Source organism: Quercus suber, unplaced genomic scaffold (assembly GCF_002906115.3).
Source record: "Quercus suber isolate HL8 unplaced genomic scaffold, Cork oak 2.0 scaffold_419, whole genome shotgun sequence".
Classification (NCBI taxonomy): domain Eukaryota; kingdom Viridiplantae; phylum Streptophyta; class Magnoliopsida; order Fagales; family Fagaceae; genus Quercus; species Quercus suber.
The window spans coordinates 22,204-94,292 of NW_027069870.1; the positions used below are offsets into that span (position 1 = coordinate 22,204).

The 72,089-nt window shown below is 33.4% G+C and overlaps 5 protein-coding genes across 5 annotated transcripts in view; 4 read left to right on the forward strand and 1 right to left on the reverse strand.

Moving 5' to 3' along the window:
* LOC112003790 (B3 domain-containing protein REM16) overlaps nucleotides 1–325 on the forward strand; it is a 1,715-nt gene extending 1,390 nt beyond the window's left edge. Inside the window, exon 4 of the mRNA XM_065761563.1 lies at nucleotides 1–325. This exon is cut by the window's left edge and continues 39 nt beyond it. Coding sequence (XP_065617635.1) covers nucleotides 1–234 — 234 coding nt within the window. The 3' untranslated portion in view covers nucleotides 235–325.
* A 15,254-nt stretch (nucleotides 326–15,579) lies between these two features.
* LOC136061195 (polygalacturonase At1g48100) lies at nucleotides 15,580–19,437 on the reverse strand. The gene is made up of 6 exons (XM_065761560.1): nucleotides 19,183–19,437; nucleotides 18,885–19,016; nucleotides 17,615–17,761; nucleotides 17,468–17,494; nucleotides 17,167–17,374; nucleotides 15,580–15,776 (listed from the first exon to the last, which is right to left on the reverse strand). The coding sequence occupies exons 1-6, from the start codon at nucleotides 19,435–19,437 to the stop codon at nucleotides 15,580–15,582; spliced, it is 966 nt and encodes a 321-aa protein (XP_065617632.1).
* Nucleotides 19,438–32,638: 13,201 nt separating this feature from the next.
* Nucleotides 32,639–40,662, forward strand: LOC111996562 (shaggy-related protein kinase epsilon). The gene is made up of 13 exons (XM_024028544.2): nucleotides 32,639–32,941; nucleotides 35,402–35,529; nucleotides 35,650–35,742; nucleotides 36,392–36,451; nucleotides 36,562–36,834; nucleotides 37,803–37,877; nucleotides 37,953–38,009; nucleotides 38,598–38,738; nucleotides 38,886–38,936; nucleotides 39,031–39,126; nucleotides 39,225–39,308; nucleotides 39,958–40,060; nucleotides 40,165–40,662. The coding sequence occupies exons 2-13, from the start codon at nucleotides 35,407–35,409 to the stop codon at nucleotides 40,245–40,247; spliced, it is 1,239 nt and encodes a 412-aa protein (XP_023884312.1). The 5' UTR covers nucleotides 32,639–32,941; nucleotides 35,402–35,406; the 3' UTR covers nucleotides 40,248–40,662.
* A 5,485-nt stretch (nucleotides 40,663–46,147) lies between these two features.
* Nucleotides 46,148–57,014, forward strand: LOC111996565 (DNA (cytosine-5)-methyltransferase DRM2). Its single transcript, XM_024028551.2, has 10 exons — nucleotides 46,148–46,570; nucleotides 49,052–49,097; nucleotides 49,331–49,468; nucleotides 50,699–50,798; nucleotides 50,882–50,928; nucleotides 52,900–53,016; nucleotides 53,347–53,446; nucleotides 55,176–55,267; nucleotides 55,474–56,202; nucleotides 56,449–57,014. Exons 2-10 carry the CDS (start codon nucleotides 49,095–49,097, stop codon nucleotides 56,878–56,880), a joined length of 1,758 nt encoding a protein of 585 aa, XP_023884319.2. The 5' UTR covers nucleotides 46,148–46,570; nucleotides 49,052–49,094; the 3' UTR covers nucleotides 56,881–57,014.
* Nucleotides 57,015–64,650: 7,636 nt separating this feature from the next.
* On the forward strand, nucleotides 64,651–69,740 carry LOC111996561 (DEAD-box ATP-dependent RNA helicase 46). Its single transcript, XM_065761558.1, has 7 exons — nucleotides 64,651–64,800; nucleotides 65,463–65,814; nucleotides 66,904–67,059; nucleotides 67,744–67,812; nucleotides 68,373–68,642; nucleotides 68,832–69,182; nucleotides 69,345–69,740. Exons 2-7 carry the CDS (start codon nucleotides 65,497–65,499, stop codon nucleotides 69,723–69,725), a joined length of 1,545 nt encoding a protein of 514 aa, XP_065617630.1. The 5' UTR covers nucleotides 64,651–64,800; nucleotides 65,463–65,496; the 3' UTR covers nucleotides 69,726–69,740.
* Nucleotides 69,741–72,089: the final 2,349 nt, after the last annotated feature.

Consider the following 72,089-nt stretch of genomic DNA (forward strand, 5'->3'; position numbering starts at 1 on the left):
TTTATCACCAAAGGAGGTGTACTCAGTGTGAAGCTCCAGGTTGTGGACCGATTATGGCCTGTGAAGTTATACGCTTATGAAGGAATGTACCAAAGTATATCGTGTAAGTTATCTGCTGGTTGGTCTGCATTTGCAACAGAAAATACTTTGCGAGTAGGAGATGTTTGCGTATTTGAGTTGATTATGAAGTACGATGTTGTGTTAAAAGTCCACATTTTCAGATGTCTCGATTAAGTGGTTACTAACGTTGCATTGTAAATAATGCATTATGTATCATCTTGGGAGCTTATTATCTTGCTACTACTTTGTTCAAGACCTTTTTATCCCTTTTTTGTTTTTGGATTGGTTAGAATCAAGGTTGATGTTTTGTTATATCTACAACCCTGGCCTTTCAAGGACTTCTATCATTAGGGTTTGTATATTTTGTCCAACAATCTTGACCCTTATTGAAGGCACACCAGAAAAAAGGGGGAGGAAAGATTAAAGGCACAATTTTCACTAGCTATTGTTAGAATTTTGGTCAGGTTGTTATGGTTTGGCTAACTAGTTGCCTGCAAAATGAGCTGTTGCCACTTGATTTCAAACGTTGCAAAGAGTGAATGGTTCACATTTCTTTAACAAAGTCCATGAAATTACTACTAGTTGATGAATGCTTCAAATCAATGTTCAAGCAGCATGAGGCACAAAATATGTTTCGTAAACTTTATTTTTATAAAGTTTGCCTATTTTTCAATTTGGTCTATAAAATTTCAAAAATAACAATTAAATCAATCAATATATATATATATATATATGATTTCCTTCTACGTAGTACCTTACGTAGAAGGAAATCGCAATATATTGCAACACCATTGTGAACAATAGAATGATCACTTCATTGACATTTATATAATTGTCCTACATGGATGATGCTGGTCCGATTAAAGAATGCTCTAAACTTAATAAATGCTCAATTTATGAGTTGTAATGCACATTTAAAAAAAATATATATACATATTAATGATTTATTGGTTTATATGCATAAATTTATTGTAATATTCTGTATTTTTTTAAAGAAAAAGTTTAGGTATAAAATTGGTTGTAGCCTAAAATTACTTTCTTACTCAATCTCTTTTTATTAGAGGTGAATTTTGACAAATCCACAATTAGATTATATTTTCTTCTTATTTTTATCATCAATAAATTATTTAAATTGTAAGTTTTTGTAGTTTAAAATTATGTATAAAGTATAAATTTATAGATCATATAGAAAACAGTATCTGATTGACATAAAATTTGACATGTGTATTAAGAGCGTAAAGAACTTGTAATTCAACGTTTAGATTTTCAAAATATGTAGTAATATTTATTTTATTATGTAAGGCTACAACCATAGCTAAATTATTTATTTTTTAAATATATTTCTACATTTTGATTTTAGTTATTAAAAAATGTATACAAATATTATTTAATTGCATTTTAAACACAGCTTGGAGCATTTATTAACAAAATCCAAAAAATAATATTATTGTTACGACCCATTAGGTTCAACTTTTCATCTTAAAAGAGAAGGCACACTTTTTTGAAGCATCGTCCTTTTCAAGGTACTACAATATTTTTAGTTTTTTACACTTGTGAACAAAATAAACAAAATAAGCTGATGAACATCCGAAGGCACCCCAAAAAAAAAAAATGCATTTCATAGGAATGGGTTCTACACTCACTAATAAACTATTTTTAAAATATCTTCTGTTCCCTTTGGTGCAGGATGTACTGTGGCTTTATCAACCACTTTACCAATTACCAAAAAAAGGCTTTATCAAGGAATATGCCAAAGGAAGTGCACGCACTGTACATGATGCTCCAAGTTGTGGACCGATTATGGAAACTATTTGACCTTTTACCCTTAATTTTTTTTTTTTATTTAACAATTTGTCCCTGTTTGCAAACTATATAGGAATATGTCCTTGTTTCAATACTCGATTATCTTAAAATCGAGTTTCTACGAAATACTCGATCAATAGAAAATCGAGTTATGCTCGATTAAACTCAAAAAAAAAAAAAAAAAAAAAAAAAAAAAAAAAAAGAGCATGGAACTCGATTTTACAGAAATCGAGTTCAAAAACGCACTTCACTATAGGCTTTAAAATGTCACTATACGGGCTTAAAAACGCCACTATAAGGACTCACTGAATGGGTAATCACACCATAAAAAATTTTTGCATGAAAACGCCGCTATAGAGCTTTAAAACGTCACCATAGGGCTTAAAAACGCCACTAAGGTCCTGAACCTGTATCGGCGTGAATGAATTTATAAAAATTTTGCAGGAAAACGCCGCTATAGGATTTAAAACGATCACTATAAGGGCATAAAAACCCCACTATAGGGCTCCCAATTATAATTTTTTTTTTTCATGAACTCGATTTTCTGATATTCGAGTTCCAGCATTTTTTTTTTTTTTTTAAGTTTGATCGAGCATAACTCATTTTCTACAAATCGAGTATTTCATTGAAACTCGATTTTAAGATTATCGAATATGAAAGGGGCACGCCCCTATATAGTTTGCAAACAGAGGCAAATTGCTAAAAAAAAAAAATTAAGGGCAAAAGCCCAGATAGTCCCCGATTATGGACTGTGAAGTTACACAATTATTATGCTCATGTTCATCATATGACTTCTCTCTTGGTTGGTCTGCACTCTGCATTTGTGAGAGAAAATGCTTTGCAAGTAGGAGATGTTTGCGAACGTGTTTGAGCTGATAATGAGAAACGATGTTTTGTTCAAACTCCACATTTTCAGATGCCTCAGTTAAGACTTAAGTAGTTGCTAACATTGCATTTGTAATATGTATCATTTATTATCTTGGGAGCTAATTATTTGCTACCACTCTGTTCAGACTTTTTTTTATTCTTTTTTGTTTTTGGATAAGATTGAATCAAGGTTTATGTTTTGTTATATCCACCGACTGGGCTTTTTTTTTTTTTTTTTTTTTTTTAATACCGGACAAAACATTACAAAATTTGGAGTCTGTCTTGCTATCAAATTAGCAAGTTTCCTGCTTTCAGCTAATACCGAGTCTGAAGTTCTCAAAAAAACAACTAGCATAGAGTATTGCTTAATAGTATTTTCAGGGGCGGAGCCACATAGTAGCTGGGGGGCCCGGCCCCTGCAAAAAAAAAAAAAAAATTTCATTAGAGTAGATAGAAAAAAAAAAATTGGGCCCCCAATATTGTACAGTCAACTCCTTCATGCCCAATTCTCAACTATTCTCCCAAGCCTAGCTCAAATATTCCCAAACTCAGCTTTAGTTTTAGGCCTTATCACCTTATGTACTCCAAATAAAACAAGCTGCCCACTCAAATCCAAACACTAAAAACAAAACTTCATTTTCTCTTCATCTCAAAAAATCCACCCACTAACCCATGGAATCCCTTTCTTTACTTCTTATTCTTTTGTTTTGTCTTCTTTGATACACTTTCATTTGCACTGGTACCGTTGCCTACCTACCAACCCCCAAAACTTCAATCCTCTATACTCACAGTTCGGAAAAAAAAAAATCCTGACCAATTTTTTCTTTCTTCATCAGTTTTAGTTTTGAAACTTGGTGACTACCTGGTGACTGTTGAGTTTTCTTCTCTTTCTTAAGCATTAGACATTCATCTCTTTTTAGTGTCTTTTTTTTCTCTCAACTATCTACACCTAAATATTCACATGTTCTTTATATTTTCATAGATTTTTAGAGAAATACATGATTGAAAGCATGGGGAGATTGTTTGTGACGAGTCTTGAAGGAAAGATATAAAGTTGAAGGCAGTCAGACAGAGGCAGTAGGCATTGCCACACGGGTGACCCATCTTTGCAATTTGTGAAGACAAAATTTTTAAGGTAAAATTGTTTTGATTTATTACCTATTGTTGATTAATTAGATATCATGTGGCTGTGGGTGTTATTAAATTGCTTGATTTATGTTGTGTACCAATACTTGTGTGTTTGATTTTTGTTTTCATTTGAGGGGTTATTATTAATTAAAGTCGTATTAAAAATGGGTTGTATGTCTAAATTATAGTGGAAATTTTGCTTTTTCTTGAGTATGAACAACATCCATATAACTAAGTAAAAATTTCTAATTAAAATTTTATTTTTTAAACTTCTTTTTAGGTTAATTTTTGAGTCATATTCTTAAAGATTAAAAAATTATGAGCAAACGAAAAACAATTGATGCATTTTTTAAGAAAAAAAAATGTTAGCAATTCAGAAATTAGGACACCTGTGGCTATAGAAACAAATGTTGATACTTCAATGCCTGATGAACACCCTGACCCCTCCAAATGTTCAAGAATTCAATCTGAAGAGATAGATCGTGATCTAGGATCACGTAAACAAATATGTGAATTCTCTATCAACAAACAAGATGAAATCCGATGAGCTTATCTTAAAAAAGATCCATATCAACCTAAAAATATAGACCATCCATACAATGATGATACTCATCATCGTCGATTTCAACCTTCATGGTTCGAATCGGCCCCCCCATGTAAAAATTCCTGGCTACGCCCCTTAGTACTTTATATATATATATATATATATATATATATCTATGTTCTAATAAGGTTTCAATCCACCAAGGCCAGTGAGTCTTAGAACTCCAAAAGAGTTGGATTTCCTTGCTATTAGTTAGGATCACCACTCTTTGAAGACCCAAATGAGCTGTGTAGAGAACCGTCTCACGGATTGCAACAAACTTTTATTTTTTCTTAAGATCTTGGAATGTTGTGAGAAAGGCTTTTCTGACAAGCTGGTTTCCTTCCTTTGATTTACCTAAAAAAGGCAGCACCTCTTCTTCCTCTAATAAACTTTCTAGAAATTTCAACTTGAAACAACAATTGCCAATCTTCTTAATTAGCAAGGCCGGACAGGAGTAAGATGTTGGATGTCTCCCTTTGTTGTTTGTTCTTGACCTGTAAGATTTTCAATAAAAGCAGCAGTGTACCTGAATGGAAGAAGGCTTTTAGGTTCTGATGGGAAATAGGAGTAAGATGTTGGATGTCTCCCTTTGTTGTTTGTTCTTGACCTGTAAGATTTTCAATAAAAGCAGCAGTGTACCTGAATGGAAGAAGGCTTTTAGGTTCTGATGGGAAATCTTGGCTTTTTAAGTACATTTCTAGGCAGTATTACTAATTGACGAATGTTTCAACTCAATGTTCAGGCAGCACGAGGCAGGCACGACATATATTTGGCAAACTGAATTTTTATTCTTTAAGGTTGTTGAGGTCGTTTTTGTGCGTGTCGTGCTTTGATACATTGGCAATTAGATTCAAGGTTGTTTGAGAAGTCAAGACCGGAAGTATGCCAACGGGTCACCCTTTGGCACGCTGCAGCTGCACTTTCCCTTAAGTAATAAAAATTATAAAATAGCACTGTAAGTGTTTTTTTTTTATCCTACATTCAGTGCATATTTAGTAACTGTTTTTCTCTTTATTTTTTGTTTTTAAAAATAATTTTCTATTTTTGAAACTAAAAAACTTGTTTGGCAATTCAAAATATACGGAAAACAAAAACTGTTCATAAAACTCAATCGGTGAAAGAAACTAAAAACATGCAAAATGCTGTTTTCAGTTTCTAGTTTTTAAAAATCAAAGAAAAAGATACATTTGATTTAATGAATCTCTTATTTAATGAATTAGCATTAGGGTTTCAATCCTAATAAGTACTTGTAGAGTATGGGAGGCAAGGACTAGGATTCAAGTCTTTAGAATGGAGCTTCACACACATATATACTTAGATTATGTTAGAGTAGAAATTATATCTTGTATAAAAAAATAAATAATAACATATTTTTTTATTTTTTTTATTTTTTTTTCAAATTTCTTTTTTAAAATTTCAACTAACTAAACATGTTTATGATTTTAAAAATACAAGAAAATTGTTTTTTCTTTATATTCCCAAAAACAAGTTTTCAAAAATAGAAAACAAAAACTGTTACCAAACATAACCTAAGTGTTTGAGGGTGTGTTTGGATACCGCTTATTTGCTAAAAATTGAAAACTTCTTGCTGAAAACACTGTAGCAAAATAATTTTTAAAGATGTAAATAGTGCCGTGGGACCCAAATTTACCTAGAAATCTGTGTTTTGCTGACTTTTGCAGGTTTGTGAACAATACCCATGGGACACACTAAAAAAATGTAGACGCACGGATTAGGCAAAATGCCCAATCCAAACACATGCTGAATGTTATAAAATGACTTTTTTTTCCTTAGAAATTGAATAAAACAATGATTTATAATATTCAAAATAAAAAATGGATTAAAAATAGAATATTTAAGGCTTATATTTTGTTGTGGACTTCTTTTTGTGACAGAGTTCGTCCACTCGGTTCCTCGAGAAAGATGATAAGTAGTTCCTCAGGAGCGATGTCGCTACTCCCCAGGAGTGATGTTACAATTTCTCCACTTGATTTCTTTGTGGAACTCTGATATGGTTAGGGATGGCAATTTTTGCCCGACCCGCAGGTACCTGGCCCGGCCCGACCTTAATAGGCCGGGTTTTACCCGGTCCGATTAGGAATAGGGTCAGGTATGGGTTTAAAAAAAAAACGAAGCGGGTCCGGGTCGGGTCTGGGTTTTATAAAAAAAAAAAAAAAACCTGAGACCCGGCCCGTTTAAAAACCTAGTTCCCTAAATTACAAAAATACCCTCTCTCTATATATATAAACCTATCTAACCCTAATCCATAATCCCTCATTTCATTTTCTTCAGCCTCCCTCCCTCATCATTTCAACCTCCCTCCCTCGCCTCCCTCCCTTATTTCAGCCTCAGTCCGACACTAAAACTCATTTCTCTCTCAACTCTCAACTCAGCCGCCTCTCTCAAGTCTCACCTCACCCTCACTGACTCTCACTTTCACCCTCACATCTCATTCGCCCCTCACCACCTCATTGACTCTCACTCACATCTCATTCACCCCTCACCGCCTCACCCTCACCCTCGTGGAGGAGCACGGATCTCGTGGTGGTCGTCGTTTGTTATGGAGGTGCATGGATCTCGTGGTGGTCGCCGTTTGTCACAGAGGAGCACGGATCTTGTGAGGTTAGGCGAAGATTGCTGAAACCACCGCTGATGAAGCTACTGTCTGAGTTCTTCATTTTTTTATGGGTTCATTTCCTCTTAATAGTTTTTGTTTTTGGGTATTTGATGTTTGAGGATTCATGTAAGAATCGGTCCATAAATGGAGTTTTGTTTCCTCTGTTTTTTATGTTTATTTATTATTTATTGTCTAAAAATCTCATTTTAGTAAGACTGATGCTTCAATGTTGATTGATTTGTATTTGTGTTGCTGTTATTGTTGTTGTATTTGTGTTGCCGTGTATTTGTGTTTGTGCTTGTATTTTTTTTTTTAATTTAAATTAATAAGATTAGTCAGATTGGGCCACGGATTAGGCGGTGCAGGCTTAACGTAGACAAAAATAAATTTAGCCTTAATTTTTTTTTTTTTGGGCCACAAATTGGGCCCAATCCCTAAACGGGGCCCGCGGGGCCCGTTGAGCCCGGCTAGGGCAGGTCCGGCCCCAGAAAAAAACCCGGTATCCTAAACAGGCCGGGTCCGGGCCACGGATCTTGCCCCGCAGCTCGGGTTCGGATATGGAAAAACCCGGCCCGAACCCGACTCGTTGCCATTCCTAGATATGGTACTATCTGACATTCTTTAGCGTTCTTTAGCGATTCCTCGTGAATGATGTCGTGGTATAGAACCATTGTGATATTCTGCAATTGAACTCCTATAGTAAAACATTTAAGTTAGCTAGCTCACAAACTTGGTTCATGAAAACTTCTATTGAAGCACCAAGAAACGTAAAATATAACAATATGCTAGCAAGATGAAAGGTTTATTTAGATGGGAGAGAATGAGATTTAATGTATGCATGCTTTTGTTGAAGGTTTTTTAGAGGCTAGGTGATATTTTAGAAGATCTAGGAGGTAGGATAGAGTCATCTTTGTTGGGTTATAAAATGACCCCAGTTAATTAATTCAATTATATTAATTAATTATTTAGATCTTATGCAAATATTGTGAAGGCACCAACAAATCACAATTTTATTCTAGAGTACAACAGAAATTAATTTGACATAGTAATTTGTTGGCTAATGAGAAAAACATTCACAAAGCAAAAATTTCACCGGGTGAATTTCAAGTCACCACTTTCAAGAATATGTTTTTTACATTTTGGCCCCAAAAAAAAAATATTTTAGCCACAACTAAATATTGGTCAAAGATTGTTAAACTGCTGATTTATATCAAATATCAGGATGATTGATATTTGATACTAAATATTGTCTGATATTAATCGGTAGCATGCTATGATGCGCATCATCCCATGAGTCAAAGTCATACTCATAGGAATACATGAATTCCTTTGGAAAGAACTCAAGACAAGTTTTTTTTTTTTTTTTTTTAATGAACTTTTCTAAAATTGTTGTAAGGCTTCCTTAGAGGAAATACAATTACATATGTTGATTAGGCAGGCAATTGAGGTAATTAAATTGCAAGAGCTGTACCAAAACTTTCTTAAGTCAGCTATATATATATATGAGTTACGAAGTCAACATTAATATTTATAAGGTTTACACCTAATGTTAAATATAAGTATTACGCAAGTAGCAGAAATAAAAGTCATTTTCTTTTTTTTTTTCTTTTTTTTTTTTTAAAAAGTCATTTAGTTGTAGGACTATAGATTTGTATAAAAGTAATATCTCTATACCACTCGATATAACGTGAGACACTTAAAAGTTTTTAGAAAACACATGTACATAAAATGAAGTGGTATATACATTATTTTATACGTATATAGAAATAACAATATTGTATGCTGATCCACTTGAATCATTCATTACTTGGTGTACAGTCTAAATTAATTTGATAAGAACTTGGGTATGAGAAATTAGCATCACATCCCTAGAGAAATATTCAAATATTGTTTGTCCTAATACATAAATTTAGGCTAAGCTCAGCAAGAATCAACAGTAGACTGAGCTTTGGCGCTTGGTGACTGTCCTGTTTGCAAACGATCATTTAGAGGAACCGTTGTAGTTCTTAATTCACTGTATGCTTCTACTGCTTCCAGCAGTGACAGAGTCAGGGATTTATCTTTGGGGGCCGTGTATAAATTTTTGTTCGTGTGTGTATAAAATGTAAAATTGTAATGTAAAATACTTTATAACTCAATATGTGCTATAAACAAAAGTGTATTCAATAAAATCAAAAGAAAAATGTGTTATAAACAAAAGTGTATTTAATTAAAATTAAAAGAAATACAAAAAAGAAAGCAATGAAAAGTAAAGTAAAAAAATCAAAACAAAGCAAATGCAAAGTACCCTGGGAAAGAGTTAAAAACAAAGGGTCAGCCGGTCAACTAGAGGCATAGAGCACAATACAGTCAGAGGATGAGGGGTCCACGGCATGGAAGTTTCAATCTTTCACTCTTTGTTGTCTAGTTTAGTCACATAGTATAGAACTTTTACTTTTAAACAAACTACAGCAGCAGTGGGAGGGAGGAAAAGGAAAGAGCTAAAAACAAAGAAAGAAATGACAAAAAAAAAAAAAAGAACAAGAAGGCAAACACCAAGTTGCCAACAAAGAGAGAGAGAGAGAGAGAGAGAGTCATCTGTGTGAGGAAAAATATTTCTACAACTGTGTGGGGGACTTGTTGGTGCAACACATCAACATAGTTTTTGATTTTTCAATTTTTCTATTGTTGTGTACAATAAGCCCTAGATATGTTGGGATGAAAATTAGAATTTTCTTTTTTCTTTTATTTGTTGAGGTAATTGTTAAAAGAACAAAATTTAGTTACAAAATTAGTTGTAGTATAAAAGGCTACAATTTTACTCAATAAAATAAACATTACTACATATTTTGTAAATCTAACCGTTGAATTGTATGTTCTTTATACTCTTAATACACATGTCAAATTTTGTGTCAATTGGATATTATTTACTATATAATCTATAAGCTTATATTTTATGTATAATTTTAAGTTATAAAAACTTGCAATTTAAATAATTTATTGAAGATATAGTTATTGATCTTTAATTTTCTAGAAATTTTGCAAGTATGGAGGATATAAGATGAACGTGTAATCCAATGGTGGATTTGTCAAAATTTATCTCCAATAAAAAGATATTGAGTAAGATTATAGTCTAAGATTACAACTAATTTTGTAACTAAACTTTATCCTTGTTAAAATACCTATATGTTCATTTTAAAAATGCTGAATGTTTAATTATTGTAATTTGTTGACAACTTGACATATGTATTTATGGATTGTATTTTTTTTAAAATGAAAATTATTTTTATTTTTCAACTTTCTTAAATATATAGGTATATTATTAGGTATGGGAGCCAAAATGATAAAGTTATTTAAAAATTTTCAAATTATTTAAAATATTTCTTAAAAAAAAAAATCAAAAATTGGGAGGGAGGAGGCCCCCTTGGTCATCAAGTGGCTCCGCCACTGCTTCCCAGCAAAAAGGGTCACTTGATTGGCTCTCTTGAGCAACTTCTAGGTTAATTGTAGCTAGAGACACTAGTGCATGGCACGTTGTCACTGCATGCAAAATGTACCGGTGTTACTTTGTAGGTTCCTTGTATATTTACATAGTCTATGCTTGACACTGCCACAGCTGAGGTTTCATTTTGACATTTGCTCTTATCACAGTAGTATTGGTCAATCATTATGGGAGTTTCAACTTCAGAAACTTGAATGTTAGAGAACATAATGTCCTTGTACTAAGCCTGGCCTTCCAAGATGCATTGCAAAACATTGGATGCGGTGATAATACGGTTTTGGTGGAACCCAAAATCAAGAGAGGGACAATACTTGACCCTAATGGCGTGGTCGTCCTTATGTTGGCCTCAGAAGGAAGGAGGTTTGGGCTTTAGGAAGGCGTGGGATTTCAACCAAGCTCTTCTTTTCAAATTGGCTTGGTGGACACTGTTAGAAAAAAAAACTGTCTTTGTGTTAAGTTATTGAGAGCAAAATATAAGGTTAGATCCAACTGGTTGAACCACCAAACAGCGAGTAGCTCATCTCCCACTTGGAGAAGCATTGAAGGTACAAAACATCTTATGGCTCAAAGTGCTTGCTTTCAAGTTGGTAATGGGAATTCTATTAGAACCTAGTTGGATTTGTGGATTCCTGATATACCTTCTTTCATCCTTCGCCCAAAGGAAGGCTCTAATCCAGACAGTGCACTGATTGTATCTCAACTCATTAATCCAAGTCATAGAAGGTGGGACTGTCATAAGCTCAGAAACTTATTTTATGAACAAACTGTCAAAGCTATTTAGAGAATTTCTATTTCCTTTCACTCACAAGCAGACAAGTGGATATGGACTGCCACTTCTAATGGGCAAATATCAATGAAATCAGCTTATTGGCTTGGCCGGAGAGAGAACCCACCTACTAGTCAAGATGTGTCTAGGGGAGAAATTTGGAAAACCAAGATACATGAGAGACTAAAAATGCGTTTATGGAGGATTGTAGCAAATTGTCTCCCTACTAAATCCTTTTTGGCTAGATATATAAATATTGGAGACACGTCCTGCTCAAATGTGGCATGGAAGAAGAGACTAGTCTCCATTTATTTGTTATGTGCCTATTGACTATAGCTATTTGGTTTAACAGCCATTGGGGGTTCAGGTTTGATGGTTTGGGTCTCTCTTCCTCCTCCCAATTCATTCAAACCTTAATCTCCCCTCCGGATTCAGTTGGGCTGAATTCAATTAGTAAGGCAGAGTTTTTACTGTATGGTGGAGTGATATGTGATGTGGTTTGGAAGTTAAGAAACCAAGTTCAATTTGAGGGAGTATCTCCAAATTTGGATGGGATTTTGTTAAAGATATCCAGATCTGTTGCAGAGTTATTAAAGGTTCTTGATATCCCGATGGGGTCAACAAGTAATAGGATCCAATCAGCTTGGTCTAAACTAGATAGGGACACTATTAAGATCAATGTAGATGCTGCTTGCAACACTGTGAGTTCATCCATTGCAGTTGTAGCTAGAGATTGGAGAGGGGAAGTGGTGTTTGCTTGTTCTAAAAGAGTGAACACTACACTCCCTCTCCAAGCAGAGGTTGTAGCTATAATCTAGGCCCTTAACTTGGCGGCAAACTTAGTTGTTGACTCCATTTCCATCGAGAGTGACTTAAAGTCCTGCATTGATGCACTGAGTTGTCCTAACTGTGATGTTCCTTGGAGAATAAAAACCATATGCTCTGATGTTTTAGCCTTAAAATTGAATTTCACTAATTGTAGATTCAGTTGGGTGGCTAGAGAAGCAAATGTTGTTGCTCATGTTTTAGCCAAGTGGTCTTTGTCAAACAACTACGTTGGCTCTTTTGATGTGGGGTTGGGGCCTCCTTGCTTTGTTTCTTTCTTTGCCTGTCTAGTTTTGTTTCTTGCTTAATAAAATTGCTGGTTCATCAAAAAAAAAAAAAAAAGATGCATTGCAAAACATTATGACTATTAATTAATAAGTACATGTGTGAGTCCAGTGCTAACTTATAGCATATATATTGAATGCCCAAACTGGCAAGTCATAATAAATATAAAGGTTATTTTGAACAACATAACAAATAATTTTTTTTAATGGTGTGTTTAAAAATTAACATATCATTTATTTATATTATTATGATAAAAAAAAATTCTAAACTAATTTGGAAGAAAGTTCCTCCAATCCATTACTTGCACAACTTATAAAATTATCCGCGTGCATTTTAGTCGCATAACTTGTTTAAATAATTTAATGGATCATGTGATTTAATATGCATATAATTTTATAAACTATTACATAATAAGTTGGAAATAATTGCTCCAAAACACTATCAAAAAAGAAAGAAAATAAAATAGAATGTATTTTTAAACCTGCCAAGTCTTTATTCTGACTCCAGTGTATAATTTTTGGTTTTATTTTTAGTTAAAGTTTTTTTTTTAAATTAAGAAATAAATATAAAATATTAAATTAAGGCCAAAATGACGCCGTTTTAGGGGTCTTAGTAACAATGGTGAATGGCAAGTTAATGGACAATTAAATTGAGGAGTTTTGAAACTTTGAAAACTGAAATAAACGAATACAAACTTAGGAAACTGAAATGAAAAGTAGTGAAACTATTTTCTGACAGTTCCAAGACCTAATGTTCTAGAGAAGTACTGAGCCTGACCTTCCAAGATGCATTGCAAAAAATAATGAAACTATTTTCTAATGATTCATGGAAACTTTTACTGAAGTACCAGGAAACGTAAAATATAACAACATGCTAGCAAGGGGAGAGTTTATTTGGATGGAAGAGAGTGAGATCTAATATGTGCATATTTTTGTAGAAGGGTTTTTTAGAGGCTAAGTGATATTTTAGAAGCTCTGAAGGAGGCAGGATAGAGTCATCATTGTTGGGTTATAGATTGACCACAGTTAATTAATTCAATTACTCAAGTTGATTAATTATTTAGATTTTATGCAAATATCATGAAGGCACCAACAAATCACAATTCTAATCTAGAGTGTAGTGAAAATTAAATTTGATACAGTGATTTGTTGATTGATGGAGAAAATCTTCACAAGACAAAAATCTCACCGGGTGAATTTCAAGTTACCAATTTTAAGAATATGAGTTTTACATTTTAGCCCAAAAAAAATATTTTAGCCACAACTAAATATCGGTCAATGATTGTTTAACTGCTGATCTATATCAAATATAGATGATTGATACTTGATACTAATATTGTTTGATATTAACAGGTAGCATCATCCCATGAGTCAAAGTCATACTCAAAGGGATATATGAATTCCTTTGAAAAGAACTCTAGACAAGTTTTTTTTTTTTTTAATGAATTTCTCCAAAATAGTTACTGTAAGGCTTCATTAGAGTAATTACAATTACATATATTGTAATGTTAAATATAAGTGTTACGCAAGTAGCAGAAATAAAAGTTATTTAGTTGTTGGACTATAGATTTGTATAAAAGTAAATCTATACCACTTGATATAACGTGAGACACGTAAAGTTTTTGGAAAACAAATGTAAATAAAATGAAGTGGTATACATTCTTTTATATGTATATTAGCCGGCTCAAGGTATTATATTGTAGGGTCTAAGGCAACTTTTTTAAGTGAGTTCTATTCTTAAATATTAATAAAATATTTATTTAATTTTTTGTTTCTCTTTTACATTTAAAATAACTTTTTTTAGAAAAAAAATTACAAATTAAAATGAACCCATCGCATTACTCAATTACTATACAACTAAAATAAACACTATTTATTGAATGAAGTAACGAAATACTAAAAAATTATGATTGAAAATTTTAATAAAGTTATATATTTGATATCTCTAAATAAAATTTGAGTATAAATTTATTTACTAGTGTAAGATTGATGAGTTCTTTTAACATTTATGTGTGAGAGATTAAATGATTGACCCATCCAATGAAAGCAATTTTCTTTAACTGGTTTTTCTTTGATAAAAAACAACTACTTTTTATTTATTGATGAATATTTAGAGCTTAATTAATACTTCTATTGGTACAAGAATATCTCTATTAGTAAACATTTAGGGACCTTTTTTCATTGGAGGCCTTAGGCGGTTGCCTATTTGGCTCACCCATTGAACCGGCACTATGTATATATAGAAATAACAATATTGTATGCTGATCCACTTGAATCATTCATTACTTGGTGTACAGTCTAAATTAATTTGATAGGACCTTGGGTATGAGAAATAACTAATAAGCAGCACATCCGTAGAGAAATATTCAAATATTTTTTGTCTTAAGCTCAGCAAGAATCAACAGTAGACTGAGCTTTGGCGATTGGTGACTTGCCAGTTTGCAAACAATCAATTGGAGGAACAGTTGTAGTTCTTAATTCTCCATATGCTTCCCAGCAAAAAGGGTCACTTGATTGGCTTTCTTGAGCAGCTTCTAGGTTAATTGTAGCTAGAGAGACACCAGTGCATGGCACGTTGTCACTGCATGCAAAATGTACAGGTTTTACTTTGTAGGTTCCTTGTATATTTACATAGTCTATGCCTGACACTGCCACAGCTGAGCTTTCATTCTGACATTTGCTCTTATCACAGTAGTATTGGTCAATCATTATGGGAGTTTCAACTTCAGAAACTTGAATGTTGGAGAACATAATTCCTTGTACTGAGCCTGACCCTCCCTGCATTGCAAAACAATATGACTATTAATAAGTCCATGTGTGAGTCTAGTGCTAACTTATAGCATATATATTGAATGCCCAAACTGGCTAGTCATAATAAATTTAAAGGTTATTTTGAACAACATAACAAATCATTTTTTTTATTGGTGTGATTAAAAATTAACATGTCAGTTTATGATAAAAAATTTCTCTAAACCAATTTGCAAGAATTGAAGTTCCTTCAATCTACTACTTGCACAACAACTTATAAAATTATCCACATGTATTTTAGTCATATAACTTATTTAAATGATTTAATGAATCGTGTGATTTAATATACATATATAACTTTATAAACTACCCCATAAGACTGTCCAAAAATAGGAAAGAAAATGAAATGTATTTTTATACCTGCCAAGTCTTTATTCTGACTCCAGTCAGTGTATTCTGCATTTTTATGTCTCGAACGGTGACATTTGACACGCAGGCTTTAGTGTTATCCTTCCCTAGTGATCCAATGCTGATTCCATGTCCAGGTCCACAATTGACATTGTGAATGTATACATTTGAGCATCCAGTTTGTATGGAAACACAATCATCCCCTGTAGAACTCAATAGAAGTTATTCGAGTTGCCTCTATGTAGACTTGTAGAGGTGTCAAAATTTCGAAATTGTGTTTATTACTGTTATTTATCTTCCTTAAATTCATTGCTATATTCTATGATGGGAAATTTAAAGAACTCACTTATGAAGAGATTTAATCGCCCAATTATGATTGGCCTTTTTCTTCTTGACTAGGACAAAGTTATGGTTCCCCACATATGTGAATCGCACATTTGTACTTGTGTTAATATATATCCATTACCAAGGTTAGCATGCTTAATAATATTAGTCTGGATATTAATTAAATTACCTTGACTACAGATTGGTTGTCAAGGTAACATTTTCAGATCGTCCCCTAAAATTTTTTTTAAACCATTTTATTTGCTAATTAACATATTTGAACAAAAGGATCAGATTGATAGGGCGAGGGACATATTAAATTGACAAAGATTAAATTTTACGGAGTAATGTGACAATTAAAGTTCAATGAGCTAAATTCAATTTTAGCCTTTTTATTTTATGAAAATTCCAACCATCTACCTAATTAGGAATTTTTATATTGGTTTACTGACTTAATTGACATTTTCTACTTATAAAAAAAAAAATTAACATTTTATAGAAAGCACAACAATCAACATAATATGACACGCATGTAACTTTTTTAATTGCGAAGGTAATACATAAAATAATACTATCTAGATGTTATTGAAATTAAAATCAAATATATATTGACATGCATATTAATATTGATTTATGAAGTATTATTAATTAGAATATGAAAGTCCAGATTTGATACTAATTTCTTAAATATTTAACCATTAAAGACGTCAATTGAAGTTGCCCTCCACCCAATTTTTCTTTCATTCAAAAAATAAAATAAAATAAATCAACCATAAGACAATCTACAACACTAGTTTTGACTTTTGACATTGTACAATAGTTTTGGCAAAATTCTAAGTCACCATATTACACCCCATTCGTACAATTTGATGATGATGTTTGAACCTCTTTTTTTTTTTTTTTTTTTTTTTGGTTTTTCATAATTCGATACTTATAACAAGAGATGAAGATTTGAACTTTAGATATATATTTTGGTGGGAAAAACCAAGGTGCTATTTGAACTTTGATTTTATTCAAATCCGATAATTCTCATTAAAAAAAATAAGTCCATTACTAGAATAAATTGTGCTTTGTAAGTTCAAGTTGCATTGTTTGTTTGTTTTTTTGTTTTGGGGGGAGGTGGGGGGGTTACATCTTTGTTATTTTTGTGCTCGAATAGTTGACAAGGATAGTCAACCTCTTTATGTTCCTGACTCAGCCCTAGCCATTCATAGTGTTTGTGTTGTGGATAAAGATGAAACTATACCCTACTGAGAAATTTGAAATTACCACATGCAAGAGTGGTGCTGTAAATGACCACATCTTGGGAGTTCTGTAGGTGAATCCCATCTGTGTTAGGGCTATCACCAGGGGATGAAACATTTATGTCATAAACTTGAATGGTTTTGCAATTATCGAATTTGAGATGGGTCTGTTGACTATTTTGAATTGTTATGCCAGTGACTGTCACACCATCACTTCCATAAAACCTGAGTGCCTGCATATCAAAATATATATAACCAACAATATTCAAGGTCTAATATCATTGTTATATTGTGAAATGAGGATTAGTATAGGAAAATACTCTTACCGTTGGTTTGGTGCTTGGCATATTCCCCTATAGAAAAAGTCTTATAGACGTTAGAATAATTAGAATTTAGATGTGAGTGTTACTATTTAAAATTAGAAAAAGCAACGGCCTTGTTTGTTTGACTTGACATATAATGTAGAGACTTACCGAGTCACCCCACCAGACTGAACCTTGTCCGTCAATGATACCTTTACCTTTGATCGTAAACCCTTTAAGATTTGTAAAGTCTAGCCATTGTAAAAGACCTGAACCCCAAGGTTGAGAGCTTGTAGGGGCTATGATTTTGCCATCCAACTGCATGGTATTTCATAAATTAGTATTAATGTATGTGTCAATAAATAGGGATGACATTGGGAAAGGACAAGCTCAAATTATGGATATATTTGTCTCCTCTTCAAGACGGGGTTGCCATGCAGGATGAGAGCAAGGCAGGTTAGAGGCGAGATGAGTCTAAGGTATAATTTATAAAGCAAAATGAGAGAGAAAAGGGAACGACGACCATGATACGATTAATAGAGGGAAATGTTTTGAAATATGGTATACCTCTATATATGTGTGTGTGTATATATGTATATTTTTTTCTGGACGAGACATGATACAATTAATAGAGAGAAATGTTTTGAAATATGGTATACCTCTATATATGTGTGTGTATATATATATATGTATATTTTTTTCTTGACGGGACAAGATAAGGTGAGCAAAATCTACCCCCATCCCATCACCTCTTCAGACAAAGAAAATTGGTGTGAGGTGAAGAGAGGTATGGCCGGTCATGTAAGATGAGGCATTTTTATTATATCCCTTGACTTTGACCCATATATGTTGAGATGTTGCTGCCTTTCCTCCTATACTAATGAAGAAAATGAAAAAAAAAATTAAGAAAAAAGAAAAGGCAAAAGACGTAAAACAAAAATGGAAAAGGAGTGTTTTTAGTCATTACTTTTGCAGACCACTTTTGTGGACTCAAAAAGCTCTTTTCATATTCTTCTTTTTCTTTTTCTTTTTCTTTTTCTTTTTCTGACTGATAAGCTCTTGTCATCTGAAAAAATTATACATGCTATAGTATTATTATTACAAAATTAATTAATGAATATAATTATTATTACATCAACAATATAAAAAAATTAATATATTTTTTATTATTTTATATTTAAAAATCAACACATCAATTTATAAAAGTTTATACGGTAAAATTCATATAGAGTCCCTTTTGGAGTCAATTTAGCTATTTTGCTAGTAGTGCTTTGGTGACGACTTTTGGGCTTTTGGAGGTGACTCTATCATCGCTGTTCTGCTGTGGTGTGATTAATTAGAACTAATTAAGGGAGGGAGATTATCAGACACCAATAAAATGTGAGGTTGAAAATATGTACTAGCCTTTAAAAAAAAAAAACATAGACAATATGTAACTTACCTGAAAGACAATGTTTTGTTCACAACTAGACCCCGAAAAAGTGATTGGCAAGACGAAGAAAACAGACCCAGATGGAACAACCATTGTTGATGCCTCGACCTTGCAAGCTGCTACCCACGCTGCTTCAAATGCCTGCCTTGCATTAAAAGAGATTAGCATTCATTTACCACAACTGAATGAGTAATTTAAAATATATGTTGAGGGACATCGATGATAAAAAAAAATAGAAGATATATTATAATTATTCATAATGAACCATGAAGCAAAAATGTGACTCTCTTTATAAGATCATGCACACCTTTGTGTCATCAGTTTGTCCATCACCTTTAGCACCATAGTCTAATACATTAAAGATGGCTGAGCTTAACATTCTGCGGCCAGCATGGTTATAACCTTTTGGTTTCTTTACAAGCACAGAAGCTGGGACAGCCTTGCTGCTTTGCCTCCAGTACTGCCTGCCTTCTCTAGCACAGCAATTCTCAAAGCTTGAAGACCAAACAGAAAATACAATGAAAAGTATCAATGTAAGGTCTTTCAGATTAAACCTATTCATTTTGGAGAGAGAGAGAGAGAGAGAGATGAGGGACACAATGTCAATAGCCTTAAAGAAATAATTTTATATGCTTAATGAATCTCTTACATTATTTGGGTTTATATTTATAGGTGCAAAGCTTGAGGCACTATGCACACATGAGCTAGTAGCGGGTAGACTTTGTTCATTATTCTAAGCTGTCTTTCTTTTCATTATTTGTATGTTTGATGCTTAGTGACTTGCTGATTTGAAAAAAGTTTACATCTAAATTGGTTTGGAGGAATATTCTTCAAACCCATTACATAGTGATTGATCTACATGTTTTTTTAACTCATATATATCACATACTTATTAAGAGGTGAAGTTGTTCGTTTTATGAGTCCCAAAGTAATGTATTCTATGATCATTAGGCATTTATTGTGATTGTTTTTGTACATAGAATTTGAATATAAATTTTCTGTGCTATTTTTTATGTTCCATCGTTCAAAGAAAATATGATATGTCAATATTTTAATTAAGGATTATAAAATAGAATGAAATTTGAATTTAATTAAAATATGTATATATTAGAATAATTACATATATGTTGTTCTTACAATAATTTGGTGGTACAATATGATATGATGTCTCCAGTCTCAAAAATTAGTCAACCCGCTAATTAGGGGTACAATATGTTGATTTCACATTGCACTTCCATCATTTGCTTGTCTGATATTCTCTTATTACTATCATAATAGTGTGGCCGCAACACATTTCAAGTCTGGATGATTTAAATCTCCAATCAGCGTGAGTGATCTCATCTTAAGTTTTAGCTATTTTGGATCAAGGCATAAATAATTAATTATGGTCAGAGAATTTTACTGTGTTTTTTACCATTTTCCTTCAAAGTATATATACTCAGGTTTTGTCTAGGGGGATTTTTAGAAATGTATTATGTATTTGTCCCTTACATAAATATTATATAAAATTAATTTTGTATTTTGTAGATTTATAATGTTAAAAAGTTTATAAAAAAAAAAACTTAAATAGAGAATATTGAATTTGAAATCCCGCCTAAAAAAAAACACACAAACACATTTGATATACACCATAAATGGGGGAAGAAGCATTCGAACAATATACGCAATATAAGTTAAAGTTAGATGAGATGTAACTTGAAACTATATTTATAAAATTGAACATTGTTACATAAGTTTTTAAAACTTCACAATTTTACATGTAACTAGAATTAATGATGAAATCTTAATAGATTCTAAGGGTTTTTAAGATGAAAAGGGTTACTTTTTCTTATTATTACTTTAACTTTTTGTACACGTTAAATCGTATATCTGACTTTGAGATACATGCACATTCGTATTGGTTACTTTTTCTTATTATTACTTTAACTTTTTGTACACGTTAAATCGTATATTTGACTTTGAAATACATGCACATTCGTATTGTACATAATTTGTCATATATTTGCTGTTGGGTTTGCTTGTTTAACCAAAATTTAGCTAGCTAGGTTCAGGCAACGTCATGCATACCTTACCATGAGTCATAACCAGTTTCTTATTCTTATCTTATTCAAATCCTAAATCGTGATATTCATGCACGCACCCAATAGTGCTTAAGCAATCTCATATTCTCATCTATCTCTATCTCTCCTATAAGTCATTTCAAAGACTCTCAAAAGGTCAAGTGGTTCCTAAAAAGAAAAATTCTAGAACACAATGGCCCACGTAAATGGATCAGAGTTTACATGCAAAGCCACTAAAAGTGGCAGGGGACAAGGCAAAATCTTAGAATAAACGTTTATATATTAATTAATGAGATTGTAATGACATAGAAAGATCTAATTATGGGACATCCTACTAGGTTATTCCTTCAGATTTAAAGTAGTCATTCTTTGTGAAAGTGACAGTTATATGTGAGTCTCGTTTATCAAAGAAAACCGTTAAATCGGTTTTCCAGAAATCATGCCATGGCTTTAGGGATTGGGGTTTCTACAGTAAAAGTAAAAAGGAATCAATGTTATTATCACCTATTGAAATTGAGCAATGCTACAAATATTTAAAATAAAATAAAAAAGTTTCACGCCACATCGGTCAGTGTCAAATTTTTGTGTTTGTAGGCTTTCTCATTTAGAATTTAGAACTCACGAGAAAAAGTATAGATTGCTTTTATTCTAAAATAGTGAGCAACCATATTTTCCAATACATTGCTCAAAATCACATGAAGCAACAGCAAAAAGAACCAACATTGCTTCCCCTACAAGACGCAATTTTTGAAATAGAGTAGTAGATGTAGAGTTTCAAAGTTACACTGATCACGCCACGTTAATAGCAAGAGCTTAATGCAACCCATAGACTATACTGTAGAGTAGATTCTACAGTTTGTAGCTTCTTTAACAAATTCCATGTTCCTTGTTTGAACCTATCGTTTAGACTTTTTTTTTATAATCACATGTGAGCTTGAATTTTATCTCACAACAATGTTGACCTATGATCTAGACAATTGGTATTTAACTATTTCTAGCAATATACGCTTGAGCCTAGCTAGATATCTAAATTTGTTGATTAGTTTCATATATATTGCTTGTCATTCCCTCTTTGGGAAATTTCCCATTCACAAGCAAATTTGTGTGTCAACTGTCAACTGAATTCGAACAGTGACCTGCATAACTTAACTTGTAAGAAATATTGAATCATATGACAAAGAATGCTAACTGTATTTAGAAAGGATGAAAAAAATTCATGATCATGTATTTGGCTTTTTTTTATTTATTTATTGAAATATTATACCTACAACATTTTCACAACAAATCCTAAATAATAAGTTGTTATTAAATAGTAAAAAAATGATGTCAATAATAGACCTAGTTACAAGTCAATAACAAACCGCTATCTATGAATTGCTATGAAAATGTTGTGGACGTAACTTTAATTTTAATTTTTATGAGACAAAAGTGACTTTAAAGTTTAAACAAATAAGTTGGCTTCAAACAATCAAACCAAACACACGCAAGAGATAATGAATGAGATTCTAACACATAAACACCACAACCTCTAATTAAAAGTTATCGTAACTGTTAAAAAAATGTGGGACAAGTTATACTACACACTTAAGACATTTTCGTTATTTTTAGGCTTGAATATCTAATTTGTATGCTTGCCTAGGCGTCGTAGCATAATAGCATAATATTTGAAGTTTGAAATTTCATAGGTGGCCAGGCTTCATAGAATATATAGGTCCTATATATGTATAATGGCAAAATGCTACTTGCAAGTCATGATAAGTAGGTTTTCTAATTAGAGGAAGATTTCATCAAATTTGGGACTCTTAGTGTGTGTTTGGCAAATATTATTTTTGCCAACTTATTTTACTATTCAACTTATTTTTGCTATTATTTATGGGTCCCACTGGATTTTTTGATACTATTCATGAGTTTCACTGTACTATTTCAGCTAACTATAGTACTTTCAGCAAAAAAATTTCAATTTCAGTAAAATAAGCGAATCTCAAACAGACCCTAATCAATCTTGAGATATGTACGGATTATATATTTTAATCTAGTAGTCCTAAACAATATACGAAATGTGTGTATGAATACCACTAATTTTGCTGAAACTGAAAAATTATTACTAAAAGTACGATAAATAAAGGTAAAAATTAGTTGAAATAATACAGAAGAACCCCTGAATAGTGCTAAAAAGTACAATGGAGCTCATGAATAGTAGTAAAAATATGTTAAATAGTGAAATAATTTTAATTTTTAGGGTGTATTAGAATACCGTTTATTTTGCTGAAACTGAAAAATTATTACTGAAAGTATTGTAGATAAAAGTAAAAGTTAATTGAAATAATATAATGAGATCCATAAATAGTACCAAAAAGTGCAATATAACTTAAGTAGTAATAAAAATAAGTTAAACAGTAACTTTTTTATCTTAATCCAAACACACACATCATCTCTATCCAAACGCAAACGAATGGTTTGTCTTTTACGTTTATTTGCTCCAACTGCGTTGAAAATTTATTGCTTTTTGGCACCTTGAAAGTCGAAAGAGGGACAATGTTAAAATCAAATATAATATTATAATCTAGTGTGCATCGCATGTATGCATCACGTGCATATTTGAATTTGATGCAGACTTTAGAGTAATACTAATCTTTTGCTCCGATAAAAAATAATAATAATAATAAAATAAGGCTTTTACACTTTTTATAATTCTCGGGCTTGAAGCCTTGAATCCCCATTGTCCAGTAGCATTTCAAATTGGATGTAGATTGCAGAGTTTAGAGTAAACTCTTACACATTATATATGTGCTAAGATTCTCGGGCTTGGATTCCCATTATCTATAAACATTTTAAAATTCAAACAAATATATTTTACATCTACGTATTTATGTTGTTGTTTCATTGTACAAGGTGAATTTTCGTTTAGACTTTTTTTTTATAATCACATGTGAGCTTGAATTTTATCTCACAACAATGTTGACCTATGATCTAGACAATTGGTATTTAACTATTTCTAGCAATATACGCTTGAGCCTAGCTAGATATCTAAATTTGTTGATTAGTTTCATATATATTGCTTGTCATTCCCTCTTTGGGAAATTTCCCATTCACAAGCAAATTTGTGTGTCAACTGTCAACTGAATTCGAACAGTGACCTGCATAACTTAACTTGTAAGAAATATTGAATCATATGACAAAGAATGCTAACTGTATTTAGAAAGGATGAAAAAAATTCATGATCATGTATTTGGCTTTTTTTTATTTATTTATTGAAATATTATACCTACAACATTTTCACAACAAATCCTAAATAATAAGTTGTTATTAAATAGTAAAAAAATGATGTCAATAATAGACCTAGTTACAAGTCAATAACAAACCGCTATCTATGAATTGCTATGAAAATGTTGTGGACGTAACTTTAATTTTAATTTTTATGAGACAAAAGTGACTTTAAAGTTTAAACAAATAAGTTGGCTTCAAACAATCAAACCAAACACACGCAAGAGATAATGAATGAGATTCTAACACATAAACACCACAACCTCTAATTAAAAGTTATCGTAACTGTTAAAAAAATGTGGGACAAGTTATACTACACACTTAAGACATTTTCGTTATTTTTAGGCTTGAATATCTAATTTGTATGCTTGCCTAGGCGTCGTAGCATAATAGCATAATATTTGAAGTTTGAAATTTCATAGGTGGCCAGGCTTCATAGAATATATAGGTCCTATATATGTATAATGGCAAAATGCTACTTGCAAGTCATGATAAGTAGGTTTTCTAATTAGAGGAAGATTTCATCAAATTTGGGACTCTTAGTGTGTGTTTGGCAAATATTATTTTTGCCAACTTATTTTACTATTCAACTTATTTTTGCTATTATTTATGGGTCCCACTGGATTTTTTGATACTATTCATGAGTTTCACTGTACTATTTCAGCTAACTATAGTACTTTCAGCAAAAAAATTTCAATTTCAGTAAAATAAGCGAATCTCAAACAGACCCTAATCAATCTTGAGATATGTACGGATTATATATTTTAATCTAGTAGTCCTAAACAATATACGAAATGTGTGTATGAATACCACTAATTTTGCTGAAACTGAAAAATTATTACTAAAAGTACGATAAATAAAGGTAAAAATTAGTTGAAATAATACAGAAGAACCCCTGAATAGTGCTAAAAAGTACAATGGAGCTCATGAATAGTAGTAAAAATATGTTAAATAGTGAAATAATTTTAATTTTTAGGGTGTATTAGAATACCGTTTATTTTGCTGAAACTGAAAAATTATTACTGAAAGTATTGTAGATAAAAGTAAAAGTTAATTGAAATAATATAATGAGATCCATAAATAGTACCAAAAAGTGCAATATAACTTAAGTAGTAATAAAAATAAGTTAAACAGTAACTTTTTTATCTTAATCCAAACACACACATCATCTCTATCCAAACGCAAACGAATGGTTTGTCTTTTACGTTTATTTGCTCCAACTGCGTTGAAAATTTATTGCTTTTTGGCACCTTGAAAGTCGAAAGAGGGACAATGTTAAAATCAAATATAATATTATAATCTAGTGTGCATCGCATGTATGCATCACGTGCATATTTGAATTTGATGCAGACTTTAGAGTAATACTAATCTTTTGCTCCGATAAAAAATAATAATAATAATAAAATAAGGCTTTTACACTTTTTATAATTCTCGGGCTTGAAGCCTTGAATCCCCATTGTCCAGTAGCATTTCAAATTGGATGTAGATTGCAGAGTTTAGAGTAAACTCTTACACATTATATATGTGCTAAGATTCTCGGGCTTGGATTCCCATTATCTATAAACATTTTAAAATTCAAACAAATATATTTTACATCTACGTATTTATGTTGTTGTTTCATTGTACAAGGTGAATTTTTTTTGGTAATAATCAATTCAAATTATAAGAATTTTACTGCTTATAGACAAAAGTGGGAGGATCCTCTATCGAATCCTCAAATTTTCTTCAATTTTTATTTAGATGTAAGACATATATAGTATTTAAAAATCAATAAAAATAAACAAACTAAAAGTGAGAGAATTAAAAGATTCAATATAGGAGGGGTTCCTTTCCCAACAAAAGCCTCCCTCTGCTTCATTTTCTTAACAATTCTAATAAGACATGTTATAAACATTGTGCAGCACGGTATCCACTTGGAAAATCGTTTAAAAAGGAGAGTTTTCTGAGAAGTTTCCGAGAGTAAACTTTTTCCCTTTTTTTTTTTTTTTTGGTTGATATCCTATAGTGTTTTGATAACACACTGTGTATTTATCATATAATTAAAATAAATTTTACTTTTATTTTTACCATCTATTTCATTATTCAATGTAAATTATATTATTAAAATATATATTTTTAAATTTATATATAATTCTTGATTAAGCCGTGTGTCGTATGGATGTATGACATGTTTTTGCCATGTAGCGTACTATGACACATTAAAATAATCAACGTAATCTGCTTCAAGTAAAAACTTTTTACTGGAGTTTCAAGAAGAGTAGAATCAAAAGACTACTCTGACTAACTAAAAAGTTGCTATAAATTTAAGAAATTTTTTATTATTTGTTTTGTTTATTAAATATCTTTTTTTGTTTAAGAGTAAAAGTGGAGTAATACATGTCATGCATGTACCATATGGCTCAACATAAGTGTTATACGTCACACAACGAAATTTCAACATTTGATGCTCTATAAGTACATTAAAAATTACTAATATATTTGCTCAATGTAAAACTCCATTACTAAAGTTTCAACGCACAACCGAATGCCAAAAAAGCTCAAATAATTTATAGAAAGTATTATTATTTATTTTTAGGGTAATATATTTTAATCTTTGGTTTTAATTAATAAAATTTGGTCTTACATGATGTGATTTTTGCCACATTACTTAAAATATTTTTTGTTCTTTTATTTGTTTACCTATTTTATTATTCAATTTCATTATACCATTGAAATATTTTCTTAATTTACATATAAGTTTTTACTAATATAAAAGAAGTGGTGTTCTAACCTTTGAATAAACAATTATATTCACTACCCATGATCCTCACTAGAAATTCAATTGACTGATAGTATGATAGATGGAATTTGAGACCTTTGATTTTATGTACCTCTAATTTATTGAGCCCACCACTATGTGATTTTTGCCACATTACTTAAAATATTTTTTGTTCTTTTATTTGTTTACCTATTTTATTATTCAATTTCATTATACCATTGAAATATTTTCTTAATTTACATATAAGTTTTTACTAATATAAAAGAAGTGGTGTTCTAACCTTTGAATAAACAATTATATTCACTACCCATGATCCTCACTAGAAATTCAATTGACTGATAGTATGATAGATGGAATTTGAGACCTTTGATTTTATGTACCTCTAATTTATTGAGCCCACCACCTAGATGTCCCTAAGATAAAACAATTTAAAAATTTAATTAAGATTTTATTACCCCCACAAATTTGAAGGACTTATTAGGGTGAGGAAAACAAAACCAAATGGTCCATTTGTAATTGTAGGGATATTGGGCCTGGAAGCCCATCATTTGCTCATGTTACAAGTCTATGGCCCAATCTGAGGACAAGGGTTGTTCAAGGAAGAGGAATCTTATTTAGTAAAGGTTGTATTGGTAAATAGAGGTTAATTTTGACCGTAATGGCTTAAGGGATAGGGCGAGGATAAACTAGTCATTGGCTAACCAATGCCGATGTCCAAAAAGTTTGTCAATCACTCGGGGTGAAGTTCCAAGAAGTCTCGTCAATGTTGATAAGCATTGAAAGAGTGGTGAACAGAGCAATGCCCTGAAATATCTAAGGGAAAAAGCTGCTACTTCTGCATTAAATGCACTGCAACTAACACCCTGACTGCATTAATGTGGAGATGATATCTGAACAGTAGATTACAGTCTTACAACTACTACATGAAGACTAATAGAAAGAGATGATGGGACAAGTATCCACATTAACTATCTAGCATGCACGTGGAGGGTGGAAATGAGGAGGAAGGGAGTATAAATGAAGAAGGGGGGCAACAAGATGAAGGGGATCGAGAAAAAAGAGAAAAACGTTGTAGCTTCCTAGAACTAAACTTGTAACCGAATCTGAGAGAAAAACATAAGAGCAAACATCCTCGGACCTTCTGCCAAGGACTATTTTTCTTTAGTACAACTCTTCTTCCTTTCATTTCTCTATCATCTAAGCCCATTTTAGCGTTTATTTGATTAATTGGAGCCTAGTTTTCTAACACATTGTCTATAAATTCATTGTTTTGGGCTTTTTGGGCCTAAGTCTATCCATGTAGTGGGCTGAAAATTCAAATCTAATCCTTACAGTAATATATATATATATATATATATATATATATATTTTTTTATTATTCAATGTAAATTATATTATTAAAATATATATTTTTAAATTTATATATAATTCTTGATTAAGCCGTGTGTCGTATGGATGTATGACATGTTTTTGCCATGTAGCGTACTATGACACATTAAAATAATCAACGTAATCTGCTTCAAGTAAAAACTTTTTACTGGAGTTTCAAGAAGAGTAGAATCAAAAGACTACTCTGACTAACTAAAAAGTTGCTATAAATTTAAGAAATTTTTTATTATTTGTTTTGTTTATTAAATATCTTTTTTTGTTTAAGAGTAAAAGTGGAGTAATACATGTCATGCATGTACCATATGGCTCAACATAAGTGTTATACGTCACACAACGAAATTTCAACATTTGATGCTCTATAAGTACATTAAAAATTACTAATATATATGTTTAAAAAAAAAAAACAAAATTACTAATATATTTGCTCAATGTAAAACTCCATTACTAAAGTTTCAACGCAAAACCGAATGCCAAAAAAGCTCAAATAATTTATAGAAAGTATTATTATTTATTTTTAGGGTAATATATTTTAATCTTTGGTTTTAATTAATAAAATTTGGTCTTACATTATGTGATTTTTGCCACATTACTTAAAATATTTTTTGTTCTTTTATTTGTTTACCTATTTTATTATTCAATTTCATTATACCATTGAAATATTTTCTTAATTTACATATAAGTTTTTACTAATATAAAAGAAGTGGTGTTCTAACCTTTGAATAAACAATTATATTCACTACCCATGATCCTCACTAGAAATTCAATTGACTGATAGTATGATAGATGGAATTTGAGACCTTTGATTTTATGTACCTCTAATTTATTGAGCCCACCACTTAGATGTCCCTAAGATAAAACAATTTAAAATTTTAATTAAGATTTTATTACCCCCACAAATTTGAAGGACTTATTAGGGTGAGAAAAAAAAAAAACAAATGGTCCATTTGTAATTGTAGGGATATTGGGCCTGGAAGCCCATCATTTGCTCATGTTACAAGTCTATGGTCCAATCCGAGGACAAGGGGTTGTTCAAGGAAGAGGAATCTTATTTAGTAAAGGTTGTGTTGGTAAATAAAGGTTAACTTTGACCGTAATGGCTTAAGGGATAGGGCGAGGATAAATTAGTCATCGGCTAACCAATGCCGATGTCCAAAAAGTTTGTCAATCACTCGGGGTGAAGTTCCAAGAAGTCTTGTCGGTGTTGATAAGCATTGAAAGAGTGGTAAACAGAGTAATGCCCTGAAATATCTAAGGGGGAAAGCTGCTACTTCCGCATTAAATGCACTGCAATTAACATCCTGACTGCATTAATGTGGAGATGATATCTGAACAGTAGATTACAGCCTTACAACTACTACATGAAGACTAATAGAAAGAGATGATGGGACAAGCATCCACATTAACTATCTAGCATGCATGTGAAGGGTGGAAATGAGGAGGAAGGGAGTATAAATGAAGAAGGGGGGCAACAAGATGAAGGGGATCGAGAAAAAAGAGAAAAACGTTGTAGCTTCCTAGAACTAAACTTGTAACCGAATCTGAGAGAAAAATATAAGAGCAAACATTCTCAGACCTTCTGCCGAGGACCATTTTTCTTTAGTACAACTCTTCTTCCTTTCATTTTTCTATCATCTAAGCCCATTTTAGCGTTTATTTGATTAACTGGAGCCTAGTTTTCTAACACATTGTCTATAAATTCATTGTTTTTGGCTTTTTGGGCCTAAGCCTATCTGTGTAGTGGGCTGGAAATTCAAATCTAATCCTTACAGTAATATATATATATATATATATATATATATATATATATATATATATATATATATATTTTTTTTTTTTTTTAATTTTTGGTTTAAATAAATTAAATTTTGGAGCCTTTATCTACTAGGGGTCTAAAGTGCCTAACCTTAATCTCTTTTATGAGATCAATAAGATAAAGCTTTTATTGGTAATACTTTCTTGAGGCTAGTTGGATGATTTCTAATCAACCCGGCCTATTTCCGAGGCCAATCCAACATAGGAATTAAATGCCCATTCCGCCTAAAGTTTTCTAATCGGCCGTTTATGTTTTAGGCTCGTTTGTTTTAGTGAAAACCACTTCGGAAATGCTTTTCTGTAAATGCGGGTGTGGTTGCGCATGGAAAATAAATTTTTTGAAAATTCATTTTCAGTTGACGTGAGTCAAGGGTGAAAATCACTTCTCTTTTTTTCCCTTCAAATATCATTTTCTGGAAAAGAGAGAGAGAGAGAGAGAGAGAGAGAGAGAGAGAGAGAGAGAGAGAGAGAGAGAGAGAGCACAAGCTGCAAGCTCGAATTGCCGCTCCAAGCCCGGAGCAACCGCTGGCGACCTTCGACCCATGAACCCACGCACTGCGCCGCTCGATCTCGCCTCTGCTCGATCTCGTCGCCCTTTCGAGCTCGATCTCTCTTCCTTGATCTCGTCGATCGCCTTCGCTCGATCTCGCCGCTTGATCACTCTCTCTTCCTCGATCTCTCAATTTTGTTTTTTTAAGTTTGATTTTTGTTGTTGTTGTGGTGGTGTGGTGGTGATGTTTTGGTGGTTGTGGCTTTTGATTGCCGGAATTTGCTGCCATAATTTGTTGTTGAATTGACTGTGATTATGAAATTTTTTGTAATAAAATTTGTTTGGATGCTGAGAAAATGTGAAAAACTTGTAAGAAAATAGCATTTTTAGAATAGAACCAAACACATTAAAATATTTTCTACAACAATTTTTATAATGCAACAAAACATTTAAAAATATTTTCTTTTTCCAAAAATAAAATCTCCGAAAAATAGGTTATTTTCTGAAAAATATTTTACGAGAACTAAAGACAGCCTTAGTTTCAAGTTTCACCCACCCCAAATGTTAATGCATTGCTTTTAGGGGCAAAATGACAAATTACCTTTTTTTATTTTTTTTGTTACACTCTAAATTATCACCCCAATTGCACTTAAGTATAACAGGGAGGATAGTTTAGATTCTTTAGAGCATTCATATCAGTATGTGTATTTTACACATCCATTTTTACACTAAAAACTTACTTTTTTTTTATTTTACACATTCAATTTTACAAAACACCCACATCAGTTCATTTATTTTACAAGATATTTCAATAAAATATTCATTATATTCCATTTTTTTATTATTTCTCTAATGGTCATACTTTTTTTAATTTAAACTTATATTTTAAGTAAACTACCAACACCGATGGTTCGGCCAATGGAGCCGCTCGTGGTGGAGGTCCGATGACTGAACCACCAAAATAGTGGCTCCGGGGAATGCCGTCGGATTGGTCTCGTCGCCCACCGTACCGCCAAATAGTGACCCATCGGTGGGTGGATTATTAAAATAGTGGCTTCGACGAACGCTGCTGATGCCCAAACTACCAAAATAGTGGCTTTGGTGACCGCCCACCGGATTGGTGTCTCCGACCATTGTACTGTCATCACCGATGGGCCGATTATTGTAATAGTTGCTCCGACTACCGCCGACGAATTGATGTCTCCGACCACCGTATTGGTAGAATTGGTGACCGAATCGATATCTCCTACTAACGGTCAATTTTTTTTTTTACCCAACGATCATAATTTTTATTGTTATATCCACCGGTCATAATTTTGAAATTCAAACGATAATTCAAACCTAACTTTAAGCCCAATGGTAAATTCAAACCTAAATGTCATTTTTTTTTTAACTTTAAACCTAATGGTAAATTCAAACCTAAAAGTCATATTTTTTTTTAACTTGGTAAATTCAAACTTAAAAGTCATATTTTTTTTTTAACTTTAAACCCAATGGTAAATTCAAACCTAAATGTCATATTTTTTAAAAAGAGCGAAAAAGAAAAAGAAGTTTTTTATATTGTACTCGTGTGGATTGATAATATTATTTTAATGTTTACATGAGCTACAGTACCCGTGTTAGTATATTTACACGGGTACTGTAGCTCATGGAAAAATATGGCCAGCTTTACATATTTTTACACTCACTGATGTGTATGTTTTTTTTACTCAAAATATGTAAAATTTGCATTATATATATGTATTTTAGAAGACTTTAAATAAGCTAATGTGAATGCCAAGGAAAAAAAAAAAAATAATAATAATAATAAGCCCAAGTTAAAACTTATATTAATTCCGTGGTCTCCGAAGCCGGTGAAGAGCATGACGTAAGTATGTAAGCACCGCCCAACCCGGATTCCCACGTGTAGAGTTGAGGTGGTGAGACAGACATCAAAATTACGGACGTGAAAACTGTGTCTTAAGTAGAATTGATAAGCGTCGGTTGGATTCCGCTTCTGTAGCAGGGTAGTGTAATGTAGTGTACTGGGTCACTAGAATCAGAAAATCACAGAGTATCCAAAGTAAACAAAACAAAACAAAACAAAGAGTCACTCTTTAGTCAAACCCGTACGAAACCAGAACTCTGAAACTGCGAAGACCTCTCTCTCTCTCTCTCTAGAATATCTCACTGTTCCTTTCTCTCTCTCTCTCTCTGTCTCTCTCTCTCTGTCTCTCTCTAACACACACGGTGTCTGGATCGAAGAGATTTGCAAAATGTGAGGGATTTTACTGCTTCACATTTTACTCCACAGGTACATAGGCTTATTCACCTCTTTGATTCCTTTTTTTTTTATTTTTTATTTTTATTTTTTTTACGTTTTGTTTGGTTTCTAAGAAAAACCAAAGAAAATAGAGTATCTTTTAGAAAACGAGGAGCTGAGCTGAGCTGAGCTCAACTAAGCTTGGTAGTTGCTTTATTAGGCTCGATTTAGTTGAGGTGAGAGGAGTGTACCATTTTCTCAGCTTCCAAACGGAGCTTTAGGTATCCTTGGTTATGAAGTAGTGGTTTTTATTTTTTACTTTTTTGAATTTTATGTTATGATTTTAGCCGTTACTGCCTTTTGTTTTGACATGAGCTTAGTTTGGTAGTTCCAGATTCACCATTTTGAGTTTGTGGCGAGTTACGATTAGGGGTGTGAATGACTTAATACTCTGTTTGGTTGCTAAGAAAAGTTCAGAAAAAGTAAGTATTAGGGTGTTGTTGGAGTTGTAGAGATGTACTTTCTAGTCCATCTTCTATACTATCAGGTTATTGATTTGTGTATTAGAGACAGTCCATTGTACTACATTGTCCCAAATTCCTAGTTGTACTAGTAGTTGTGTAACGCTGAAGTTAGACCAGATTTAATTAGCTTAGCGTTAGTCTTGTTATAAATTCTGAGCCTTGTATAGTTATCTGATACACAATGATACATTAATTGCTCTCCTTTTTAATGGAGTAAAGCTAGGACTATGAGTATAGCTAGGAATGGGACAATATGATGCAGTGGGCTATTGGGTATTTGTCCATGCCTCTAACATTGTGAATGGTTAGGCCAAAATCTATGAAGAGATAGACAATATGCTTGTTTTTATTCATTAGAAAATCGTTGTGTTTAATCTTTATAAATTACTTTCAAATTGCAATTACTGGAGCTTCATGCTATTTTGACATATATGTAACATACAATGTGTCTAGGTTAATGCCAAGATACCGACACGGTGTTACATATTTCTAAGAGTAACTGCTTATTAGAACAATTCTAGTTAGTAAATTTTGATCATATTGACCTTGATACCAGATTTTGATGCTTGGACTTAACACAATCTTGGAACATATATATTGCTTCTGAAGTTAAGTGTTCTCTTATAAAGTAATTAGGACAATCAACATTTAGTTGCTTCTAGTTCATCCATGCTTTAGGTTGACTCTTTGTATGGGTACATTATGTTGTTTACCAACCTATTATATGTCCCTATTTATTATTCCTACCTATGTGGCTAATCAATTGGAAAAGCTGTTGCAGAATTTTTTCTGGGGTGGACTGGGATGAGTTGAAATTTGATCTTGTAGAGTGGAGTAGGGTATGCTCTCCATTAAGGAATTTGGGGGGAGGGGGTGGGTAGGAGTGAGGAGGTTGAGTACTTTTAACCATTCTTTGTTAGGTAAGCGGCTCTATTGTTTTGGTGAGGATGGTGATTATCTTTGGAGAAGAGTGGCAGGTGTCAAATATGGGGAAGCTTGGGGTCAATGGACTACGATGGTAGTAAGAAGTACACATGGGTCTTTGGCGTAGCATTAGGGCAGGGTGGGAGCAATTTGTGAATTCTTTATCCTTTCAAGTTGGTGATGGTAGAAGATTGAGGATTTGGCATGACACATGGTGAGGGACCAAGCATTTAAAGATGTGCATCCAGAATATTTCTCTATTATAGTGGACCAGGAAGCTTTGGTTCATTCCTATTTGGAGACCACTGGTTAAGAGCAACAAGGTTTTGGAAAATCAGGTTTGCACAAGTTTCAATGATTGGGAATTGGAATCTATTGACTCATTTTTTTTATCTTTTGTATCAAAGTATCCCAAGAGCCAAGGGAGTTGTTTGTACGAAGTGGTGATTGAATAATAAAGAATAAGTTTGAGGTCAGTTCTTACTAATTACTATGAAGCATTATGGGGCTTAAGTAGCGTGTTTTTACTTTTTATCCCAGGAGGAGCATTTGGTGTAACTAGGTCCCAAAAAGGGTGGCCTTTTTGTGTGGACAGTAACCTGGGGGTAAATTTTTACATGGATAGCCTTATGAGGAGAGGCACAGTATTGGTAGATTTGTATTGCATGTGTAACTGCAGCTGTGAAACCGTTTGTTAGTGCATTGTGCATTTTATTGTGAGATGTTTTCTTTTTATATTTTCATTATTTTGGGGTGTACAGGGTGATGATGAAGGGGATTGTGGAGGTAATATTTGGTTGGAACAATTGGTTTGGCTATCATGGTAGTTCATTGGTTTTGAATAGGGTTTGCTTAAGTTTAACTTGGATAATGTGGAGGGAGAGGAATAATCGAAATTCATGATTTTTGAGTTGAAATTAGGTTTTCTTAGGATCCAATTACTGAGTTTATAGATTCTTTTTTTTTTTTTTTTTTTTTTTTTTTCAGGTTATAAAGCTTGCACCTGTTAACATGGATTGTGTATTCTAAGAAACTGCAAACGTTTTGCCTCTATATCCCGCAGTATATATGGCTTCTGGTGGTATGGCTCCTGCTATAGCAGTTGGAAAACCTGCTGGTGATGCAATGATTGTTGATACGCTCCCAGAGGAGATCAATGAAATGAAGATCAGGGATGAAAAAGTTGAAAAGGTGAGCTTCTGAAATATTCTTAAATGATTTATTTATTTATTTATTTATTTTTTTTAATAATGTTCAGTTTTTTGTTCCCTTCTTATATGCAATTTTGCTATTGATAGTTTCTGTATGTAGGAAATGGAAGCAACAGTGGTTGATGGAAATGGAACTGAAACTGGACACATTATTGTAACTACAATTGGGGGTCGAAATGGTCAACCCAAACAGGTAGATATGTGAAACTTTATATTTGTAAATGTGTCATTTCTTTGTTAAGTTGTGGAATGGTGAGATAACATCAGATATAACACCCTGAAATGTATCATTCTGAGAAAACTGAAAAGTTGACAGTCTTTCACTTCTCTGGTGTCAATATTGCTGCCTTTTCTGTTGCCAAGAATTCTGACCCTTGGGAAGGACATGCTTAGTGTCTTTATTCTATCTCTCATGAAATTTTGCTAACCCATTCCACTTATGGGCCTGAGGAAATGGGTCTCAATCCCTCCCCGATGGCATGGCATTAAATTAGCATTCTCAGCACCAATGCTATATGGAAGTAACGTTGATAATTTTGTGCTTTGAAGTATGAAATATCATAGGAGTAAAGTGCATATCCAATATGATATGTTCTATAAAATTCACTGTAAACTCTGGAATGTAAAACTTTTCTGGAGTTTGGATACAGTTTCAACCGTTTTTCTTTTAGATAAGATGTGAGCTTTAGCAGATAAACATTGAAAAGCCTGTCCACCAATAAATATAAAGAGATGGAACTTGTTGGATTCTTGTATTCTTCTTTGCTTATCTCAGACACACGCAACTTTCTCTTTGACATGACTTCAGCTCTTTAGCTTTAATTTTTCCAATGTTACTGCAGACCATAAGTTATATGGCAGAGCGCGTTGTTGGACAGGGCTCATTTGGAATTGTGTTTCAGGTGACACTTTAACTGCAAATCATGAAACATCTATAATGATAGCTGATATTGTGGTAGCCTATAAGGATTACAGATAATGTATTTGAAGCCTCACACATTTTATTTTGCAGGCCAAGTGTCTGGAAACAGGAGAAACTGTTGCAATTAAGAAGGTTTTGCAGGACAAGAGATATAAGAACCGTGAGTTGCAAACAATGCGCCTTCTTGATCATCCTAATGTTGTCTCACTCAAGCACTGCTTCTTTTCAACCACGGAAAAAGATGAGCTCTATCTCAATTTGGTGCTTGAATATGTACCTGAGACTGTATATCGTGTAGCGAAACACTACAGCAAAGCAAATCAGCGGATGCCCATGATATATGTGAAACTCTACACCTATCAGGTTAGTTTTGCCATATTTATGGGTAAGAATGCTGTCATTTTGAATGTGTTATCTTATACTTGTTAATGAAGTATTTTAGTGATGGTTTGTTATTATCCAGTATATGTTAGCTAAGAAGTTCATTTAAGACAGAGGTCTGGAGGGGAAAAAAAAATACTGGGACAAGTTTGAGAAATGCCAACAAAAACAAGAGTCAAAAGTTACAATTGCATTGTTTAAAGTGAGTAAAAACTCAATGTTGTGAGTGTTGAGCTCTACTTCAAGGAAATGAAAATACTAGTTGGGGCAACCTATTAACTTAAGCTCTGGGTTGGGGTGGTTTTCTAACATGTATATCAACTTGCTCTTGGTGGACTCCCTAGGCATCTCTCTCCCCCAATACCACTTTAACTTTTTAACACTGCTAAATATTTCTTAGTTTAATTTCTAGATGCTCTGATTTCAATTTTTGTTCAACTAGAGAAAACAAGCGGAACTTGACTTAAAATTGACAATCATTATCTCCTTAATAAATTCACCTGCTAGGCTATTAAAGGAGCTAGATAGATACCTTCTCCCAATATTGTGCATCCTAATACATAAATGGAACATAGATATGATGGTTGTTTAGACTGTTATAACTTCCTCCTTATGAGCTGGCCTGTTACCTGTATTAGTATAGTATTTTAAAAAAAGAAAACTTTCCACACCCCCCCCCCCCTTTCCCCCCCCCCCCCCCCCCCCACAACAAAAAACTCGGGCCACTATTCTAGATCACTTTCGACATATGGTTGATATTGGAAACAGAACCTTCTAGGCTTGTACTAATAGGTAAATGTGAAATATACTACATTGGATTTGGATCGCATTAGCTTTTTTATATTTATTATTGTTATATTAGGGAGCTAGTTATTGATTACCAGTTTACCACATATCTTTTTAGCATATAGTGTCTACTGTGATATATAACACCTATTGGATTTTGACAGATATGTAGAGCTTTGGCATATATTCACGGAGCCATAGGTGTGTGCCACAGGGACATTAAGCCACAGAATCTACTGGTTTGTGTTTGATAATTTGGGTTTTTTTTCCTCATTGAAATTGGAATCTATTACCAATGCAATTTCTTCTTGCAGGTTAATCCCCATACTCACCAGGTCAAGCTATGCGATTTTGGAAGTGCAAAAGTTCTGGTATTATTGTCTTGCTTTGTCTCTGGTTCCTGATGCCATGTATATAGTATAGATGGTGTTTATTTACTTAGTTTTTGTGAGAGTAGCTAGATCTATTCCCTAGCTGTCATATCTTTTATTTGAAGATATTGGGATATAGTCAGAGAACTTGAGGTTAATATTTTCATGTTTATCAAGAAAATAACATATTGAGTGATTGAGTCAAGTTAGCCCTGTTAGTACTCCCTGATAGATTCCAACAGAGAGATATTAAGATTTGTTTTTTAGGGAATGTTTTCCTTTCTCTTTACAAATTTATGCTGGATCTTTTAGTTTTTAGAATGATAAAATGGATGAGTGCATACAGAACCATGAATTACAGTGGTGAAGTTCTGAATTCCTTTATGCATGGTCTTTAAGACTTATCAACCAAAAAAATGTATGGTCTTTAAGACTTGTTTGAATTAATCTTTTCTTTATGCTTCAATAACTTTTTCTCCATGCTGTCAATGTTTTTCCCTCAGGTAGGGCCATCTTAATTTTATGAGCTCTTATTTTGTTACATCAACCTAATGCATCCTTTGCTTCTTTATCTATCATCTGAAACAGGTAAAAGGTGAGCCAAATATATCATATATTTGTTCTCGTTATTATCGAGCGCCTGAACTCATATTTGGAGCAACTGACTACACTACTGCAATTGACATCTGGTCTGTGGGTTGTGTTCTCGCTGAACTGCTTCTAGGACAGGTTCTTCACAAACATCAAGTTTCACGTTTTTGATGGACACCTTTATTTTTCTTTTTCTTTTTTTGGTTCACTTGATATATAGCAGGGATTGATTGCAAATAATGCTGTTTCTTTTTACTTTTTCTTTGGGTTATCCCAATTTTGTAGCCTCTCTTTCCAGGTGAAAGTGGAGTCGATCAGCTTGTAGAGATTATTAAGGTAAGATGGCGCATTGCCATCATTAGATGAACTGAAAGTTTTGGTCAATTAGCTTTTGTAAATTAAACTTAATTGACCTATCCTTTTCAAATAGGTGCTTGGTACACCAACTCGTGAGGAAATCAAATGCATGAACCCAAACTATACAGAGTTCAAGTTCCCACAAATCAAGGCCCACCCCTGGCATAAGGTGAAATTCCCTAGCTTCTGTGTTCCATGTTTTCTGCTCATGATGCTTGTTGCATGATACTTTCAGATTCATCTGACACATTCTTCTTTTGCGCACAGATATTTCACAAGCGCATGCCCCCAGAAGCGGTAGATCTTGTCTCAAGACTTCTTCAGTACTCTCCAAATCTGAGGTGCACTGCTGTAAGTATTTCCCTTTTGCTCCTCCTTGTTTCCTAATGCAAGTGAACGATTGGATTAATTATCAAGGTTGTCTTTTTCTATTGGCTGTTTAGTTATTGTGTGGAATAATTTCTTTATACTGTTCATTTGACTTTCCTTGTCAAAGCCTTTGGGTGTGGTTTCTACTCGTGTATGTATATATTTGTAGTGTTTTCTGAATTACTTAATTATATATGTCTTATTCTTAACCAAAAGCCCTTCATCGTTTCTATTTTATATTTGTTACAACAAGTGGAGGAGGGGGATTTGAACCCAAGTTCTCCTCATAAGGGTGACAACAGAATGCCACTGAGCTACAAGGCTCTTGGCAGCCCTTCATCGTTTCCCATGTCATTAGGAGGCAAAAATTGTATCCTGTAGGATGCAACTAACTCAGAAAAAGGAGCTTCTGCTGAGATAATTGTGGATGATTCCTTGTTCATTTCTCAGATCTTAAATTATGATCATATGCCCACGTCATATACTTCTTTGAATCCTCTGCAAAGTGAAATATACTCATTGCAATTGCCTTAAAGAACAACGGAAATGGTTATATCCATGGAATAACCAATTTGCTGCTATGGTTTTTTCTTAATCAATCCAATAATCAGCTGTTGTATATGTTTTGCAGTTGGAGGCCTGTGTCCACCCATTTTTTGATGAACTTCGTGATCCTAATATCCGTCTCCCTCATGGGCGTCCCTTGCCACCTCTCTTCAACTTCAAACCTCAAGGTTTGTTCTCTCCCTCATTTTCTATTTCTTAAGAGTAACTATTCTAAAAGCTTGAACTAATCTGCTAATACCATATGCTTTGAATGATAACATGGCATTTTTAGAGCTGAAAGGAGCAACTTTGGAGCTTCTTTCCAAACTGATACCAGAGCATGCCCGGAAGCAATGCCCATTCCTTGGTTTGTAGATTTTAAAACAAGTGCTGAAACAATGGAATTATTGCTATATTTTACCATGTTTGCCCTGTATGTTGTCTGCAAAGATTAGTGCCTCCCTGTTTGTTGTTGTATCTAGTTTCAACTTGAAGTACTTGATTGACAAGTGATGCTGGTGTTTTCCTGTTGGCCATGGTCACATATAATTCTGCTAAAAGACTCGGGAGTGATTCTAACTTGATCGTGTCTGTAATCATAAATTAATCACTTATTGTATAGCTCTCTCTCTCTATCTCGCTCATCTTTCTTCCATAGAGACCTCGTGAGGGGAGGAAAATGGTTCAACAAATGCATCAAGATGAATTTCTACCTCTTTAGCCATAATGATGATGATGATGATCAATTTATATTGCTACAATGAATGCATGCTAGTGTCTCCCTTTTTTTTCCTTTGTTTGTTATTTTTATTTATTTATTTTTTTTTTTTTTTTTTTTTTTTGAGAAGGAAGATTGTCAACTTTATAAACTTAAAGCAGCCATATCGGCTTGAACAAAACAAATGGCTTGAGATGGAACATCCTCCATCCAAACCATACACTTTGGATGAGAATGAGACAATTTAGAAAAGGATCTAGAAAGGAGGCTAGCATCCTTAAGTAACAACCCATAAGCTGCTGATCCCAGTGCTGTAACCACAGCCTCCGAATATCCCTCTAAAAGCACCCATTGTAAGCCGACCTCCAACCGAACTCAATAGCTCTACCTGCTGCCATAGCCTCCACCTCAGCTGCGTTATAGGCCTGGGGAAGTTGCTGCACCCAAAGATGCGCTAACCAACCACTGTTTGTCTCGGATAACAACTCTGATCCCCGATTTATTTGCCTCTTAAAAAAAAAAAAAAACATTTTGTGGAGCCTCTAAACGAGGCTTTGATATAACATGTAAAGCACCATCTTAACCCAAAAATCACATATGCTTAAGTCCATGAGTTTAGTTAAATTAATCATTCCTTTTATGATATTATCTAAAGTGTAAAAGGCAACCCACGGCTTATGTTGCTCAATATTTTTGCATCCTCTCTCATCCTACCAATTCAGTCAAAATGACAAAATCTGTAATACAATTATGTAGTTTTCCTGTTTTCAAGTTAATCATCATCAATTTCATCAGCATCATTGGACTTTATACTTTTTAATTTCGACCATAGGGGTTGTGAGTTACAAATTACATTAGGCAGGTGCCATATTCATGGTCTGATCACAGGGGGGTTAAATGTATTTTTCCTTAAAAACTTGGTTGCAAATTAGCTTTTAATATAGACAAATAGTGGAGGGAAGGTGGGATTTGAGGAACTTATACTATGGCTTGAAACTGACTATCAATGTCACAGTTGCAAATTATTTTTTTATTTTATTTTTTGGGGCTAATGTGGGTGTTTAGATCGGTGCTTGACTATTCCTTTGTGTATAGTTCTTTAATCTCATACACGTCTAAGTAATTATCGTGAACAAGTTAGGCATTTTTAAAATCTTAAGAAGACTCTTAAGAGGGCTAAAAGTCTTGGAGTTGAATTGGTCGGCATCTCTTCGTGTTTTCAAGGGATACATTGATATTCAAAAATTCAAAATTCCTTACTCTTAACCCTTGTTTTTTTCTTCAAGAAAAGGCCTATAATGTTTGCTTTTGAATAGGCGTGCCATGTTTTTAATACATTTCTCCTGTCTTTTCAAACAAATGCAAAGCCATAGTTTTTGAAACTCTTCATGTGTTTAGCCTTTGTACCCTCTATGCCCTATAGGTAAATATTTTATGCCTTCTCAACTTATAAATCTCATTCATCAAAATAACAGGATAGAAGAAAAAAAAAAAAAAAAAATCTCGCAGACGGATTAATATATTGAGAGTTATTGGCCAATTAATTTCATAGTTACTCTGCCTAAAACTTGGCGTGCAATATATATATATATATATATTAGACTCACTAATCAAATTCAAACACTTAGACTTGGTTATATTAACCAACAAACATAAAACACAAATACTTTCTCAAAAAAATAAAAAATAAAAAAAATAAACACAAATAATGTTATCATTTCCAAGGACAATTAAACAAAATGAAACTATGTGTTTAAATTTAATTAGGAAATTTAATGTATTGCACCTAAGGTTTTGTATCTAAATTTTTTCTTTTGCATAAATATCTTGGCAAAATTTTTTAGTAATGCCTTTGTATTTTTGCTATGAATAACTACAATTACAACAATGTTGAGTTTTGTAACTCAGTTGTTGATTGGTCTCCTTTATAAGAAGAACACCATGACTTCAATTTTTTTTTTTAAAAAAAATTACACATCAATTTATCCAATATATATACACATTTACACCTTTATTTTCCGGTACAAAATTTTCAAACAATTCATTTTTATTTTTTATAATTTAATAAGTACTATAAGGAAGAAGGATTTGAACTGTGAACATCTGTACTAATTAAGTTATAAGACTTTTGAATCTTGACCAAACTTTTTTTTTTTTCCAAAAAAAAAAATTGCAAAAAAAAAGAAATTCCACCAAACATTCAACATCTTTATAGTTTTTTTTTTTTTAGAATGAAACATCTTTATAGTTGGTTATGTTATGTAAGGTGTAATTTTCACTTTAATAACCTATTAATTATCTTAACAAACATATTTTGTCTTTCTTAAAAAAAAAAAAAAAAAACGCATATAACAAATAATTACAAGAAGATTCTATTCAATTAACCCTTATCTGTATATATTTTTCTTCTTAAAATTTTTTATTTTATTTTTTTCAATTGGTCATGGGTAAAAGTAAAACGCATCAAGAAGATTTCACTTTGGTGTCTGAATCACCTCAATAGTTTTTGTTCACTAAGCTGTCTGGCATTTATAGAGACATCCTCGTATTGATGATTACAAAGCCATGGTTTGCATCGAACTTTTTGAGCAAAGTAGGTTTGTATTGAACTTAAATAAATATAAAACGTAAAAATTACTGTTAATGGTTTGTGTAGCCTTTTCTCTTATTTACTATAAATAAATATTTATATTTAAAAAAAGTGTAAAGATTTAATGAGGTTTTAAAAATTTGTACATCGTAAAAAAGTTAAATCAAATGCACACTGGTCAAATGTCTTGCCCTTTAAAAGTTTGGCAGATAGTGGTGGTGGTGACAGTGACATGCATTGATAATTGGTGAGTGGAAAGTGGAGACCAGCTAAGGAAAATATGTAATTACATTTTTGGGCTTATTTTCCTAGTGATTTTAATTCAAAAGGAGGGACTCATTTGGGTTTTTCAGCTAGAGTCGACCAATAAAAAACAAGATTGGCTCAAATAAATAGAGAGACACTACATAATAAGATAAGAGATTGTGGCCAAACATGATCATGTGATTAGATTGTTATTACCAAAGATCCTTGCATAAAAGCTCTTCAAACAAAACTGTCTCTTTTTTTTTTCCCTAAAATTTCAGATGATTTTAAGCAGTCATATTTAACATTTTTTTAGTGATAGTTTTTAATCTATGGTGTCCGTTTTTTATAATTACTTTTTAACATCAGATCAAAATATCAATTGATTTTTGGTATAGGCGACCATCAATTGCTTTTATTTATTTATTTTTATATTAAAAAAAAACACACACACACACAGTGGTAATTCTTGCTTTTGTTTCACAACTCAAAGGAAATATTTAGAGGCAATTATACGTTACCTACCAAGAAGGCAAGAAGGGACGTGGAAGATTTGAAGAATCTTGCTAGGAAAGAAACTGATTTTGTATGTCATAACTAATAACTAAATCGTATTTTCATATAACTTTCTTTTATAACTTTTGTTTTTTCCTTCTATCTACAATCGTGCTGTTTGAGTTCAAGGCTTTACTGATGCAGCTTATTTGATGAAAACTGAAAAGTAATATATAATTGCAATTGAAGTACTATCGATTTAGTTAAAAATAATCATACAATATTACAAAACACAATAACGTTATTTGAAACCCGTGAGAGCCTGTCTGCCTATGACGTTGGGGGCGGGGGAACGAGGTTCACCAACTACGAAAATTAAGCTATATGTTTATTTTTCATAAAATTTTATTATATTCAAAAAAAAAATTTATTATATTTATATATTTTAAAAAATAGAAAGTCATATGCTTAATTTTTGAGAGAATTTCAGCCTATAACGTCCGGTTTTTGATAATAACTATTTATACTAATGCTGTGTTTGGTTCCCGTAAAATATTTTTCGAAAAATAGTCTATTCTTCGGAAATGCTATTTTCGAGAAAGGAAAATATTTTTAAGTGTTTGGGTGCATTATGAAAATTGTTGTAGAAAATATTTTTATGTGTTTGGTTTTATTCTGAAAATGCTATTTTCCTACACATTTTTCACATTTTCTTAGCATTCAAACAAATTTTATTATAAAAAATTTCAAAATCACAACCAAATCCCAACCCCACACACCACCGAAACTCCAATTCAACCCACGGCAGCAAACTCCGGTAATCAAAAGCCACAAAAAAAAAAAAAAAACAAAACCAAAAAAAAAAAAATCATCAAATCCGGTCAGATCGTTGTGATGAGGCGACTGAGTTTCAAACTCCGACAATCAAAAGCCAAAAAAAAAAAAAAAAAACAAAACCAAAGAAAAAAAAAATGATCAAATCCGGTCGGATCGTTGCGATAAGGCGACTGAGTTCAATCGGTGCGGTGCGACTCGCGATTCGTGGGTTCTCAGTGCGACTCGCGGCGCGGTGCGACTCACTGGGTCTAGGTCGAAGGTCGAAGGCGGCGATGGGTCTAGGTTTGGGTTGAAGGTGATGGGTTTGGAAGTTCAATCTGCGATTGATGATCGGGGTTCGCCAGCGTGACCCGGAGTGAGCTGGATCGGTGTGGTGGCTGGATCGGTGGTTGTGCGAAGGCTAAGCTCTCGTCTTTCTCAGTGTGAGTGGCTGGATCGGTGGTTGAGGTGAGGTGAGCTCTCCTCCTTCTCTGGCTCTCTCTTTTGCGTATGACCCGGAAATGGTTTGAAGTGAAAATGAACGTGTAAAACCATTTCCAGGTCAAAGGAGTAAATTATGGTCAACATGCATCTGATTTTCTAGAAAATTTTATTTTCCGTAGCTGCCAAACATGCTAGTTAGGTGGAAAATGATTTCCTGAAATCGTTTACCACCAAAACAAACGAAATCTAAGACACTAATCAGTTTTTTATGTAGGTAGAGATTGAACTCCAGATCTCTTATTTAACTATAAAAAACTTTATCAGATGAGCTAACTAGAACTCACTCATATACTTAATTAAATCATAAATATTATTTATTTAAAACCATGATTAAAGTCCTGAAAAATGATTTTGTGGTTAAAAAGCAAAAACAATAAAAGAAGAATGCAGCAGAAGATTTAATTACAAAAAAAGAGAAAAGCATTTATTCAGCATATAAAGCATAAATATAATGACGTAAAAAAGTTAAAAACTTTCTATTACATCACTTACACATGAATTAATTCAATAAACATATTATTATTATTTTTCCATAAATTTTCCAAATTCATATGTGAACACAATCATGAGCCTTTGACTGTAACAGCTCTTTTCATTTCTCTCTCCTCCATATGTGTCAGCTTGCATTAAACAAATATGTGGTAAAGACATTTGGTCCTACTTTCAAGAGTACAAAATTGTCGTACTCGCTCATTCATTCCATTCCTTTCCTTCCCAACATCCCATTATAACTTAAAAGAAAAAAAAAAAAAAAAAATAATATTTCGTGGCCCCATATAAAAATAATTTTATACCTATGACCATTGCAGTTTCAGCATTTTAGGAATCTTATTTTTCGAAACTTCTCGTTTTTTTTAAAACGAGAGTTGGAACGAGCGAGTATAAATACTTTTTTTCACAGTAGCGAGTAGAACGTACTGACTACAGTATCACTTTAACCGCAACCCGAGCACCAGATTCCGAATGAAAGGAAAAAAAGGTTTCACACCACACCACACTACTCGCGCTCCAAAGCCTTCTTCTTCTCAAAAATTCACACACTCTTTTCTCTCTACCTACAACAACAACAACAACAACAACACACACTCTCTCTCTGTACTAGATTTTCTCGCTCTAGAATTTTTTTTTTTTGCATGTAGCTTGGTCTTCTTTCTCTGACCAAAATTTTCTTTTGTGGTTTTTACCCAAAAAAAAAAAAAAAAGAAGTTTGGTTCAAATTTTAACTGAACCATGGAGGTTTTGACAGAGGCTTTGTAGTAGTACATTATTGTTTTTACCGGAAGTAGCTTCAGAATCAGAGAGGGTTTCTTGCTTTCTCGTCTGGGAGAGGTAAATTTTCTTAACCGTTATTCTTGAAAGTAATTTTTTTTTTTTTTTGATAATTAGAGTTGATTTATGTTAACTTTTAAGCATGTTTGTTATTCTCTGTTTGGTTGCCAAGAAATGGAAAGATTGTATTTCTTTTGTTTATTTATTTATTTATTTATTTTTTGTGTTTTGAATTTGGGGGAAAGAGAATGTCTTGGACTGTACGATTCACTTGAAAGTGGGGTTTTCATTTCATTGAATTTTAAACTACATGCAAAATAGGGGGGGTGGGGTCTGGGATTCTCTTTTTTTTCTTGGAAATGAGTTTCTCGGATTTTTCTTGGCAAATAAACGGATGTGTTAGGTTTATTTTGCTGAATATTGTGGAGTATAATTGTTTTTTGGTGCAAAACAAAGAGGTTGGGATATTGAAAATTAGGGTTTTATGTTGTTCCAAGTCTTCAAGAGGGTTTTGGAACATTTGGGAAATAAATTGTGAAAAGAAATGCTAGGGACACACCCATTCTCGCGCCTTGCTTATGTGTCAACTCTTGATTGGATTTCAGCTTTTTCAAGTACATGTGGTGGACCCATATGAAAGTGTTGGAATCCAATCAAAAGTTGACACGTAAGCAGGGTGTGGGAATGGGTGTGTCCCTAGCATTTCTCAAATTGTGAGGCTCTAGTTAGGGATCTATATGATTGATAAGGGTTAATTTAGTCACATTTTTTCTTGGGGCTGTGTTTGGCGAGGTTTGTAACTGGTTTTGGATAAGGCATTGAGTAGTCAATGTATGAGCAAAGAATGTATCAAGTCATTGTATGAACAAATGGCTGAGTTTACCTCTAAACTGGGTTGGAGAAAATTCCTCCAAGCCACTACGCGGACCATTCACACACAATCTTCTAGTCACATATCCTATTTAATGAGTCATGTTATTTAACACACCTGGATGGTTTTATGAATCACCACATAATGGGTTGGAAGAGATTCCTCAAAACTGGTTTGGAGGAAAATTTGTACATGAGCGAATGACATATTTGAGAGAGTTTGGTTGATTGCAGATCAATGCCGTTGAGTTCACATAGGAGATTAGAGATCTGATAGATTCGCTTTAAGTGGTCTTAACATTAATAAATTCATGCTTGACCTGATTTTTGGTGTGATTAGCATCTGAAGTTCTGCGTTCTGTGTTAATTCCTTTTAAGTACAAACATTTGTTGGAAAGCATAGATAAATAATCATTGCATTGGTTCATGTAAGATGACAAAATCTGAGAAACTTTTCATTTCGTATTGTTTTACTAAGTAAGTACACAGACTATCCTTAATGAAATTGGACACTAAAAACAAATGCAGGTATTCATGAACCCAAAGTATGTTAATAATTAGTAGTATTATGGACTAGGATATACAGACAAATGATTGGTAGGCCTATATCTGCAGACATAGCTATTGCTCTATATTGCTTGTAACTTGGTCAGATCAATTTCGAACTTTTTCATTTCAGAGGGTTCTGTACTCTCTCATTTTCTGTTTTTCTGGAAGAGACATACGATGATGTATGGCAGTTAGTGCTTTCTAATATTCGTAGTTAGTGCAATCCACAAGCTCTTATATTCTTCCAAGTTTTGGGCGACTCCATTTATAAATAGAGTATTTCTGTTTAAGTAATGGACTCTTTCACTTTTTTGGATTGGGAAATCGATTTAAAAGATTTTTAGCTGCTAATTTAATGTTTATGTCAATTATCATAAATTTTATGATTTTCCCATTTTTTAGCGACATGTTTGGGGTAGCTCTGCTGGGTATGTAGAAAAGCTTTCAGGAAACATGACCAACCTTGTATGATCAGACATGTAAGCTTGGTGTTGTCATTATGATTGTGAAAATCTGTAGGCTACAGTCATGATTATTTAGTTACATTGTCCTTTAGGCTTTGTTTGGTTGGGAGGATGGAAATTGTTGAGAGGATAAAAAAGTGGGAGGATAGAAAGTATTTGTTTTTTCTATCATGTGTATTTGGTAGAGATGATGGAAAAGTGGAATTGTTTTTTTTAAGAAAAGAAGAAGAGATTTTTGTTTTTACATTGTGCTTATAAGAATTTACAACTGATTCTATGTGTTACAGTGAATTGGTTATGATGGCTTGTACTCTGTAAGATATTGGTCAAATTTGACCAAAAGATTTTGGTCAAATTGTTTTGGACTAAAAACTGATGGCCCCACTTGATTTGATAAGTTCTAGCGTATATTTGAACAAAGAAAATTTTGATATTTCAAAGTTATGTGATCATCCTAACATCTCACCTCATAAATTTATTATGGGACTTGAGTATTATCCTGGGTCCTGATCTACTATTAGCAAACAGTTTATATAAGTCATAAGGTGCATAATGTAAACTTTTGGAATTTAATATTTGTCATTACTTCTGTAATGATTTATTGCACGATAATATGCCTTTATTTGGTACTTATTTCCTTATTTGTATTCCTGAACAGTTTGGAAACCTCAACTTTGCACAAAGCTAGAGATTACAGAGAAATGGTACTGTTTGTTATTCATTATAGCTTTATATTTGTTAATAGATATAATTTTGGTATCATTTTACTTTCACAATAATTCTTCTTTTTTGTTACAAACGAAAATGGCTTGAATGACCAGTAAATAACTAAATATTAGGGAAAACAAAACCGATTTGGTTATCTATATATTTCTGCCAACTGTGATTTCAATTCAATACTTCATGCATGTCAGTGTTGTTGTTTATACTTGAGCAGGATGGGGATGCTTCTGGTGTTGAGGGTGACAACTGTGACTGGAACAGTGAAGACGAGCGGGAAATTGATGACTTCTCTTTATCTTCTTCTTCAAGTTTGACACCTCCAAATGAAGAAACTGTTACTGGCTCTGGGGAGGTAAATAGCAGCCTATTCTGAATTTCCTTATTGTTTTCAGCATTCAAAATATTTATATACAGGCGTTGAAATTTGTGGCAAAAGGGTTCCAGTTATTAAATTTTATGGTTTAATTATGAAGATGGCTTGAGATGGAAGACTTCATATTTGTTAGTATCATGGAAATATTCAAATGAAATTTGAGGCATCTGGTGGATATTAATAATCAAGGAATGATATACAAAAGAAATGAGATACTGATTTCTGGTCAAGTGTCATGCATATACTTAATATTGTTAAAAAAATGCCCAATTCTTATTGAAAATATTTCTCTTCTGAACCAGCTTCTGAAAAATTTTGTATGTACTTGTTCATATGGTTTTATCATCCATCTTTAGATAGTAATTTAACCAGATTATGCATTTTTAATTTCATTAGTCAGTTTATTGTTGTATGTTCCTAGTTAATGCATTTCTCCAACAATTTCAACAAAACAAAAAAAGAAAAAATAAAAAGAAAAAGGAAGAGAAAGAACATGGTTAAACAAAATGGTTCAAGTAACTTAACAGATAGATGTGGTAGATAACTAAGCATATAATTTAATTGGTTATCCAAGATTTAAGCGTGACTGTCAATGTTGTCTCGAGGTTCATTCTTGTTAAGCATTTGTTTTATTGTACTAAGCTTAAGGATTTTCCCTAGATTATTAAAATCTTTAGCGTCTATAGGTATTCCATTTGTGGTCTAGTCTTGGAGGGATATCACAAAATTCTATCTCTTCTTGTTTAAATGCCGTCTTATAATTCATAATATACAAAAGGACTACCCTATGTTCTTTTCCATAAGGAAACCAACATCTCTGTTGCTTGAATTCATATTGTGGAATTTATGAAGATTTTCCATGCATTTATTTAGTTCGTAGGGTACCTTGTTGCATTTCTATTGAGCTGCATAAACTTGTTGTCTTCCGATAATATGTTAATCCAGCCAGTTATTATTTTTACTTTTCATCATCCATAAGAATGCATATGCATGTGTTATATGTTGCCTTTGTTTGAGATAATTATTTATGCCTCATTTATTCATAATAAATACTTCCTTATGGTTAGCTTCAACCACATGCAATGATTTTTATACAAAATTTCTTACTACTAAAATACTATATTCATACATTTATGTGCACAAGAAGATTTATGTAGAAATACAGATTGTTCATTAAATAACTATTTATCTTTGTTTTTATGTCTCAAGGCAAGCTCATCTGCTGGTTCCTCCAACTCCAAATTGTTTGATAAGTTCATAGGGATGGGCTTTACTGAAAAGATGGTTGCAAAAGCAATTCAGGAAAATGGTATAAGCTCTATCTTACTTAAATTGTGCACATGTTTTTAACTTATAAGCATTATAAATAACCCTTCTCTGATGAATATCCAGGAGAGGACAATACAGATTCAATTCTAAATACACTCCTTACATACTCGGTGAGTTAGTGATGCAGGGAGTACAATTAAAATTATTTTTGAATTGATTATTTTTATTTTGTACTTATTTGAGATACCTGATCTCATATTTGAATTTTTTAATTGAATTTGTGCTTTAATGCTGTTGGGGATTTTTTTCAATGCAACGTAATTGTGTCTTGATGTAACCTTGAAGCCCATTAAAAACAACCTCTAGGAATTGTTTGAGACAGTACAATTTGAATATAAAATCTCTGAGTTAAGAGTTTTCTCTAAAGCTTGGTTGTGAAGCCTAGGATTTTCTTCCCTCCCACCCCTCCCCTTTTTTATTTCTTATTGATGCAAACCCGTTTTATAGTGTACTCCAAGTCTTTGTCATAGCCCAAACCCGTGAAAACCACCACTGAACCCACACCCCCACCGTCAAGATAAGGTTGTATAATTTATTCCACCCATTGATATGATCATTCTAAATGAATTTAATACAGTGGGACAAAAAGCTTCTTTGGTTTTAGTACAACTTCAAGTGCTCCAAGAGTTTTTGCAAGTGTTAACTGCAAAAGTTCTTATCATAAGCGCTTCAAATTTGAGGTCAAGTTTTCACCAACCAAGGAGTGATGCGGGGAGTACAACCAAAATTATTTTAGATTTTTACTCATTTTATACACAATATCAGTTATTAATTATTGAATTCAAATTTGGGCTTCAATATTGTTGAGGATGAGGATTTAATGGGATGTAATGTGACTTTATGTAATCCTTGAAGCCCTAAAAATGAGGCTATAGGAATAGGGTTTTTTTTTTTTTTGGGGGGGGGTGGGGGAGAATCGGCTATAGGTATAGTTTGAGACAATTTTGAATGGGGGGGGGGGAGGGGAGAATCGGCTATAGGTATAGTTTGAGATAATTTTGAATTATAAAAAATAAAAAATTATAGAGCCTAAGATTTTCTTTTTCTCATTTTAATTCTTATTCATGCAAACCCATTTTGCATCACTTATTAATAGCTTCCTAATTCTCAGATGATGTAGTTGCTACTTCTGTCTTGGCTACATAGTACCATTAGCCATAGTACCATGTTATTCCCCGTTCTCTTCATGCAGATTCTATTTCTATGAACTAAACGATATTGTTTAACTCCAAATGCATTTTTTTAAGTAATAAATTAAATAAATATTTTTATTATAATATTTTTGTATAAATATTAAAATATATGTGTATGTTTGTTCTTTATAGCTAAATAATATAAAATAAAAATTACATAAGTAAGTTCTTTTTTTTTTTTTTGGTTTTTGGAATCTGCGCTTGAAGTGACCAAAGAAATTATTATTAAGTAAATTTACAATAATGAAGCAAATTGAGAAAGAATATAAAACAAATAAAGTATAATTGACTTCAACTATATGAAAGGTCCATCTGTACTATTAATAAAGAATTCCCAGAATTTTTTGGGACTTATCTTGCTTGTTACAAGCATATTTATTCTAGAAATTATCACAAACTGCCAATGTGCTCTAGCTCAACTAGCATCTCCTCCCCTTAAGAAGTTTTAGGTAGAGGATGAGGTTGTGGATTTAGGACCCATTGGGTGCATGTATAACTTACCAATAAATAAAATGGAAATTATCACAAACCCAACTCAGTAACCTGGTATTTTTGGACTCTTTAAAAATTGGGGATCATCTTTTCGAGAGAGTGGAGAGTGGGGAACTGTAAATATGGATGGTATTCACTTGTAAACTGTTCCAAGACTTACATACATTTTGCTTATCCCCTATCTGGTTTGAGTGGCCTAATAAATTGTCTATCACATTGGACTGAAAATTCTTTTCTATGGCTTAATGATTGGCTACCTTGTTAAACCAGAATTTATTGTCTATGGTCTGGCATATGATTCTATTGTGAACATCCTAGTGCTTCACCTTTCACAACTTGAATTAATCTTCCATTTGGGGTATCTATTTATGACCTTTATATTAATTATTTTTGCAGACTCTTGAAACATCTCCTCAAGAACAGCAACATATTGATTCTGATAATTACTCTTTGGATTGCGATGGGAGCTTTCTGGATGGTTTCTCTGATGTTGACAGTTGGTCTGACAATGAGGTAGAGATTTTTTATTTTTTTATTTTATTTTTTATTTTTTTGGGCTAAACTAATTACTTAGATGATGTTACTGTATGGACTTTTGAACCAATTTTCATCTAATATACCCTTCTGCAAATATGAGCCCACCAGCAACTCTTTATTATGCATGGCTTCCTAGTGGATCTTGTCTTCCTACCCACCTAGATGGAAATATAATTCTGCAATATTGTTGAAAGTTGTGCAATCATTGATGCACATACGAGGGACATGTAGGATCATGACAATTGCAATTATGTTTTTTTTTTTTTTTTCCTGATAATATGCATATACATTGGATCTATCTTGCAGGAAATCACAAATACTGTGTTTGATGAGGATAATAAATTATCATCCTTAATGAGTATGGGGTACACAAGAGATGAAGCTTCAATAGCAATGGAGAGATGTGGTGCGTATTTCAGTGTTATGCAGATTTTGAAATGGTTTAGTTTTTTACTCATTTTTGTCCATGATCATGTCATATCTTGTGAAGATTTAAGATTTAGTTTCCCACACCCCAACTACGACCCCTAGTGGGGAAAAATTCTTAAGAAGATTTAAGATTTGGGTTTTTTACACCCTAACAGCACTGCAAAATTAAAACAAAGGATCCTGCTGTGTCAGTCAAGTACTCTAGCTATGCTGCATTGCTGCTTATATTTTATCAATGCTCATTTTGCATCATCCATATCTCACATGACAAGGTATTGGTTGGAGTGTTTAAATTTTTCATCATTTATATTGGTCTTTGACACTTTGTTTGGGAGTTCATAAAGAAATGGAATAGAATAAAATAGAATGCATTTAAGTAATGGAAAGGAAAGGAAAAGAAAGGAATGAAGTAACATTGTTTGGTGGTTTTAAAATAAAGGGTTGGAAAGGAATGAGGGGTAAGAAATCTTGTTTGGGAGTAATATAGAGGGAAATGAATGAAATCATTTAATCACAATATTAATATTAGACCCTGGTTTTAAAATGAAGGGCTGAATATATAAGGGTATTTGGGAATTTTAGTGAAATTTTATTAAACCAAATTCCATTCTCTGATTCCTCTCAATTTTGGGAGAAATGAAAATTTGAGGTTTTGAGGAAATAAAGAGAAATGAGTGTTTTCTTCTATTCATTTTATTCCCTCTCACTCTCACTTAAACTTCCAAACAAGGGAATGGATCTTTCCATTCCCTCAATTTAAACTCCCAAACAAGGGTAAGGAAGGAATATTCTAAAATTATTTTTTTCATTCCTTTCTCTCCTCTGGTCCTCCCTAACAACCTATGAAGGTTTCAGTTTCAAGGTATCTTTGTTGCATATCACTCTTCTAGTTTTATTTTTACTGAGAAGCTCTATGTAATACTTCTGGGATGATGCATGCCTTTGCTGAGTAAAAGCTTTATTTGAATGGAGTGCTTTTTGAGTGAAAAAGTATGTATAAACCTTTAACAGTTGTTTATGGCAACCATACTTCCATTTTACCCCCCTTTTTAAAGAATTTTAATGTAATAAAAAATGTTTTAGGATCCTAATTAGTCTTTCTAGGATTCATAGCTGACCTCAATGTTTTGAGATTAAAACTTGGTTTTTGTAATAAAAAAGGTTTGAAAGAACACCAAAAGGAAGTGTTGTGCAAGAACATAGGTGGTGTTCAAATGGGATCACCCAAAAATACAAAGTAAATGAAAAATTTTATTTTTATTTTCATTTTCTTGTTAGTCTTTGAGGCAGCAATTCAAATATTTTGGTAACATGACTAGATTAGGTTTAGTTTTGGGAAATAGGCGACGGTGAGAGTACTCAGAGAAAAGAATAGTATTTTGCAGATGGTAAAATCTATATCTATGAATAAAAAGATAAATTTCATGTGGGATGGGATTAGGAGAAGTTGCACAGGGCTGGTCTAGGTGAGGTGGGACATTTTACCATCTTTATCCGAGTTTACTCAGTGACCTTGGTTTCTAGGTGGTGTTATCCATAATAATGATAATATATATGTGCTTCTATGGCTCCTTCTCCTCAGTCTTCTTTAGTGGCTATCTTAGTTGACTGTGCAAAAAGCTTCTTCAATCTCTTGTTATTATATCAGAATGCGCTTCTGCTGTTTCTTTTGTCCTTGGCCTTATTATGCCCTCCAAACACTTCAGGTCTCAACGCATCGCTTGTGGAGTTGACAGATTTTATCTGTGCTGCTCAAATCTCTAAGGTAGAGGATGCTCATCTGCCTGTTGAAGAAAAGGTAATTAATTTGACTATTTTAAGTGGGAATAAATTCAACCACCAAAAAAACAAATTGAACTTAAAGCTTTGTAATTATTTTTATATGTTTAGTTTGTTTTCCTGTATAAATGGAGTATTGAACCATAGTTTTATCTACTGATTCTATTTATACCATGTTGAATATCATGTGTCAAAGGTGATTTTTTTTTTCATCTATTTTCACAGCCAAGGCCTAAGCTTCCATGCATAGTTTCTGCTAAGCTCAAGAAAAGAAAACAGTACGATTATGAGATGTGGAAAAGAAAAAAGCAGGCGCTCCTTGATGATGATGAAACAATTCGTCTTCCGAATCCAATGATTGGATTTGGTGTCCCTAATGAATCACGCCCTACAATTCATAGAACACTCCCAGAGGCAGCTATTGGACCTCCCTATTTCTATTATGAGAATGTGGCGCTTGCTCCTAAAGGCGTTTGGACAACTATTTCACGGTTCCTATATGATGTGGAGCCGGAATTTGTTGATTCAAAATATTTTTGTGCTGCTGCTAGGAAAAGGGGCTATGTTCACAATCTTCCAATCCAAAACAGGTTTCCTCTCCTTCCACTTCCACCACACACCATTCATGAGGCATTACCCTTAACAAGGAAATGGTGGCCTTCATGGGATGAGAGAACAAAGTTGAATTGCTTACAAACTTGTATTGGTAGTGCAAAACTGACAGAAAGGATCCGAAAAGCACTTGAAGACTATGATGGTGAACCACCTCTAAGAGTTCAAAAGTATGTACTTGATGAATGTCGAAAATGGAATCTGGTCTGGGTTGGGAGGAATAAGGTTGCCCCACTTGAACCTGATGAAGTAGAAATGCTTTTGGGGTTTCCAAGGAACCACACAAGGGGAGGTGGAATAAGTCGAACCGATAGATATAAATCACTTGGTAATTCATTCCAGGTGGGAAGTTGTTGCCATCTCTTTATTATTCCTTTTTTAAGATGAGTCAATAATACATGAAATAATCATGAATATCTTTGAAATGTTGCATGATTTCAAAATATTTGTAGAATGTTAGCTATTTTATACCAGAAATGCTTGTTAATTAATTTTCTCCTTGAATTTTTTCCAATTTTGAGTGGTTCTTGCTTGAGAATATCCCTGGGAATTGTAAGTCACTTAGGCTGTTGGATAAATTATTTTCAGGTTGACACAGTAGCATACCATCTCTCAGTCTTGAAAGACATGTTCCCAGGAGGTATCAATCTTCTCTCTCTTTTCTCTGGGATTGGTGGTGCAGAAGTAGCCCTACATCGACTTGGTATCCCTTTGAAGAATGTTGTGTCGGTTGAGATTTCAGAAGTAAATAGAAATATTGTCAGGAGTTGGTGGGAGCAAACAAACCAGAAAGGGAATTTGATTGACCTTGCAGATGTGCAGCAGCTAAATGGTGACCGGTTGGAGCAGTTGATGAACTCATTTGGTGGATTTGATCTTGTAGTTGGTGGGAGCCCATGTAATAATCTTGCAGGTAGCAACAGGCATCATCGAGATGGACTTGAGGGTAAAGAATCTGCACTCTTCTATGATTACTTTCGTATTCTAGACTTGGTCAAGAATTGGTCAAATGTATCATGACAAAAAATCAATGAATTTTTTGTAAAGGGGCTTTCTCTCTTAAGTTAAACATGACCTGCCAAAATCTTTTTAAGCTTCTGATTGTTTCAATGGAAGGAATTATTAGTAAAGGAAGGTAAAAGTTATTGACCGGATGTCTCCATGTTTGTGATGCTGGTCCAGTATTCTGTTGGAGTGAGCATTCTCTTTAATGACATCTTACCAACTTGAAGTGTCCTCTTAACATTTTGAGGATCATAGCACTTCGTTGTAGTAAAATTTATTTTCTTATGCTGTGAATATGTTGGAATTGCGTGATAAATCTGATGCTGGGCTGGGGCATTCAAAGAATGAATTGTCAAATCTGAAACAATTTGAATTCAGGACCTCTCACACCCGTAGCAAGGATTGCACCTTTTCCCCCAAAGGATTAGCCCTGCTGAGAATCTCTAGAACCATTTGTTTGTCAAAACAAAGGTTATCTATGTAATTCTGTACTTGCAAGAAATTGCAGTAATTACATTGAGGGGACAGCAATTTTCACCTTAACGTGGTTTGACTATCATTTTCACATAGATTGTCTATTACTTTTATATGGATACACTACTTTTTCTCCGTCACTCATAGTCATATTAGGTTGTGGTAAAAGTTGTGACGCAATAGTATTGTCCGTAAATTTTCTCAATCGCATGTCAGCATGGCATTCTGCCTAAGCTGATAAAATCCTATGAGAAACAAGTGCTGCTGATCTCATACTCCGATACTATCAGATATTATTGTCTCCCTTTTTTGTGGTAAGGTAGAGTTGAGTTAATGAAAGAATCTTCCTTAGTAGAGTCCGTTGTTCCCAAGATTTGTTTTGCATAGCATGTTTGTTTCTTGGTTGTCTAGATTTGCCAGGCAGCAAGGGGTAAATAAAACAACTCTCAAAGGTAAAACGAAGTGAGAGTCTGGTTACTTGTTGGGAGCTGATCATATACTATTTTTTTACTCTTTCCCTCTTGAGAGGATAAGAAAAAGTTGAGAAATTATGGATTCCAATTTCTTTCACATGTTGGCAACAAGTGGACAATCATCATTTGGGACAATTACGGATTACCTCTATTGGCACATTTGTGGGTACAATTTATATTTGACTCATAATGGTGAATGGGCCTACTATGCTTAGTAGTTCAAGAATCATGATTGACAACAACCATGAAGACCGATTTATTGGTAAGGGTACAAAGCGTGAATTGCCTTCACCTACGACCTTCAGACATTGTTATGAGGGGAAAAAGAAAATGTTATTAGAACTTCGCCAATAATTTTTCTTTTAATTTAAAAAATAAAAAAAGGGAAAAGCAAAGAAAAGAAAGAAAGTGAGAGGATAGGAAAGAGAGAGAATATTGTGATTTTTTATTATTTGGTTGGGGTGAATAGGAAGAGGGGGAAAAAAAGTGGCTGTAGTATTTAAACAAAATGGAATGGAAATTGACATTTAAAATAAAATTACAAAATTACCTATCCACTTTTTTATCTTTCACTTTTATAAGAGCAGTCTCGTCAAAGGTGTTAAAAATGTTAAATGCAAATTTTTAGCATTTTTAACTCCTCAAATTACAAAAACACACCTACAATAAAGATGCTAAATCCTAAATATTTTTATATTCTCACCGACTCTCGCTTCTCACTTCTTTCTTCTCTTTCCTCTCTCACTTCTCTCCTCTCTCTCAATGGCTGTGGTCTGGCGATGGTCGTGGGTCTTTGACCGATGTGGGCATCGACGTTGAGGGGAGATCGGCATGGGTCAATTGTTTGGAGTTCGGCGTGGGTCTCTGATCGATGTGGGTCTAATCAGTCCACCCAAAAAACCTAGACTCCGAATTAGAACCCGGCAGAGACGCCAAATCCCAATGCCACCACTAGGTTTCACTGCCTGTCGTTGACCAATCAATTCTGTTCTTCGTGGGTTTGAGGTTGTGAAATTTGTTCTTGGTGGTTCAGCAGTTGTGGGTTAGAGTTTGTGACTTGTTTGTGATTTGATTTTGGGTTTATGATTTGGTTTTGGGTTTGTGATTTGTTTGTTGTTTGATTTTGGGTTTGTGACTTGTTTGTGGTTTTGGTGGTTTGGGGTTTGAGGTTGTGGGCGGTGGTGGCTGTGGCAATGGGTGTGGGTGTGTGTTGTGGTGGCTGGTGGCAGTGGCAGGGGTAGTGGGTTTCGATTTTGCAGTGGCTTAAGTTTTCTGATGGTGGGTTGTAGCTTGGGTTTTCTGATAATGTTGGTGGCCGTGAGTGATAAGTTAGGTGTTTTTTTTTGGGAGAAAAGATATACACAGAGAAAGAGAGAGGAAGAAAGAAAGAGAAAGAGATGCATTAACAATAAAAAAAAATAAAGAAAGTAATATTTTATTGAAGTCTTAAAAAATATAAGATGTTTGACGTTGGGTATAATATAAAGTGGAATGTTAAAATAAAAGAAAAGTAGTGTTTTGAGATGTTAAATGGTATAATTTTTAGCATTCTTGATGAGAATGCTCTAATAAGTATATATAAAATTGAAGATTATTATCCATCTTTACACTTTTTATTTTTTTTATTTTTTATCCTCCCAAGTCCCAACTAAGTATAACCTAAGGGTAGGGGCGTAGCCAGGAATTTTTACATGGGGGGGCCGATTCGAAGTATTGATATTAAAAACATAATTCATACGGCTATTGAATATGAAATTTCAATTTTGATATATCTTACACATTAACGAACATACAAAAACTGTTTAGATCACTATAGACATATACAAAAATATTCACACAAAAAAAAAACATTTCACATCAAAATCATGCTTGACGACGATTTTTCATGGAATAGAATTCATCCATAATCATTTCCATGGTGAAATTCCCAGCAATTTCTTTTTCTATATAAACTATCATATTAACCAAGAAAGAACTTTAAAAAATAAAATTTTAATTAGAAATTTTTATTTAGCTATATGGATGTTATTCATACTCAAGGAAAAACAACATTCCACTATAATTTAAACAATCAACCCATTATCATTGCTATTATTAAAATTTTTCTGTATTTTAATTTTTTTTAAAATTAAGAATAACCCTCAAACAAAAGAAAAAATTAAACTAACAAAAGCAAAAATTAAACACCCAAGTACACAACATAAACCAAACAATTTAACAATACCCATTGCCACATGATATCTAACTAATAAAAAATAGGTAATAAAAAAAAAAATTACCTTAGAAACTTTGTTTTCACAAAGTGCAAAGATGGGTGTGGGCCATGTGGGTGTGGCAATGCCTAGTAGATCTTCACTTCAAGACTCATCACAAACAATTTCCTCATACCTTCAATCATATATTTCTCTAAAAATCTATGAAAAATTAAAGAGCATGTGAATATTTAAGTAAGTGTATATATTTGAGAAAAAAAAAAAACACTAAAAAGAGATGAAGGTGTAGCGCTGAAGAAAGAAAAGAAAACTGAAAACTTACCCTCTGAGTGATTTATTTTAAGAAAGCAAGAAGAAAGAAAATAATGGTCAAGTTTTTTTTTTTTTTTGGGATCATGAGGATTGAGTTTGAGAGGAGGACTGAGTTGAGATTTTGTTTTGTTTGGGGGCTGCTGGTACCAGTAGAGTGGGCGGTGGTGTGTACACAGAAGACAAGAAGAGAATAAAAAGAATAGCAAAAGAAAGGCTTCTGATTTTGAGTTTGAAAATGGGTGATAAAGTGTTATTTTGTTGGGCAGTGCCTTTGGGTATTTAAATATAAGTGGGCCATGTTTTGTTTTATTAGAGGATAAAAGAGGCCTACAATTGAAACTAGAGCATGCTGGGGCCTGAGAGTGAATTGAATAGAAATGGGAGGGGGGGGGGGGGGTGGATGTACATCATTGGGGGGGGGGGGGCAATTAAAATTTCTATATGGGCTGGTGGACTTTTTTTTTTTTTTTTTGCAGGGGCCACGCCCCCCCCCCCCCCCCCAAGAGGCAACGTGGCTCCGCCCCTGCCTAAGGGTACATTTGGTATACTAAATGAAATTACAATATGAATTGTAATCTTTATTACTAGGAATAAAATTTGTTGTAATGTAATAATTAAATCTATTCATAAGTTTGATTATAAGTTATAACATTAGAATAAAATTTAAGATTTATTTTAGGAAATGTCTTACTCATACAATTATATTTACTTAAAAATTGTTATTTTTTAAATTTAAGAGATATATGTGTTATTTTTTATGATTTTTTTAATATAATTATTAGATGTATATGGAAATTTTGTTTGTTTGGAAATATATTAAAATTTAAAATTATTGCACTTAGTAAAGAATAGCTAATGCAACCATTTTAAAGAGAAATAACTATTCATTTTTTTGAAGAATAGCTATTCATAAAGAATGACTATTCATTATAATAAAATATAACTAAACTAAAGAATAGTTAAACCATAGGAATAACTATTGTATTACAGTGTCTATTACAGTCTACCAAACATACCTAAGTGTTCTATAAACAATGGTGTGGCATTTTGATAAAAGTGGCATTAGTATAGTTTAAATTATATGTGTTTACAAACAAATGTGTAACTTTTAAACATTTAAAAAAAAAAGTATTTATTATGCTGTCAAAACGTGGCATCAATTACATAAATTACTTTTTTCTCCAAAAAAAAAAAAAAAAAAAATTACTAAGTCAGTTTGTAATCAAAATTGATCACTAACATGATTTTTTTGTGGCCCTTGTTATCTAGGTTGTATTCCCTAATATTATTTTTATATGTTTTTTTTAGAGTTTGGTTTACTTTTAGTATTTTTTTAACTGGACATATGCTTTTGTTTTAAATGTACAATGACAAGTAGTAGTGTGTTTTGATCTTCATCTTTTATTTCGTTAGTAGATAATGTGGCAATTTCTCATTAAAACAAAAAAAAGATTATAGTTAAAAAAAGCACTAAAAGTAAGCCAAATCCGTATTTTTAATACATTTTTTAAGTGAGTGAGATTTGGACATCGAACCTCTCTATGGGAAACACCCTATACATCTTTTGGAGTGTAGTATACACAATTATGCTATTCATTTGTACAAAAATTCTATCTAATGCATGTCATTTAGACATTTACAACTCCAACTTACACTCTTCTAGAAAGGAAAGAAGGTACATAGTAATGCCAGTTAGTCATTTTGCTTTTGATATTATTTTTAGTATTTTCCTTTTGATAATTTTATATTATATTATAAATTGAATATTTTGTAGCCATTGTGATCTTGCTAATATTTCTTTATATATCTATACTATTTATAGCAGGATTCCCAACTAGATTTTTTTTTGTGGTTCAGAAATACCCTCATTTTAGAAATAGAGTTACAAATGTCAAGTAACAAATTTCATTTTGAATTCCAAAAAAGAACTCCTAAAATTTAGTATTTTTTTTCCTTCACATTCATCTTTTTATTCCCTAAAATTTAGCATTTTTTATTCCTTTTTCATCCTAATAAAAATAAAACACCCCAATTTAAAAAAAAAAAAAAAAAAAAACTAAGAATACTCCTAAAATTTAGCCTTCTTTCCTCTCATGTTCGTAAAATTTTCCTACCTAAACTTTAGTTATGGTTTCAGAAAATGTAAAAAATATCTCTAATCTAATTAGATAATTCTTATTTTTAAAAAATAAAAAATAGGGTTAAAATTGTAATTCAACAAAATTAAAAAGAAATTATCAGAGAAACTTTTATTTTATTTTATTTTAAAAATGAGCATACTTTCTATTTAAATATATCTCAAGCACGTTTAATAATTTTTTTTTTCCTAAAAACTAGCACATATTAAACCTAGCAGCTTACTCCATTTCAAATAATAAATTTTAGTTTCTTAAAAATCTCTTCCTGTATAACTTCACTAACAGTAGATAAATTTAAATTGAAAAATCACATTAAACTCAAAATAAAAAAAGAGCATCATCACACGTGCCGAGTGTGTGTGATGAGGCTAGTTATTTTTATTTGTTTGAAAAAACAAATTTCTAAATTATAATATATGCAAATTATTAACTCTTATAAAAAAAGAAGAAGAAGTGACTTTGAGGTGCTTGTTTAGAGGCTAGTGTGTGTATATATATACATTATACATTTTTAAATGGAGAAGAGATTTTGAACCTTGAACATATACATAAAAACACCATATTCTAGAAATTTTGAAATTTATTTATTTATTTCCTAAACACACCAATCATGCTATTCGTTGTAAAATAAATTTGTCAAATGCAAATCATTTATATTTCCAATCTCACTCTCTTATAAGGGAAATAAATCAAAATACAGTGTGGTGGATGGGAAACACCAATAAAATAATGTCTCGAATTGCTAAAATCTAAGATAAAATTTTAGAGGTTACAATAATTTAGGGGGAAAAAAAAATCAACCTAGAACGTATTCACTGTCACACTGACCAACATAACTAATCTAACATCAGATTTTTATTTCTTGTTCCTCTTAGTCTTTCCATTTCTTCTCGTTCCTCAATTAACCAAAAAATGCTGCCAAAAAAAAGAAGAAGCAAAGAGTCAGAAATGGTTACATGAACGATTCTAACACCTATGACTTTATTTCCCCTACCTAATTTTTCCTGTCACTCCTCTAGTCTATGTTTTCCAAACTAAAAATAAAAGTGGAAAAAAGAAGCAGCAAAAATAGGAATGTGTTACTTTTATCTGGTGAAAAAGAGAGAGGATATTTTTCAAGAGATACAGTATTTTATGATGATTACTTTTTTATTTTATAATTTTTTTTTATTAGAAAGTCTACTCTAGTCTAATTTAAGCGTGATTGCTCTTTATCATCAAGTCAAAAGACCAATTAATTTTTGGTGTAGATAGAGGTTGAACTCCAAATCTTTTCCTTAATGATAAAAGACTTTACAAGTTAAATTAACTAGAATCCATAAAAAAAAAAGGGTTAAAAACAAACTTTGTTTCACAATAATTTGCTTAATAATAAATTATGATTACTTTAACATTATTTTCACATAAGTCTCTATTAATACTATTTTTAGTAGTATGTGCATATTATAACCTGCCTACTAAATAAGTATGAAAAAAAATACAAAATTTAGGCACAAAAAAGAAAAAGAAAAATACATCCTATAAGTTTGGTGCACTGTCATTTTAGTCTACCAAATTTAAATTTTGTCATTTTAATTTGTTAACTTCGAAAACGTGATCATTTTAGTGCTAATGTCCATCACTATTTGAAAGATGTGATCAACTCTCTTAAAACGACACCATTTCACGTTTATAACATTAAAAAATAATTAATAACAATATGATTTTAAGATAGGTAAAATTTTACACAAACGACAATGAATGAAATGATTAAAATGACAACATTGTCAGAATTAACAGGACTAAAATGAAAAGATTTAAACTTAATTGACCAAAACAAAAAACTCATCAAACTTCGTAGAATATAGTTTTACCAAAATTTTATGTCACTCATATTGTTGAAAAAAAGAAAAAAAGAAAAAAAAGGCAAAAAGCAAAACCCCAATTGGTCCATTGCTACTAGTGTCTTGATGTTTTGATTTTCTGAGGACCAATGATGGCTTAACCATGGTCAAAAAAGGCCAAAACCAAAGCATCCAAACTATAGTGACAAAGCTAACCAATAACAACCAAACTCAAGTCAAGTGGCCAAGTCTCACTTTCCTTCACACACAAAAAAAGAAGAAAGAAAAAGGAAAAAAGAGGAAAAAAGTGTCAAATTGTCTAAAAAATTATTCTATAAATATCCAACTAATTTTGCTTCCCCAAACTTATTCTACGCTTCTTACCCTTCGGAAGCGTAGAGCATTACTTTCTCTCTCTTTCTCACAAAGAAGGGAAAAAGGGTTTGTTTAACGTTGTAACCAAATCACAGATATTCTCTCCCTCTCTATACGACGTCGTCAGGTGCACTTCGCCTTTTCTCTTTCTTTTTCGTTTCATCAAATCCCTATTTCTCAGATCTGAAATTCGATTTTCTCGTTATTACATATCTGCGACCCATAACCAACCAAAGAAACAAACAAAAAATTGCATCTAGGGTTTTTTTTTGGGTTAGTTAATTTTTTCTAATGGTTAGTTGGAAATGAGCTTTTTTTTTGGGGGTTTAATTTTCTAGTTCATCTATTTGCATGTTGGGATTTTGAGCTCCGGAACCAAACGGGAAGTTGTGAGAATATAAATTTTTTTTTTTTTTTTTTTGAGCTAGGGTTTGCTCAGATTTATTGGGTTTTGTTAATCTTGTGCTGTTGTACTTTGTGTTGGGTTAGAGCATTTTTTTTTCTTTGTTTGGGGTCTCAGATAATGAAGATTATTATACTAAAGTAGAACTTAGTTGACTCAGTTTCTAGGTTTTAGTGGGAAAGTGTTTATCTTTATAATAAACCCATCTCATTTTTAGAGCAATTTTTTTTGCTTCTTTGCTTCTGCTGATTTGTTGAGCTTGTTGACAAGTGGGAATTAGATTAAGTTTAGTGTTCTTGAGGTTATGTGCTGTTTCTTTTGTGTGATTCTCTTTTTCTATTGGGATTTAATGCTTGTCTTTTAAGTTAACATGTTTTGTATAATAGGTTTGTGTTGGATTGTTTTGGTTGTTCCCTTGCAATGGCTGCCACTGCGACTGCCTCTTCCTCAGGTCCACGTTATGCTCCAGAGGACCCTACGCTTCCCAGACCGTGGAGAGGCCTTGTTGATGGTAAAACTGGGTACCTTTACTTTTGGAATCCAGAGACAAATGTCACTCAATATGAGAGGCCTGCACACTCGGCGGCTCAACCAAAGTCTTCAGTGCCTAGTTCTTCTGTCCAAGTTCAACAATCTTCTCAAGGACAGCGACGTGGCTATAGTCCTGATGATGATGATAAGTATGCCAGAGGCAGCAATGGAGGGTCAAAACCTGAGGCTGGATCAAGGAGCCAGCAGGTTTGCGTTCCACTCATATTCTAACTTTATTTCTTGTATGGTTATGTGGTGTGGCCAGTGTTAATTTTATATGATTTTCTTCTTATTATACTTATGCTTTTAGTGGGTGTAGAGTCTGGAAACTAAAAAAATTCTGTGTTTTAGACAGCATCCCCTCTTGCACATTCTAAGAGGTTGGAGCTCACATGGACATACATGAAGATTTGTTGGGTTACTTGTAAAAAAAATTTGTTTGTATATGATTTACCCTTTTTTTGATAGATGCAGTTCTATTAATATGATGCATGCTGGATAGATGATATCTATTGCTAAGCTTTTATAAAGTTGGATGATATGCCAAAGAGCGTTGTAGTTCAACTGGTTGGAACTTCTTGGTGTTTCCAATGGAGACATCTAGGGTTCAAATCTCCTTCCCCCAACGATTGAATTATCAAAAAAAATTATTAAAAAGTTGGATTATATCTGTTTTTGTGTTGTTGAGTAATGAAAGATGTTCTGTAGAAATCAATGGTCCTTGGACTGAATGGCACATCCTCCAAAATAAGGAGTGTTGGTGAAGTCCCAGGGCTAATCCCATGGTATGCAAATTATATTTTCCTTTCAAGAAATAAAGAGTTTAGCAGAGACAATTTGCAATGGGCTTAGTGTGTGGCATTGAGTTTCAATAATCAAAACTATCATGGTTGTAGCTTTTGTCGCATCACATTAAATGAGCGTAGTTGTAGCTTTTGTTGCTTTTGGTTAAGAGCCTCAAATCCACACATTTGTATCTTTTATTGGTGTCTGATTAGGTGCCTTGATTCAGATTTTCTATGTTTCTTGTTCACATTTTGTAAAGATGGTTCCATATTGCATTTTGCATATGAAATTATAAAATTCTAAGAATAGATTAACACCTTGAAACCTAAAATGTGGACAAATCAAATTCAAAATGACCAGTAACTCTTATCTGAAACAGGAACGAGGGGACAGACTGAAGGTTCCCCTGCCTACCATTAAACTATTATGAGGATATATTATGTATTTTCGTGTTTGCTGTACTGATACTCTTCAATTGGGTCTAATGAAATGTCTATAATTTTGCATTAGAATGCAAGAAGTGGAACTTTGCATTCCAGTAATGTTCCAAATGGCACACTCAGCGCTGGACATGGAGGATCTTCTACAAGAGGACATGGAGCTTCAGATGTAGGAGCTGATTTGTCCCCTGAGGCTTACCGTCGCCGGCATGAAATAACTGTTTCTGTAAGTATTGAAAAACTTCGTGCACTGGGTGTGATACACTGATGTTTAAATTTTAGTGATCTTGACCTTATATCTGACTGGATAATTGGAAACTGTCTGCCGCATTGAGTCCTCCTTTCGATGATTTCTGGATCCATTGTAGATTTTCAGAATTTGTAAACTTAATTTGAGTTAGATAATGGTTAGTTATTTGTATTGAATTGTTTGTCTTGATTATGAGGCATAGAAGATGTGATTGTAGATTATCCTCTATTGTGTGCTGAAGAGAAGGGGGAAAGTAGATATTAGGGTTAATGAATTTATGTTGCTGGGCCGAATATGTGTGGATTTATGTTGCTGGTACTTTTTAAATCATAACAAACTGCGTATGCTTTTTTCCTCCACAAACAAAGTTTGACATACCTGAATTATAATATTTAATATCACTTATACTGAAGTAATGCCATTATTGTTTCCACTTTTCATTAGCAGCCTTATGGTGAAAAGTGGGGCAGGCTAACCGTTATCAACACTATTTCTTGTGGGTTAATGAACCATTTGGGTGTTTGAAGTTGTATTTTCTTTCGTTTTATTATGTAAAAATTATGTTCAGAAACACAGGTTTATAATTTTTACATCTATTTTATGGTTTGATGTGTTCTTTTTATGATTGTTGACAATCTATTTTCCTTAATTTATTTTTAGGGTGATAATGTTCCTCCACCTTTTATTTCATTTGAAGCTTCTGGCTTTCCACCTGAGCTTCTTAGAGAGGTATGAACTTCTGTTTCTCTTTTGGTCGTGTTGTTATTTTTTCTTTTTGGTCCTTATGTAATACTGGTTGCCAAGATTTCATGTAAGTTTGCTAAACTATGTCCTGAGTGTTTCTTGTGCAAAGTCTGTGATTGCTGGAGGTCCGATGTTGAGTTTCAGACTCATGTTAATATTTTTTGCCGTCTGTACTTTTTGTCGCAGGTGCGATATTTGCTCCTGGGAGGAGCTAATGTCGTACGCTGTGTGCCCTCTTTGTGGGGGGCTTGCCATTAATTTGGAGCGCCCTTTTATGGTGGACCAAATTTTGGGAAGGGCTTTCCGAATCACCGGAGTTCGTGGCCGGGACTGCCGTTGGTGATGATTAAGTCTGCCACTCGGTCCAAACATAAGAAGAGGCCTCCTCCTGCTCTAGCTTGCATCAGCAAGCATTGGCCGCCTGCATATGGGGGATGGTGCTTCTTCTGCCATTAGCCAATCCTCTATAGGCTCAAAAAAAACCACCAGAAATCTTGAAGCCAGTACCTCTCTCACAGGGGTTGCTGGATTTTTGCTTTTTCCAGGTACACAATGCTGGGTTCTCTGCGCCAACTCCAATTCAGGCACAGTCATGGCCGATTGCTATTCAAAGTAGAGACATAGTGGCCATTGCCAAAACTGGTTCGGGGAAAACCTTGGGTTACTTGATTCCAGGATTTATTCATCTGAAGCGCACCCGTAATGATGCTCAATTAGGTCCTACTGTGCTGGTATTGTCACCAACAAGGGAGTTGGCAACACAGATACAAGATGAAGCTGTGAAGTTCGGAAGGTCATCAAGACTTTCTTGCACGGTAGATTACCTGTTTCTCCAATTACATTTGTAAAAATATATTATTATATATCTTTTCTGTTTAGAAAGTGAAATTGTTCATGTACTTCTATTCATATTTTAAATATTGAGCAAGTTTCTTATAATATGTTTGCTGTTTCTTATACATGACGTGGATATTAATGATGGTATTATTTGTTTATGTTTTTAGTGTTTGTACGGAGGAGCACCAAAGGGACCCCAGTTAAGGGAAATAGAGAGAGGAGCAGATATAGTGGTTGCCACTCCTGGCCGCTTGAATGATATTCTTGAGATGAAGAGAATTAGCCTTCATCAAGTTTCTTACCTTGTGCTTGATGAGGCTGATCGCATGCTAGACATGGGTTTTGAACCTCAGATAAGGAAGATTGTAAAGGAGGTGCCTGCTCGCCGCCAGACCCTCATGTACACAGCAACATGGCCAAAGGAGGTTCGGAAAATTGCTGCAGATCTGCTGGTCAATCCTGTTCAGGTTAACATTGGCAATGTGGATGAGCTTGTCGCAAACAAGTCCATCACGCAGGTGTGAAACATATTTTAGTATTGTTGCTTGTCATAATTTAGTGTGAAGCATATGTGGAAATATTTCTTTATTTGTTTAATCCTTCATTATGTATGTGTTTTGGTTAAGTTTATGGTCATTTGTGCTATAGTTATTTGATATTTCTATATTGGCATCTTGCAGCATATTGAAGTGTTGTCATCCATGGAGAAACACAGACGACTGGAGCAGATATTACGATCTCAAGAACCAGGATCAAAGATAATTATCTTTTGTTCAACCAAGAAGATGTGTGATCAACTTGCCCGCAACCTTACTCGCCATTTTGGTGCTGCTGCCATTCATGGAGACAAATCGCAGGGTGAGAGGGATCATGTGTTGAGTCAGTTCCGAACTGGGAGATCTCCAGTTCTTGTAGCCACTGATGTTGCAGCTCGAGGGCTGGATATCAAAGACATCAGGTTGGGGACCCTATTTTATAGTCACATTATCTACGTTTTGGTACTGCATTCTATGGTACATTATTTTCCAAGGATCAAAATTTGGGGCAATGATATATCCTGAAACAATATCTACTGCATATTTTGGATATTGGTTTAAGTCTTTTATGAACCCTCATCCCCTGAGAATTTTTAAAACACATTACGTGGTTGAAGTTTTAATTGTAGCTGAATGAAATTTCGGTTAATTGTAGCTGGTTTTGGTTCTGGTTTTGGTTTTGGTGGTCGTGATGGGGTCGGAGTGGACGTAACGGTTTGGGTTATGGTGGAAGAGGTCGCGGATATGATAATGAGTCACGTGAGAGGTAATGGAGCTTTTTTTTTGTTCTTTTTTTAACCGCAAATCGGTGCATTTAAATTTATATATTGGGTTTGGTGCCTCTAGAGAATGAAGTCCTCCCATTGTACCATGGTACAATTATTATTTCAGCCTAACAATTTCTTTGCATGGTTTTGTATTTGTTAATATTTACTTGTATAATATGCATAAATTGGAATTTTGCCTGAATTTTTTTTTATCTGCATTTTTGGATTTCATTTTGCACAGTGGAAGTGTTTTCCTCTTTTCTTTGTCATTGTGGCCACAGCTTTTTGGAGGGGAGTAAAACCAATTCAATTAGGTCTTTTAATTTCAAAAGCTTGTTTCTCTCTCTCTCTCTCTCTCTCTCTCTCTCTCTCTCTCTCTCTCTCTCTCTCTCTCTCTCTCTCTCTCTCTCTCTCTCTCTCTATATATATATATATATATGTATGTGTGTATGTGTGTGTGTGTATAGTGGGTTGGGGAAGCATTTAGTCAGGACTTTGTTTCAAACACTTGTGTATTTGTATATATTATTTTTGTGTGTGTTGGACTTCAAATAATAGGAATTAATGTCTGAGTTATCAAATAAAAAAACAAGAGCCATGATAATGTGTAGTTTGCACTTAAGAAGAGTATTTTGAGAAGTAATGTGTGATTTTTTACTGTTTGAGACAGGTTTGACCGTGGTAATAACTATGGACAAGATAGAGGTCGCAGCTGGAGCCCCAAGGGGCCTGCTTGGGGTGACCGCAATAAAGGTTTGAACCGTGAGCGCAGCTGCAGTCGTGAGCGCAGCCCACCACGCAGTTTTCACCAAGCAATGATGGAAAGGAGTCGGCCAGCCTCACCACCTCAACACCAACGTGGGCCGCCTTATAATAGTGAGAATGCAAGGGAACGCAAGGATTCACTACAAGGGTGGGGAAGATCCTCAGGTAGTGGGAAGGATGATAGGGGATTTGCCAATGGATCTCATTCTTCTTATTTTGGGGAAGAAGAAAAGGAAGGCATGATACCTCAGGATGATGATGACATGTACCGCGCAGCTAATGAAGATGCCCATCGTTCCCCTTGAACAATAATAATTTGAGGGGTACTTTAAAATGGTTTGAGCATGTCTTCTAACGCTGTTGTTTTTGCTTTGGCTTAGTGTTGTAAGTGGAAGTAGGGCTTGTAACTAGGGTGACTGGGGGTGTGGAAGACTTTTGTTGGATGGTCTTGAGGGATAGAATTAAACCAGACCCCTCTTAAAACTTTTTGACAACCTTTTGTTTCTCTTTCTTGTTTTTGGTAGGAAAGAAAGGGCAAGCATGAAGCACCACTGAACGAGTGTTTTTTTATGTATTTGCTTTGTAATACGGTGACCTGCATGGTCATAGTTATCATATCCATATTTTGTGGTCTGATTAATTTGTTTGACGCTGTCATATGTATATGTAAAAACTCAGGAATATTATATAACATGCTCATTGTTTCTGGTACTAGCATGGTTCCTGCGATGGTGTGATTTGCCATTTCATTGGGTTGTAGTGAGGTGTACTGCTCAAGGAGTGTTGTTATTCATGCTAAGTATGAAAATAAATTGAACAAAATACCTTGTTTCTGTTGAGAACCTTCAGCCTGAAAATGCTTCATAAAGCTCCTTCATTCCTCTGTTTTGATAGAGGAGTCTGCAGGGATTGTAAGTGCAAATCCTGCAAAAAGACATGCTAGCCTCCCCTGCTGATCTATAATTTGATAGCACCAATTTACATTTGTGCTTGAGGTTCTACTTTTCTAAGACCTCTATCACAACTGCAAGGCATTTTGAGAACTTACCCTAGGCTCAACAAATAATTTTTTAAGCTAAAATTGAGCTAAATTCACCTAAAAGCTCCTACATAAAGCTCAATAGGCTTTCGACAAAAAGCAATTTGTAAACATGTATTTGAGTTATTGACACATCTCCCAGTAGTTTTTCCCAGCGGAACTCGAGTTTTATAAACTCGAGTTCCGCTGGGAAATTTTTTTTTTTTTTTACTTGGGCAAATCCCCTGTTCAGGCAGAAGGGTTGCCCTGTTATTCCCAGTGGAACTTGAGTTTTATAAACTCGAGTTCCGCTGGGAAATTTTGGTAGAACTCGAGTTT

Coding starts and splice junctions, on each gene's coding strand:
- LOC136061195 (XM_065761560.1), bottom strand. CDS start 19,437: ATGAATAGGTTTAATCTGAAAGACCTTACATTGATACTTTTCATTGTA. Junction 19,017..19,182: donor GACAAACTGATGACACAAAG/GTGTGCATGATC, acceptor AATGCAAGGCAG/GCATTTGAAGCAGCGTGGGT. Junction 17,375..17,467: donor TGCCAAGCACCAAACCAACG/GTAAGAGTATTT, acceptor TTTGATATGCAG/GCACTCAGGTTTTATGGAAG.
- LOC111996562 (XM_024028544.2), top strand. CDS start 35,407: ATGGCTTCTGGTGGTATGGCTCCTGCTATAGCAGTTGGAAAACCTGCT. Junction 35,530..35,649: donor GGGATGAAAAAGTTGAAAAG/GTGAGCTTCTGA, acceptor TTCTGTATGTAG/GAAATGGAAGCAACAGTGGT. Junction 39,127..39,224: donor AGGCCCACCCCTGGCATAAG/GTGAAATTCCCT, acceptor TTTTGCGCACAG/ATATTTCACAAGCGCATGCC.
- LOC111996565 (XM_024028551.2), top strand. Junction 53,017..53,346: donor ACAGTTGGTCTGACAATGAG/GTAGAGATTTTT, acceptor TCTATCTTGCAG/GAAATCACAAATACTGTGTT. Junction 55,268..55,473: donor ATCTGCCTGTTGAAGAAAAG/GTAATTAATTTG, acceptor CTATTTTCACAG/CCAAGGCCTAAGCTTCCATG.
- LOC111996561 (XM_065761558.1), top strand. CDS start 65,497: ATGGCTGCCACTGCGACTGCCTCTTCCTCAGGTCCACGTTATGCTCCA. Junction 65,815..66,903: donor CTGGATCAAGGAGCCAGCAG/GTTTGCGTTCCA, acceptor ATTTTGCATTAG/AATGCAAGAAGTGGAACTTT. Junction 69,183..69,344: donor CAAACAAGTCCATCACGCAG/GTGTGAAACATA, acceptor GGCATCTTGCAG/CATATTGAAGTGTTGTCATC.